Here is a 72,089-nt window from a genome sequence, read left to right on the forward strand (position 1 = left end):
GGAGGCCAATCCACGCCGCCTCCTGTATGTTTCGGATAGCCCAAAGCAATCACAAGATCATCGAAATATTCATTCAGGAAATTAAAGACGTCGGCTGTGCGATGTGGCCGGGCACCATCTTGCATAAACCACGAGGTGTTCGCAGTGTCGTCTAAGGCAGTTTGTACCGCCACAAATTCACGAAGAATGTCCAGATAGCGTGATGCAGTAATCGTTTCGGATCTGAAAAATGGGCCAATGATTCCTTTGGAAGAAATGGCGGCCCAGACCAGTACTTTTTGAGGATGCAGGGACGATGGGACCGCAACATGGGGCTTTTCGGTTCCCCATATGCGCCAGTTCTGTTTATTGACGAAGCCGTCCAGGTAAAAATAAGCTTCGTCAGTAAACCAAATGCTGCCCACATGCATATCGCCGTCATCAATCCTGTGCACTATATCGTTAGCGAATGTCTCTCGTGCAGCAATGGTAGCGGCGCTGAGGGGTTGCCGCGTTTGAATTTTGTATGGATAGAGGTGTAAACTCTGACGCATGAGACGATACGTGGACGTTGGCGTCATTTGGACCGCAGCTGCAACACGGCGAACGGAAACCCGAGGCCGCTGTTGGATCACCTGCTGCACTAGCTGCAGGTTGCCCTCTGTGGTTGCCGTACGCAGTCGCCCTACCTTTCCAGCACGTTCATCCGTCACGTTCCCAGTCCGTTGAAATTTTGCAAACAGATCCTTTATTGTATCGCTTTTCGGTCCTTTGGTTACATTAAACCTCCGTTGAAAACTTCGTCTTGTTGCAACAACACTGTGTTCTAGGCGGTGGAATTCCAACACCAGAAAAATCCTCTGTTCTAAGGAATAAACCATGTTGTCCACAGCACACTTGCACGTTGTGAACAGCACACGCTTACAGCAGAAAGACGACGTACAGAATGGCGCACCCACAGACTGCGTTGTCGTCTATATCTTTCACATCACTTGCAGCGCCATCTGTTGTTGAAAATTGTAACTACTGTAATTTCGAAAGTTTGTCCGCCTGAAAATGTACTGTTGTCCCAAGCATATTGCAACAAACGGTGTATTTCTATTGCTGCTCGTTTAGTTTTTATTGCCGTTTCAAATATACCGGTCATTTTTGAAACACCCTGTACATCAACTGCCATGGGAACGAACCGCTTCGCTCTCCCTGCTGAGTCACCTAATTTACCTGTTTCTTCAAAATTTTTCGTCTTATTCCTTAGCACAATTATTGACAGGGGGCCTCCTTCCAGCTGTTTCTTTCGGCGAGATACCCGGAAAGTAGGAAGGGGTTAGAACGTTTCCATAAGAAACATAATGGCTATTGAGAAGAAAGGACGTTCACTACTGTTAAGTCCTGATAGAAGAAGTTTAACAGTAGTGCAGGTTCTTTCTTCTCAATAGCCATTGTGTTTCTTATGGAAACATTTTTACCCGTTTACACCAACAGCTGCTTCAAAAAAGAAATCAACACGTGTCACCAAGCGACAAACAATTTACTGGCGTCAAAACAGGAAACGTTTCACTTTACAATTGCTTACAGCGCCATGTTTTCATCTGGTGACGGGTTCGAATCCTGCCTCGGGCATGGGTGTGTGTGATGTCCTTAGGTTAGTTAGGTTTAAGTTGCTCTAACTTCTAGGGCACTGATGACCTTAGAAGTTATGTCCCATAGTGCTCAGAGCCATTTTGCAATATATACAGCCTGCACTGCGGCATTTGGAACACTGTCCATTTAATTGTAACCACCTGTATGACGTTATGCATTTCTGTGGTGGCCGAAGCAACTATTCAAGGCTACAGACGCGGTGCTATGGACCTCGATGCAATGCGTACTTAACACTGATCTGAGCGGCCTTACTTTCACTGAAATATCAGTTCTGGGTTCTATCCTGAATACACTGTACGCTACGGTGACGTCAAGGCTTTGGCCAGGCATTGACCTCGAGATTGACGTGCAGTACAAACTGAACAAACTATCGCGGATAACTGGTCAGATCTGGAGAAACATTTCTCCTCATGGTAAATTCCCTATCAGCCACAGACTCCGTGCACTTTGACGTGCAGGTCCGTTTAAAGGCAGCGTGTCGTTATTTATTGTGGGCGCTGTCTCCTATTTCCCGTGTGTTATCAACGACCTCGGCAGTTGTAGCGGCGAGCAGTAGCGACGGTTTCCGCCATTGGGGAATGCCACATGGTGATAACTGACAGTGGATCGCAGTTCACATCGGGCGAGTTTTTCCTGTTGTGAGAATGAAATGGCATTAACACATATGAGCACCATCCTTTTCCACCTAGCGTCGGCCTCTGAAGCAGAACGGCCGATTAGATCGTTCAGGGCCAAATAAGTAAAATGTTTTCTCCTCTAAGCGGTGACGTCGAAATCCTACATCTACATCTACAGACTTACTCCTCAAGCCAGAGTACGTTGCTTGGCGGAGGGTACCTTGTACCGCTACCTGTTGTGTCCTTTCCTGTTCTACTCCCAGGAAGAGACACGCCTTCGTATGAGCCCTGATTTCTGGTGTTTTATTTTCGTGGCCCTTAGGTGACATGTATTTTGGGGCTGTAGGATCGTTCTGCAGTCAGCTTCAAATGCCGGTTCTCTAAATTTTCTCAGTAGTGTTCCTCGAAAGGAACGTCGTGTTCCCTCCACGTATTACCATTTGAGTTCTCGAAGAATCTCCGTAACACTTCCGTGTTGTTCGAACCTACCGGTAACAAATACAGCAGTCCCCCTCTGTAATGCTTCGATGCCTTCCTTTAATTCGACCTTGCGCGGATCCCAAACATTCGAGCGGTACTCAAGAATAGGTCGCACTGGCGTTCTATATGCGGTGTCCTTTTAAGATGAAACATACTTTCATTATACCAATAAACCGAAGTCGACCACTCGCCTTCTCTACCACAATCCTCACATGCTTATTCCTTTTCACATCTCTTTGCAGGATAGCGTCAAATATTTAAACAATGCGACTGTGTCAAGCAGAAACTACTAATACTGTATCCGAACATTACGGATTTGTTTCTCCTACTCAACTACTATAACTTTTAAAAAATCTACAGTTAACTGCAAGAATACAAATCAAGCTCTTAATCTTATACAGTATTTATTTGTTATGTGTACTCTCAGTTAAGGAGGCTGTAGTACCAAAGGAACAATAGTTATCGTCGTGTTACTTTCAGGCAAGATAACCAAAATAATTCCCATCTTTTATGAGGTCTTCCAATATCTCTTTCTCCATTCGGGTTGTAGTTCATAGGATCTTCGCGAGAATTCGGTAAAGTAAAAAAAGAAATTAAGAGAAGTAATGATGAATATCTGAATGCACTTCCGTTCGCTGATGATATCGTTATTACTTAAACGAACAAAGATGACCTCCAACGGTCAGTATACCAGGTGGACGAAATAAGCAGTGACAATAGTTATAAGTAGAAAAGTGGCTTCACAAATGTATAATTTCAGAGGCAACAATCGTAAAATGGAAATCAATAACGCCGGCCGGAGTGGCCGACCGGTTCTAGGCGCTACAGTCTGGAACCGCGCGACCGCTACGGTCACAGGTTCGAATCCTGCCTCGGGCATGGATGTGTGTGATGTCCTTAGGTTAGTTAGGTTTAAGTAGTTCTAAGTTCTAGGGGACTGATGACATCAGAAGTTAAGTCCCATAGTGCTCAGAGCCATTTGAACCATTTGAATTTGAAATCAATAACGGACTAATTACCAAAAGACTGATTCCGAGTAATTCAGTCTTTTTTGAGAAAAATATTTTAAAGAAAAATCGTTAGTAATATTTTTCATTTATAGTCTATGGTGAGAGTCACACAATTAATGCAATTTTCCTTTCATCGATGAAAATAAAAGATTTATTCTAAAAAGCGTAGAACGTTTTAAATGCCATACATATATCGGCAAAAACGATGTAGATGGCAAACAAAGAAATCTCAAATATTAATCACTTTTGTTAATAATAAACCTTTTACAGACACATTTTGCAGATACCCCGTCCTGTGATTAGATTGTTTTTAATCGTTCTTTTATATTTATAGAGCACAAAGCAATTTAAATTGATTAAATTTTCGAAAACTGTTCTATGAGCTGCTTTCAATAACGGCAGCATCTGTTAAAGAAGCTTTTTCTTACCACCTGACATGTTGTTTTCGATTGTTATGATGGTAAAACGAATTTCTTTATTATGTCAGTGGTAATCCCTTTATTGAAAATCTTGTATGTGATCCCGTCTTCAAGTTCGTCAAATATTGTTGTCATCTTGGTGACACGAGGTGCAACTTTTTTTCCACTTGTAGAAATATTTATTTTCGTTGTTTTAATATATGTATCGGCTGCTTTTCTAAAGTAAAAAGTCCACGGGCTGGAGCATAGTAAAAACAAATCGTTTGTTTCCTTTTCCATAAGTTTTGCAAGGTCCTTAGGTATTTGACACTCTGACATTCTTCCAGTCTCTTACGTTTTTCAGTCTGGGCAAAATCTCTGTAACACGCTGCAAACAATTACAAGGCCTTGTGGCACTTAACCCACTTTAGCCTCAATATTGGGCAGCCACGTATCGCTCATGCTATCTTTTTTGCCTTATATGCACTACAAGAAACCGCCGCAGCACTTATCCCGCTTTTCAGGTTGTTTGCAACGGCACTTAGCTTGGTGTTTTGGATCTAACTAAAAAAATTTTTTTGGGACTTCGACCATTATTGATTTCCACTCTACAATTTGTGTTATCATTGTTGATCATGAATCCATTCTTATCAAACATCTACAGAAGAATTAATTTGTTTTAAAATTAAGTAATAGATAATTTGTTGTATTCAGAAATGCTAATATGATACAAGCACTTTAACGACAAAACTCCTCCTTTGCAGCTATCAGAAGATACTAAAGAAGCCATCCAGGCACGCGGGTTGTGTGCCTTGGATTTTCTGTGCCGGACAGGGCGGGTGCCACGATGAGCCATTGGTGTTTTTGCAAACTGGGCTATTGTAAGAAACGATAATTTTTTTGTCTTAAAAGACATTAAAAATGTCACGAAATACCTGACATGCATTCGCAGTACACCAATGTGTCGTGGCATGGCGGTTGAAACACTCTGGTCTAGCAAAGGCTTCGCTGCAAATATTGTCTCAAAACCTACTTGATTCCATCAGGCACTGTTGTGCACACCAACTTAGACTGTTATATCGAAGGATAGCAACACAGCAATCAGTCGCACTCATATTAGTTTTTTTATTATTCTTGCTTCTTCAGTTTTCAGCTATAAATAACCGTCGCTCAGATGAACTCAGGATGGCTGCTTTTAGCTGAAATCTGTAGATGCAAGAATAATAAAAAAACTAATATGAGTGCGACTGATTGCAGTGTTCGTATCCTTGCTTATAATACTGTTTCAATAAACCACAGAATAAAGAGAAATTAGAGCAATACACCAGTAACTGTAAAACACCAGTTATTGAAACTAATGTTTATTACAAAGAAATGATACTTTACGATATGGACAAGGCAGAGACAAATAACAGAACTGAATATAAATGTATATTAGAAAGTGACATCAAAAGCAGTGTGCAGGGATGGCTGTCCCGTGATTGCCTCACATTGCTACGGTCGCAGGTTCGAATCCTGCCTCGGGCATGGGTGTGTGTGATGTCCTTAGGTTAGTTAGGTTTAAGTAGTTCTAAGTTCTAGGGGACTGATGACCTCAGAAGTTAAGTCCCATAGTGCTCAGAGTAATTTGAATTTTGCCTCACATTCCTTAAGAAGCGCTGACATACCTGTACGCGTCTTCCATCCAGGGTTCTCTCTCTCTCTCACTTACACAAAATAGTTTTCTTGTAGCGTGGATTTGGTGGCACTGACTTTTCATGTGGGCTTCATGTATCGAAGAAGGCGGTGTTGTATGCCGTCTTGATAACTGAAACGATGTTAAAACTTGTTTCTGCCCACAAAAAGTCATGGGCTGTGCGGCTGATCCCGGCGGAGGTACGAGTCCTCCCTAGGGTATGGGTGTATGTGTTTGTCCTTAGGATAATTTAGGTTAAGTAGTGTGTAAGCGTAGGGCCTGATGACCTTAACAGTTAAGTCCCATAAGATTTCACACACATTTGAACTTTTTTTTTTTTTTTTTTTGCTCACAAAACGTATCTTTCCGTTTCAGTTGTGAGAGTTTCGTGGATGGAATTACTGTCAGTCATTTGTCAAAATCAGTAGTGTATTAGACATGCTGACAGTTGCAATGCTGTGCTAGTGCTTTCCAGGAGGCCTTTGAAATGCGGATGGAATGTACTCACATGCAATGTAATCACATGTTTTGTTGGAGTGATCACACTCCTGCTTATCCGCTCATAATATGAGAGTCAACCGTTGCCTTCATAGGTCAAATTGGTTCAAATGGTTCTGAGCACTATGGGACTTACCATCTGTGGTCATCAGTCCCCTAGATCTTAGAACTACTTAAACCTAACTAACCTAAGGACATCACACACATCCATGCCCGAGGCAGGATTCGAACCTGCGACCGTAGCGGTCGCGCGGTTCCAGACTGAAACGCCTAGAACCGCTCGACCACCGGCCGGCCTTCAGAAGCCACATAAGCAGATGGACCAAGGGATTTCTAACCATAACCACGTTCACTTAGAGCATGAATGTCCTGTTCCCATGTAAAACTTGTGATATTAATTTCTATTGCAGGCTTTCACTGCTGCACAATGTTCAACATATTTCAAAGAGTGGAGAGTAGGAAGAGAACTAAGATGTGTATTATTTTACATTATGATTTCTTTTTATTAATCAGTAAGCATTAAAGAGATACAAAAAAGGTTACAAACAAGGGAGAGCTACCTAAATCATGTAAAAAGAAGGGTATTGTCGATGATAGGTGCAGGGCATAATAATTGCAAAAATTCGTAGCGTCTCTCACTCCTCCGCCCTCACAGGACCTTCTCGTAATTTTCGTCATCCACGATCCTGTACTTGTTCTTCCTGTAGTTCTGCAGGTCCTTGAGGAAGTCGAAGCCGACGGCGTCGAACATGTTGTGGTAGTAGCGCGGCGTGAGGCAGGCGCCCGACAGCTCCGCCAGCCGGTCGACGTACTCTCGCTGGAAGGTGGCCATGTTGTGCGGCAGCACCCCCTGCGAGCGCCGCCGCTCCACGTCCTCCAGCTCCTGGAGGCGCATCGTGGCCGGGTCTGGCAGCCGGCACCTGCCGTCCAGCACCGCCACCCAGAACTGCGCCTGTGGTGCACATCCGTAGTCACTGCACTGGCCAGAATGCCTGCTTGTGACTCAAAGCATTCACTGCCTAAGCAGGTAAGCACATCGGACAAAACATTATACGGCGTGTCCCAAAAAACGCAGGGTCAAAGGTCGACGGGTTGTAGAGGGTGTGCTGAGGAACAAATCGTCATCCAACGAGGCCACAGAGTGTCAAAGTTGTGGACGCCAGAGCCCGCCACTAGACCAGTCTTTGGCAGCAAACGTGATTGTGTTCAGTGTTTGTTAGTCAGTGACGGCGACTGATTCCCATGACTGCCATTGTAGAGAATGGAGCTAGCTGATGCATGGACAGGCCTTGTCTCCTACGAATGTTATACTCTGTTGCCTCGATGGATAACAGTTTTGAACATAGTTTTCCTGTATACGGAAAAGAATTCGAGATTTTAGAGGGTTTCCGGTGAAAACCGCAGATGGAAACTCATACCCCAAATCGTCATCCACCGAGTCAACTGAGCATCGCTTTCGCAAGATTCAAAAATGGTTCAAATGGCTTTTACCACTATGGTACTTAACTTCTGTGGTCATCAGTCCCCTAGAACTAAGAACTACTTAAACCTAACTAACCTAAGGACACCACACACATCCATGCCCGAGGGGGGATACGAACCAGCGACCGAAGCGGTCGCGCGGTTCCAGGCTGCAGCGCCTAGAACCGCTCGGCCACCTCGGCCGGCTCTTTCGTAGGAGACAAAGATTTATAGGCAGCAGCTAGCTCCAGCTTCTCCACTGGCGATCGTGGCAATCAGGCGCGATCACTGAACAAGAAACAGAATTGCGAGTTGGTCCTCATACAGTGAGTAAGCGTACGAAGTCGCGTTTACCACCGAAGGTGTGGCCTAGTGGCTGGCACCAGTGCCTTTAAATACGACGCTCTGTAACGTCGGTGGAGGACTTTTTCGAATTCGGATTTCTATCCTCGATTTGTTTCCCAATACACCCTCTACAACCCTTAAAATTTATAGGAGTATTTCTGGGACAACCAGTACACAGGGAGTTCGGAGAATGAATGGCGATATTGTGATCGTTGGTGCCTTAATACCTCGATTTTTCTCTGCATCAAACAATCTTCTTGCAAATACACCATATAAATTACTACCTGATGTTTTTTTGCATGGTTTCAGATCCAACACTAAGTGGGCTACACCTGCAATACAGCCAACCGTTTGGCATCCATACATCCATCCTTCAACAACTGACCTATTGCCTGCAGAAAGTAAATATTAGTAGCTTGCTCTTGCCACATCCTCTTGGAGCTACTAACCAAACTAAAGGCATACCGCTCCTAATAGCTTCAATTACTAGTCTGAAAATGAAGTAAATACTGTTATAATGTTTCCCCTCAGACACCAATAAAAATATCTGCACTTATACCGTTGCAGGCAGTAAAGGAAACAAAAGAAAAATTCGGAGTAGGAATTAAAATCCATGGAGAAGAAATAAAAACTTTGAGGTTCGCCGTTGACATTGTAATTCTGTCAGAGACAGCAAAGAACTTGGAAGAGCAGTTGAACGAAATGGATAGTGTCTTGAAAGGAGGATGTAAGATGAGCATCAACAAAAGCAAAAAAAAAAAAGGATAATGGAATGTAGTCGAATTAAATCGGGTGGTGATGAGGGAATTAGATTAGGAAATGAGACGCTTAAAGTAGTAAATGAGTTTTGCTATTTGGGGAGCAAAATAACTGATGATGGTCGAAGTAGAGAGGATATAAAATATAGACTAGCTATGGCAAGGAAAGCGCTTCTGAAGAATAGAAATTTGTTAACATCGAGTATAGATTTAAGAGTCGGGAAGAACGTTTCTGAAAGTATTTGTATGGAGTTAGCCATGCACGGAAGTGAAACGTGGACAATAATTGGTTTACACAAGAAGAGAATAGAAGCTTTGGAAATGTGGTGCTACAGAAGAACGCTGAAGATCAGATGGGTAAATCACATAGCTAATGAGGAGGTATTGAATATAATTCGGGAGAAGAGAAATTTGTGGCACAACGTGACTAGGAGAAGGGATCGCTTCTTAGGACATGTTCTGAGGCATCAAGGGATCACCAATTTAGTATTGGAGGGCAGCGTGGAGGGTAAAAGTTGTAGACGGAGGCCAAGAGATGAATGCATTAAACAGATTCAGAAGGATGTAGGTTGCAGTAGGTACTGGGAGATGAAGAAGCTTGCCCAGGATAGAGTAGCATGGAGAGCTGGATCAAACCAGTCTCAGGACTGAAGACCACAACAACAACAACCCTGTACAGTTAGATTCAAACTATTTGTCACTTGAAAGGTAGCGGGCAGGACTGCTACCGCCAGCAAAACAGCAATGGGAGATATTCTCGCATTCTTGGGTATTACTGTGTTGCAGCTTACGATCCGCTGCTCATAGCAGTGTGCTAGCCAGTCTTGCTGTGTCGTTGTAGTAAGCGATTCGGGTGATTTTTAGGTTCTAGTATCTTACAATGAATGATTCAATCATTGGATGGAGAGGCAGTCCGAGTGAGTGCAGTTATAGGACACTTTATAAAAGTGTCGGACGCGGCTTGGTTGTACGTCGTCATTCGCGTGAATTCGTATGTTCCTTCAGGAAGTTTCTTGGAACACAGAGAGGGATCCAGGAGCGACTCGCTTTCCTTTGGATAAAGAGGCGAACTGTAGCTGATCTACCAGTCAGTGAACAATTAGTAATAAGAAATAGCTAGGAGAAATTTTCGAAAGAAGACTTAGGTCAATCATCTAAATTGTCGACGCCTGAGAGGAAGAGACAACTCGAAAGAAGGGTGTAAAGCGCGTCTCTTTGCAGCAAGATGTAATTCGTCATGAAACATACGAGCTCTGTTCAAGGAAGTTAGAGCTGACACACAGAAAGTTACAAGGCAGAAAATCGTCCTTGCTAAGAGCTGCAAAAACGTTAGGATTCCGCTTCAAATCTGTTTGTGGTCGCCAGTTATTAAAACCTAGTGCTGCGACTTTCTTTGGGAATTAGTAGGTATAAATTTTGACGTTACCGTTTTGTTTCGTCAAACTTGGGTGAATACAGAACATAATTTTACATATTTACGCCGGCGCAGAGAAATGTGATTCTCGCTGTGGGACGGAATGCGTGTTCATACTTTCCTTCGTCTGGCAGCGTTAGTTTCCCTGTTTCTTGCCATGGGCCAGGGATCATATTCAAACGCCCTAGGTTACTGCCTTAATATAATGGTTTATTTCGAAATTACCTTAAGTCCATTATTTCAAAACAACGGGAGACCTCATAAAATGATTTGGCACTAAATTAATCACAAATTATAGCATCTCATATGTTCGGAAAGCTCTCTCGTTGAAGGGCCACACAAAACTGCACAGGATGATGCAAATAAAAGTGACCCGGACGAGTGGAAACTATTTGTGGCAACCTTAACGAAGGAGGAAACGAGGTACAGTTATTTCCAACAGGATGGAGCAACTGCGCATACAGCCGGCCGAACCTTGGAGCACATTTACTCAATCTTCAAGCCTGACAGGGATGTTAGCAGAGTTCAGTCTTGTCGCGGCCCTAGCTGGCAACCCATGTCACCTGATATGTCACTGTGAAATTGTGTTGTGCGGGGAGCCCTTAAGTCTAAGCTGCATCGCTACAGCTCTCATAGGCTTCAAGAACTGCTACAGAATATTTCGGATGAGATTGTAGCAATTCCAGTGGTTTGGCAATGATCCGCCTCCAGTAACTTGCTGACCAGGCAATATATGCTATAATTGGGTTACTACTGTATTTCCTTTCCTCTGCTGTGTTTCTTCGTACCTTGGAGCTCTGATCTCCGGGATTTTTACTTTCCGCACCCTGTATTCTCTGCTGTTTGTTGCACCGGCTTATAGGTAATACATCATGCGTTAGTGTAATTGTGGTAGCGTAACTGACAGTCGAGCGGGAGCAACTGGAGGTACACGCTGTCCGATGTGAGAATCTAGCGTGAGTCACCGGTGATACACGCCGGCGTGAACGTGGTAAGAAATGAGTGGACAGCTGTAATACGGCAGCTCCGATCGGCAATGCAAACAGAATAACTGTAGCGCTTTCCGGATATTCAAAATGTTTCATTTCTAGCTGTTATTCTGTTCAAATAAGAAGTACGACTAACACGAAGTGATGAACCACAATACTTTGGTGACATAGTTAGGATACCCTGATTCGAAACGTAACGAAAAATTCCACGGTTGTTACAATGCTTCATATCGTTTGATTATACATAATAAGGCGTCCCCTTAAGTAACGAGGGATAAATACATCGTCAGGTGGCTGGAGAAGCGTTACAAACTGGTTGACAGTAACAACACGTAAAAATAAATTTAAAAAAATACGGGCATGAAGCGCTAAGGTTTACTCCCACCAGTTGCCATTTCAACGCAATAGAAATGATTGATCTCATGTCAAACGACTCATGCCGCTGAAGTACAACGCCTTTTGTATGATGAAACTGAAAAAGGGACACCAAAAGACTGAAAAAAATCAGTGAAACGTCTGAAATGAGTGATAGAGGAAGTAGGGAGTACTGAAGGTATACTGGAACAGTGAGCCGAAGATTTGATGAAATCTCCCACTACGAGCAGAGACTCCGATAGTTCCACAGTCTGTGGCTCTGACACTGAACTGCGTTGTTTTCCCATTGTCTGACATGTGTATAGTGTACTTAAATGAACTTGTTACTTCCGTTAATTATTACGTTTATGGATTTATTTGTGTCACTGTCTCTTCCTTGTTGTGAGACTATGGAATATTGTTCAGCCAACTCTCAGAACTTCCTAATTGTAAGTTGTACTACATTTTAATTATATTTAATTTTGTGTGGACACCAAGTTATTATTCAGCGAATGCCATAGTTTTCAAGATATAAAGTGATGAGAAGGCAACTTCTTCGGACGCGATAATTTTTCCTATTTCAATAATCAACATACTAACGGGCCTAATTAAAGTTGATGAAATATTTTTGACGTGTTAGCGATACTACTGAGACGAATACCAACATGAATTTCAGGATTTTTACGTTGCTTTTGTAAGAGTCAGAGTTCAAAACTTCACATTTGTTACGTGTTAAAAACTGACACAACTGCATAAAAACGGCGTTTCAGACCTTTGTATATGCAGGGAAGGCAATGCAGTAGACAACATTGAAAATATTTGTTTCTGAGAGAGATATTTTAGTGATAAATAAAAAAAAATATTACTCTGTGATCAATAGCTTTTGAAACTGGACGTTGTAAGTGTGGAACTTCGGATACTATTACATTTATTTAATTAATGCTAACAAAATTATAAAATTGCTGATAACTGCAAAACAGCTGAAATAATTCATATTTTTAAAAAGAGTCAAAGAAAGGGATGTGACAATTAAAGAGGTAAAAATCCCACGAAAACAATTTCTAAATCTTACTTAAAAATAAAAAAGTAATCGCCTGAAAATAATAAAAGATGCACGTTTTGGAGAAGAGCAACTTGGGTTCAGGAAAGGAGTTTCGTGCAGGGATAATATTTTTACCATAAAGAGTAAGTATAGCAAATGTTGCTTTCATTGACTTCGAAAATACCTTTCGATCAGGCATTAGACAATGGACAATAATGCTTAAGCGAGGACACCCTATGCATCTTATGCAGGTAATGAGAGGTATACGTGAACACACCAAAATAATTATAAACACAGCATCTTTAACAACAGAAAAAACAATAAATTTCCTTTACTTTACGTCTATGGTCACAAGCTTTTCGCCAACAGATTACCGGTTTCGGTGTATAATGACCATCTTCAGGTCTGTTTTATGCAAACAATGTCCTAAAGTACTGCAGCCATAGTGGCATTTAACATTTGACGATGCCACTATGGCCGGAAAGAAATTACTGGCAAAGTGCTATTCTGTATGCAGGCGGAATACAAAATACATAAGTAGGCTTACAACACTCTATGTGTAAGGTAGTAAAAGTTATATGAGTTGGGAAGAAAATATTACTGTCTAAAAATCTGTTGTATAAACGAAAGTTATGGCCTACTACAGAAAATACGCAGTTCTATCTAAAATTGTTATTGAAAACAAGATACCGGGTAGTTATAATAAATTGTAGTGCAGCTACAACTACAAAAGTATCATCCACATAACGCCAGAAGATGTTTGGCTTAAGTTCTACGGAATCAAGTGCACTCTCCTCATTGTCTTCCATAAAAAAGTTTGCTGTCAGGGGGACAGAGGACAACTCATGGCAACACATTCAATTCGTTCAAAATTATCACTGTTGAATAAAAAGTAGGTGAAGGAAAGGGTGTGATGAGACAGTGCAGTCATATCAGCTTGGAACTTACTTTTCATGAGTGACAATAAGTCCATGAGAAGCACCATTATAAAGAGTGAGACACATAACAATGAATAGACTTCAGTCTATTAATAAAGTTACAGGAGTTCCGAATACAATGTGAACACTTTCCCAAAAAATGATCCAGTAAGGACGCAGAACGTCTAAGTCTTACGTTGGAGCTCCCATATTGTTCACAATAGGACGTAATGGAAGACCTTTTTTGATTATTTTTGGAAGGATGGAGCTGTGAGGCCTCAATATTTTCTCAATTTCTTGCAGAAGGGGAGAAGAATTCAGCAACGCTGTCGATTTTCTTTCTACTCTCCATGTGGGGTCTTTATCAATATTCCTGTGCGTTGATTCAGTCAGCAAGCTATAAATCTTCTCGTCATAGCCCCCACGTGGGAACAGCATAGAGGCGTTTCCCAAGGACCACCGTGTAAGGTTCTTCTCGTAGCTGCCACCATCCATCACAAACGTCTTTCGGACGTTGGTTCGCCGGGAACATGTTGTATCTGATGCAGACAGCCTTGCATAGGAGCTGGAACACCTACAATCAGTGTTCAAAGATAATGGACATTCTCCATGTCAGATCAGCACAGCTTTAAGGAAGAAGAAACGTGACCACACATGCGGTCAAGAGGAGAAGTAGCGAGTCAAGTCCTAGGCACTCTTCCCGCACGTCGGCTAAGCAATATTTCGTCGAAATTAGGCAGAATAGAATTCGGCTCTTCTCGTTTCGGCAGAGGACGATCTGGGACTGCGGAAGACTGAAATCTACAGAATACCTTGGCAGTGCAGCAAAGTTGACATTGGTCAGACAACGCGCGAAACTACTTGAAAGATGCGTTGAACGTGATCGCCAAACTCGCCTTTCGCAGCCCAGTGGGTCATCCATAGCCGGGCATTGTATCTCCGCAGGACACTCCATGGATTACTCTGCCACGGAAATCTTGGCCTGTATGAGATCCGTCTGGACTTCATTATTGAGGAATCGGTGGAAATACGTCTAGCACAAGATCTTATTAATCGTGATGCCGGCTTTCATCTTGTTAAAGAGTGGGACCCGGAGATATCTTTAATTTCTTCAGAACGCAAACGGTTTAGGACTCACGACATAGCCGGCCGGTGTGGCCGTGCGGTTCTAGGCGCTTCAGTCTGGAACCGCGTGACCAGTACGGTCGCAGGTTCGAATCCTGCCTCGGGCATGGATGTGTGTGATGTCCTTAAGTTAGTTAGGTTTAAGTAGTTCTAACTTCTAGGGGACTGTTGACCACAGATGTTTGTTGAGTCCCTTAGTACTCAGAGCCATTTGAACCAATTTGAACTCATGACATATCGAGCGATATCTTTTTTCTTATCTTTTATTTCATTTGCCCAGTGCGGGCTGCATCTAGTCATTGAAATATATACATTTTGACGTTTGAAATTTGGCTCCACCAATGCGCAATCCGACTGAGAGTGAGCGTTTGCCTGCTCGCCATATATGGAGCAATATTCGAAGCGGACACGTAACTCGACTGAGGTCTCTCATGTAACGGCTGTCTTTGCACATGCTTCTTCGGGCCAATTTTTTGTATAAAGGTAGCGATGTGAACTAGCAATCTCCAGTGCAAAACACTCACCTGAAGATATTTGAATGGTGGTCAGCCGAAACATCGTGGCAAGAAGTCTACATTATCCGGCTGCGAACCCGAAACTTTATGGAGAACTCGTTATGCCGGGAAAATTTCAAGACTCTCATTATTATTTTTACTATTATTGGCAGCGGCCAGACACAAATCCTTGGCAGCCTGAAGCCTTTCAATTTCTCTGAGTTTAGAAATAAGGAGTCCAGCTATAATTTGATTTACAAGCGGTAAGTATAGTGTACATATTCTAACTCGGTTGATTTTAAGTGGGGGTGTGATGAAGCAAGAGTCGTAAGAGAAGAAAGTGGTGCATTCAAAATGTTTCAAATGGCTCTGAGCACTATGGGACATCAGTCCCCTAGAACTTCCCTACTTAAACCTAACTAACCTAAGGACATCACACACGTCCATGCCCTAGGCAGGATTCGAACCTGCTACCGTAGCGGTCGCGCGGTTCCAGACTGTAGCGCCTAGAGCCGCTCAGCCACAGCGGCCGGCAAAGTGATGCATTCGAAGGATGTTCTGTAATAAGTGTCTGCCCTCAGTTTAGACAGCTTTCTTTTCTGAGATGGTATTGTAGGTATAAATCGTGCTTCACTGAGAACTTGTTCATCATTTCAGAAAAAGGTTAGTAGGAATAAGTGATACGAATTGTCTCACTGACTCATTAAATCGTGGTTTAATAAATCACCTACAGACACTAAATCTCGTTTGTCTTTCGTCATTTTAAATCTAAAAGTGTTCAAATATTTTTTTCATATCAAATTTTATTTACGCGCTAATATTAATGATGGCTAAGGGTGAGGGAACGGAGGAGTGAAGGGAATTGAAGGGGGTGGGGGGTTGGGGGTACTAACTAACACATGATTACACTCAGGGGTAAGGGTCTCGGGAACGATGGAAACCACTCATGTAGCCGAACTCATGCTACGAATACATCTAAACTACGTTGACTTTTTTACTGCAAAGAACTGTCTCCAGTATAATGTTAAACAAAAGACTTCATTGCCTCATGAACTTTTGCTTAATTAACTGTCTACGTCATGATTTAAATAAGCAATATTGTTTAATATTATTTAAATAATTTCTGGCTTTGATAAAACACTGAATACGACGAACGAAATTAACTCTGTAATGTTGTAGCTTGTTGAAACACAGATAATTACTATTTCTTTTTCATTCATATCTCAGGAGCAAAGTTAGTAAGAAACTCCGATTTTTCCTTAAGTACAGGGTTCAGTTGGGCTCGACTGTTCCATGAACCTGAATGTCACCTTTCAGTGTTTTTGGTTAAAGCTTTGTATTCAGAGCTCGGGTAAATGTGTGGTGGAAGGAATAATTTATATTACAACTCACAACGTATCCGTGCTGTGCGTCACTGCTCCAAACAGTATTAAACAAAAGTGGTATGGAAGCAAGGATAGCCAGCCTGTTACCGACGACCAGGAAGTATCGTGGCAGTAAATTTTATCCTTTAAAAAGCTGACGGGACAGATGACAAAAATGTGACGACAATGTTCATCGTGTTAGTAGCTAACTTTGCAGACGAATCATAAAAGTACTGAAACTGACACAACTGCTCAATCTGTATGTCGAAGAAGCAATGTCGGAAATAAAGGGAAAGTTCAAGAACTGAATTAACATTCAAGATGGAAGGATATCGATGATAAGATTCCCTGATGACATTTCTACACTCTGTGAAAGTGAAGAGTTGCACGATCTGCTAAATGGAATGAACAGAACACATTATGGGCTGAGAGCACATCAAAGAAAGACGATAGTAATGAGAAGTAGCAGATATGAAAACAGCGAGAAGCTTAACTTTCTAATTGATGGTCGAAGCAGATGAAGTTAAGGAATTTTCCTACCTAGGAAGCGAAATAACTAGTGACAGATGGAGCAAGGAGAACATCAAAAGCAGACTATCGCAGGCAAAAATGAGATCCCTGGCTAGGTGAAATCTACTACTATTAAACATAGGTCTCAATTTTAGGAATAAATTTCTGAGAATGTATGATAGTGGAACATGGACTGTGGAAAAACAGGAACAGAGGACAATCGAAGCATTTGTGATGTGGTGCTACGGACTAACGTTGAAAATTAGATTTACTGATAAGGTAAGGAATGAGACGGCTCAGTGCAGAATCGGAGAGGAGAGGAATACGTGGAAAACACTGACAAGGAGAAGGGACAGATTGATAGGACTTCTGTTAGGACGTGAGAGAACGAGTTCAATGGTACTAGAGGGAGCAGTAGAGGGCTAAAACTGCAGAGGAAGACAGAGGTTGGAATACATCCAATAAATAATTGACCACGTAGGTTTCAAGTGCTACCCTGAGATGAAGAGGTAGGCTCAGGAGTGGAGTTCATGCCAGGCCGCATCAAACCAGTCAGAGGACTGATGACTGAAAAAAAAAATGCTCAATGGGATCCACGTCGGGTGATCTCCACGGCCAAATCATTTGCTCGAATTGTTCAGAATGTTATTCAAACCAATCACGAACGACTGTGGTTCAGTGACATGGTGCACTGTCATCCATAAAAATTCCATCGTTGTTTGAGAACATGAATGGCTGCAAATGGTCTCCAAGTAGCCGAACTTCCAGAGGACCTAGTCCAGGGGCGGGCAGGAATCCTGCACATGTGCGGTGCACTTGCACGCGTGCAGTTGACAGGTGTTCCGCGTGCACACAGGGGCAAGCTGGCCACCCGCTTATCTCCCATCCCCACCATAGCTTCTGTCCGCTCCTTCCTCTGTAATGCGTTTTGTTTCCTAGCTTGCTCTATTGAGTGAATCAATAAGGTTAGTAGGAATGCTTGAAAGAAATCATGGTTTGAAAGAGTACCTATTACCTACGATACGTTTTATTTAATTATCACAGGTGGAGTTTACAATACGTTTAATATCTGGAACAAAATTTCTACATACAGACAAACACAAACAGTTACGTAAATTTTCATCACTGATGTTTGCTCTTAACCGAGACTTATTAATTTAGCAAATGGTTTTCCAGCTCTCGCTATATTAAGCGCAGTCTTATAACTTGCACATACCGCTGGGCTATTATTGTTGTCGTCCTGAAAACTTGAAAACAGTGCTCCATAAAATCTTAGATCAGTTAGATGAGAGACATGACGAGAGAAAGTCGCAGATCTTTCGTGACAACAGCAACTACGACAAATTCAAATGGCTCTGAGCACTATGGGACTTAACTGCTGTGGTCATCAGTCCCCTAGAACTTAGAACTACTTAAATCTAACTAACCTAAGGACATCACACACATCCATGCCCGAGGCAGGATTCGAACCTGCGACCATAGCGGTCGCGCGGTTCCAGACCGTAGTGCCTAGAACCGCTCGGCCATTCCGGCCGGCCAACTATGACAGATTCATCTGGTATCGTCAGATCGGTCTTCTTAAGCTCAGTCAATTCCCCATCCGCTCAGAATCCGACAATAAATTGTACTCGTCCTTGTGAAATTTATTATAATCGCCTTCAATACTAAACTTCCGTTGACCAGCGAGAATACTGCCACATATTAAACATTTCGAATTTTCACGTTTTTGCACAAAGAAAAAATGATTCTCCCATTACTTTTTAAAAGATAGCAAATCTCCACTTCTCCGTTTCTTGAAATACAACGTTCACTACATAGTGCTCGCTTCGCATCAACGTCCGCAGCTTAGCCTGGCACAGCCCCAGTCGACGCCTGCACGCGAGCAGCACACGTGCAGCGCTGCGCGCTCATGAGCCGCGTGCAACGTTTGCCCGCCCCTGACCTAGTCCATTCTGGGTAAACACAGCCCATACCATTACGGAGCCACCTGCAGCTTGCACAGTGCCTTTTTGACGTCTAGGGTCCATGGCTTCGTGGGGTCTGCACCGTGCTGCAACATTACCATCAGCTCTTTCCTCTGAAATCGGGATTTATCTGACCAGGCCACTGTTTTCCAGTCGTCTAGCGTCCCACCGATATGGTTAATAGCCCGGGCGAAGAGCTGCACGAGATGTCGTGCTGTTACCAAAGGCACACACGTCCGTCATTTGCTGTGCCCCTGTCCTAACGGATACGTTCGACGTGAGTCCCTCATTGATTTCTGCGGTTATTTCATGCTGTCTTGCTTGTCTATTAGCACTGACAACTCCATGCAAACGAGCAGCCTAGTGAAGGCCATCGGCAACTGCGTTGTCCGTGGTGAGGAGTAGTGACTGATATTTGGTACTCTCGGCACACTCTTCACATTGTGAAATTCCCTAACGATATCCGAAATGGAATGGCCCGTGCGTCTAGCTCCAGCTACCATTCGGCGTTCAAAGGCTATTAATTCTTGTCTTGCGACCATAATCACTCCGGAAACCTTATTCTGTGAGTCGCCTGAGTACAGATGGCCACTCCACCAGTGCATTGTACTTTCATATGTTGTGTATGCGATACTACCGCCATCTGTATATGCACTTACTGCTATCCTATGCTTAGTGAATATCCCCACTGAAGACATGCAGAGTTATGTGCCGCTGTGTGGCACGGAATGTTGCGAAATACCTCCAAATTTCTTTTGCGTGCAGTTCCCTTCGCAACGAGATTCACATGCACTCAGTGACAGCTGAAATTCCTGCCGAGTTAGAGAGTAACACTCGTCTCCAACCCTTGTTGGTTAGCAACACTTCACGATCACAGTTTTTACGCCACGTTGCATGGCTGCGGTCGGTTCATCATTCCTTGAATACAAATAAGGCGGTTCGCTTTGACACCAACGCATGGGTTTGGTAATGGGCACATCCAAACATAATAGTTCCATTCTGCCGCCCTCTCATGTCTGCACGTCCACCCATCTTACTGCACAGATTGCAAACATGTGACTAACACATATACACCACTTCACCGCCATGGTAACACCATCTACAGCGCCCCCGTGCGACCAGTTTGCGCTTTTAAGGTATGACTAACATTTTGTACAGTGAGCTTACAATACAAGTAGCGCAGTCTACTTTCGGCCTCTGTGTCGCTTTTGTAACAGCAAGGGGAACGCACGTGCTGGTCACACAACTGACCTCACATCATAATCAACAACAACGCAGTAGAGAACTACTACTAGACAGCGAATTCTAATACTAGAGCGCACGCAAACTGCTGTTTCCAAGAGTATTTCGGTCTTGAAGAAAGAACGACTATATTGACAAGTGGCACAATCTCTGTCATCCAGTTCATGCAAGACAATTCTCCCGTAAAATTAAAAGCAGTTACCACATGTGTACTACTTGTTAAGCTAGTTAATATCATGATACACTATGTGATCAAAAGTATCCGGACACCCACAAAAACACACGTTTCCTATATTAGGTGTATTGTGCTGCCACCAACCGCCAGGTACTCCACATCAGCGACTTTAGTAGTCATTAGACATCATGAGAGAGCAGAATGGGGCGCTCCGGGAAATTCACGGACTTCGAAAGTGGTCACGTGACTGTGTGTCATTGTATCATACGTCTGTACGCGAGAGTTCCACACTTCCAGATATCCCTAGGTCCACTGTTTCCGGTGTGATAGTGAAGTGGAAACATGAAGGGACACGTATAGCATAAAAGCGTACAGGCCAACCTCGTCTGTTGACTGACAGAGACCGCCGACAGTTGAAGACGGTCGTAATTTGTAATAGGCAGACATCTATCCAGACCATCACACAGGAATTCCAAACTGTATCAGGATCCACTGAAAGTACTATGACAGTTAGGCGGGAGGTAAGAAAACTTTGATTTCATGGTCGAGGGGCTGCTCATAAGCCACACATCACGCCGGTAAATGCAAAACGACCTCTCGCTTTGCGTAAGGAGCGTAAACATTGGACTATTGAACAGTGGAAAAACGTTGTGTGGAGTGACGAATCACGGTACACAATGTGGCGATCCGATGTCAGGGTGTGAGAATGGCGAATGCCCGGTGAACGTCATCTGCTAGCGTGTGTAGTGCCAACAGTAAAATTCGCATTCGGAGGCGATGGTGTTATGGTGTGGACGTGTTTCTGATGGAGCGGGCTTGCACTCCTTGTTGTTTTGTGTGTCACTATCGCAGCACAGGTCTACATTGATGTTTTAAGCACCATATTGCTTCCTACTATTGAAGGGCAATTCAGGTATGGCGATTGCATCTTTCAACACGATCGAGCAGTTGTTCATAATGCAGGGCCTGTGGCGGAGTGCTTACCCGACAACAACATTCCTGTAATGGACTGGCCTGCACAGAGTCCTGACCTGAATATTACAGAACACCTTTGGGATGGTTTGGTACGCCGACTTCATGATAGGCCTCACCGGCCGACATCGATACCTCTCCTCAGTGCAGCACTCCGTGAAGAATGGGCTGCCATTCCACAAGAAACTTTCCAGCACTTCATTGAAAGTATGCTTGCGACAGTCAAGGCTAAGGGTGGGCCAACAATGTATTGAATTCCACCATTACCGATGGAGGCCTCCACGAACTTTTAAGTCATTTTCAGCCAGGTGTCAGGATACTTTTGATCACATAGTGTATCATGGGATACACAGATAGACTATTCACTCAGAAGAGAAAATTATATCTTAGATTGATGCACAGCAGTGTAAGAGGCAAGATAAGTAACATTTTGTGGCGTTGTAACCCACCTGCGCATCGAAGAGCATGCAAGGGCAGGCGTAGTACGGCACACCGATAAAGGCCATCGTCGGGCGGTCGATGTGCACCACCTGGTGATACAGAGGGCGCACATGCTTGTCTTCCACAGTGACCCCGCACTCCGGAGTCAAGAATGGGAATCTGTACCGGTATCCTGCGAAACAAAAAGTAGAGTCTTTCAGCATTGTGACACAGGACTGTTAATATGCAGTGAACTGTAGTTCTGTGAGTCGCTATTGCCATTCGCCGAATTTTCGTGTGAGACTGTGTATATAATCATAATTATCAATATTACGGGTGGAAAATGCAGATAGAGGGTGAATTAACTTGTAGTTAGTTGTTGTTGATGTTGTGGTCTTCAGTCCTGAGACTGGTTTGATGCAGCTCTCCATGCTACTCTATCCTGTGCAAGCTTCTTCATCTCCCAGCACCTACTGCAATCTACATCCTTCTGAATCTGTTTAGTGTATTCATCTCTTGGTCTCCCTCTACGATTTTTACCCTTCACGCTGCCTTCCAATACTAAATTGGTGATCCCTCGATGCCTCAGAATATGCCCTACCAATCGCTCCCTTCTTCTAGTCAAGTTGTGCCTCAAATTTTTCTCTCCAATTCTATTCAATACCTCCTCATTAGTTATGTGATCTACCCATCTAATCTTCAGCATTCTTCTTTAGCACCACATTTCGAAAGCTTCTATTCTCTTCTTGTCCAAACTATTTATCGTCCATGTTTCACTTCCATACATGGCTACACTCCATACAAATACTTTCAGAAACGCCTTCCTGACACTTAAATCTATACTCGATGTTAACAAATTTCTCTTCTTCAGAAACTCTTCCCTTGCCATTGCCAGTCTACATTTTATATCCTCTCTACTTCGACCATCATCAGTTATTCTGCTCCCCAAATAGCAAAACTCAACTACTACTTTAAGTATCTCATTTCCTAATCTAATTCCCGCAGCAACACCCGATTTAATTCAACTACGTTCCATTATCCTCGTTTTGCTTTTGTCGATGTTCGTCTTATATCCTCCTTTCAAGGCAATGTCCATTCCGTTCAGCTGCTCATCCAGGTCCTTTGCTGTCTCTGTCAGAATTACAGTGTCATCGGCGAAACTCAAGGTTTTTATTTCTTCTCCATGGATTTTAATTCTCACTCCGAATTTTTCTTTTCTTCCCTTGCTTACTCGATATACAGATTGAATAACATCGGGGATATGCTACAATCCTGTCTCACTCCCTTCCCAACCACTGCTTTCCTTTCACGCCCACCGACTCTTATAACTGCCATCTGGTTTCTGTACAAACTGTAAATAGCCTCTCGCTCCCTGTGTTTCACCCCTGCCACCTTCAGAATTTATTAGTTGAATTATGTCATATTTATAGCGGATTCACGAAAAAACGTAGGAACTTCGCTATTGTCACATCTAGCGATGTGCTAATCTTCATACCTTTTTGAAAACTTAAGAAAAACAAAACATTATGTCAATTTTACACTTCAGATCCGTCTCATGTCAATTAAGGCATGTCAGTATGCGGTTATCCTCCGACGAACATGTATACAGACTACCTAAAGAAGACCAATCACGAAGATATGTCTTCATCGTAATGTTGGTGCGCTACCTTTATACATATTCGAAGTTGTCGTGTTTCTATACAACCTAACTATATTCAGGCCATTCCAAGCGTCAGGAATAATGAGTGAAGTAGGTTTCCTTCATTATGACTCTCTTGGAAAATGGTGTATTTTAGCAATGGCAAGTCTGACGTGGAGTTTAGCACTATTATTATTATAAAGTACACGTCTAACCTATCACTTCACCTTTTGTCTCCTTAGTGTCAATTCTATACCATTAACCAAGTAATTTTAAGTCTCTTTTTAGGAACAGCATTTTTATCTTGGCTGTAAATTTGGTGAATTTGTTAGAATTTTTCCGCGAGTGCTTCGAATCAGATTCAAATTTCCTTTGTCTGATTATAACGAATGCAGATCGCCCTGAGAAACGTACAGATGACAGAAACATACTGTCACACTCACCAGTGCAGTAACAAACATCGTCTATCTCTGCGGATGTCCCGTCTTCGAAAGTGGCAGCGTACTCAGACAGAGATACCAACGTCGGTTTCTCGATGACATTATCGGGGAACTGGCCTTTCTGAGCAGTTTCTGGATGGTAACTGATGATTACCTGGATAAAAAATATCACATTTATGAGAAAGACATTAAATGTTGATTTGCATAGAGCAGTACTTAAAAAAATAATGTTATCGGAAAAATTGTAATAGTTATACAACTGTCGGCCGCGGTGATCGCGCGGTTAAGGCGTTCAGTCCGGAACCGCGTGACTGCTACGGTCGCAGGTTCGAATTCTGCCTCGGGCATGGATGCGTGTGATGTCCTTAGGTTAGTTAGGTTTAAGTAGTTCTAAGTTCTAGGGGACTGATGACCACAGAAGTTAAGTCTCATAGTGCTCAGAGCCATTTAGCTATACAACTTACGCGTGACAGAAAGTGCATTTCCGTTTCATAACAGGAAGCCAGTTTTACGCGACACAGTGTCCAGAGTACCAAGATTTAGCCCGCTATCAGAGAGAGAAAACGGCTGAAACAAAGTGTGTTGTCTGAATAGGCGGGCCTAGAGTTTCAGCAAATCACCGTTAGATAATCGTCTCCGTGTCTTCTCAGTTTCCAATCAGTCGAAAGTAAGATGGTGTTCGCTCAGTAGAGGGCATTTTGTTTGTTGCAGTTTGCAAAGAATGAGTCAATATTTCGGCTCATCGAGCTTTTCTTCGGCGTTTTGGAATTCATCCACCCGCACCCAAAAATATTCGTCGTTGGTATCCCCAAATTGAAAAGACAGGGTGCTTGTGCAAAGGTGAGAGTGCAGGTCGAACTCGCACTTCTGATGACGTCATGGAAAGAATTCGGCGAACGTTTGGGTGGAGTCCACGAAAGTCTACTCGCCGTTGAAGTAGAGAACTGGCAATGCTCCATACAACTGTCTGGTAAGTGTTACGGTGTCGTTGGGTCTATAAACCATACGGAGTACAATTAGCGTAACTCTTCGGGTTGGTGGTAAAAAGAAACGGGTTGACTTCAGTAAAGCTCAGCTAAAAAAGATGGAAGACGACGCATTTTTACCACGGTTAATTTTCAGTGATGAAGTAACATTTCATGTGAGCGGTGAAGCAAATCGACATAAAGTGCAGATATGGGGACTCCAGAATCCTCGTGACACTTGCGCACAGAAGAGACTCACCTAAAGTAAGAGTTTCTTTTGTCATTTCTCGTGAAAAAATGTATGGTCCCTTCTTTTCTGAGGAAAACACAGTAACTGGAATGAACTATCTTCAAACGCTGCAGAATTGGCTTTTTCCACAACTACAGGACGATTTCCACCATACTGCCACAATATACGTCGGTTTCTCAGTGAGTCTGCCTCAACGCTGGATAGGACGCACGGACCCCTGAGACACTACCCTGCACTCTTGGCACCCAAGATTGTCAACCATACCCCTAGCGATTTTTTTTGTGGGGATATGTGAAGGAAAGTGTGTTCATCTCTCCTCTATCTCATGACATAGAAGAAGGGGGAAATAGAATAAGAGCTGCCCTAATTTCTGTAAAAGCAGTTACATTTTATAAAGTTTATGACGAATTTAGCTATCGTCTAGGTGTTGTTCGTGCTGCTGCTGGTGGACACGTAGAGAATTTGTAAAAATATTTGCAATTCACCCTACGTCAATAGTACGTTTTTATCAATAAACATGGACTACTTTTGGCCCGAGTGCATCGTAGTTAAAAAGCTCTTCGCTGATGCATAACTTTAGTCCGGTCACTGTAATGTAATTGCCGAATGTGTAATAAAGATGTAATTTGTTAAAAAATGCAAATGGCAAATCTCGGTTGGACGGCAACAGTCTTGTCCTACTGAATAAGCGGATGTGTTGCTTAAGAAACGAATGCATAACTGCAGGGAAAGAGTCCACGATGAACAAATAGCGTCTGTTTTCTAAATTTTAGAGGATTTTTGAAGAGTTGAAATATAAAGGTTTAGATTTCGTTTCAGATATGCCAGATTATGAGAATTCCAGAGTACATTGATTAAAGCAAGGAACGGAGCTACTGGGACGATCCAGAACCCTGGCACTAGTTTGAAGATTGAGTTGAGCGAAGATATTTAGAAATTAACAGAAGGTAACAGTTTTTGCAAAAATGACCATGAATGTGTTCCTGACAAAAGAATTCTGGAGCATAGTTGCGAAGAAGTGGAGAAAATCCTATGTGAAAAATGACCTCTTGTTGTGGAGCGGATATTTGACGATCGAAACAATTCAAACGACTCTACACCATACACGTTGACAACGGAACCACATGAGAGCAGACGGACGTATTTCCTGTTTTATTTACTTTGCTACGTGACAAGTAAATATACAATGAAAGATTTTTTTCTGGATTGAAAGACGAGATGCCTAGGTAGCCATCGAAACCTCTGGTTTCTAGTTAGAATTTACTAAAATTAAAACTATGAAAACAGTGGTCCTCGAAACATACCGTTCCGTTTGCAGTTTTCACTTCGGCTGTCTGTGAAAGTAAATACGAAACCTGGGATTAACTGTGGAATACAGGGATAGAGAAGAAGTCCTATTGTTTTGCTGCAGGTGTGCTGCCGTGATAGATGTTCGTACAAACAGTGTTGCTGAAGCGTGGATGATAATAGTGGAAGTAATGTCCAGTAAAGAAAAGGTCATGAAATTTGCAACTATATAGTCAACCAATGGATGGAAAATCCTAGCATGCGAACTGAAATGTGAAATGTTCCTAACCCGCAGCACGGGACCAGTGTCGAAGGTTGGAAAAAATGGAGGAAACAGTAAATGGTGTATTTGAAATTAAAAGATTCCATGGGCCTGCCTCTTTAAAGAAGAGGAAAAAGATACGACAGGTTAAGTCACTATAAGAATCATAGCGATTTGGGGGATTTAAGATGTTTAAAATATCTGACTTTCTTACAAAAAAACTTATTGAGAAATTAAAATTCATAAAATATGAAAAGAAGTTTAATCATACGCTGCAGTAGAAAGATGAAAACGTAAAAAAAAAAGCCATTAAACTTGGTTATGTTATTATGTGCATAGCCAACCCTAAACCTGGATGAAACGCGAAGGGATATTTTTATTACAAAACGGTCGTCAGAGCCTCCACCGCAGCTGCGGCTCCCTTTGACACTTGGAAAACCCTCGGCCAAAACATTCGTGGTCGGAAACATCACGTTGATATCACGATCCGAAAGCCCATGACACGATTCTTCTTCCGTCAGGCATCAGGAAGTTCAAACTCTTTAGAAACTTGTGCACTGATTGACGCTGCTCTTCTCGTCCTTTCTTTGGCCATAGTAATGGCCTTCGAACTCTTGGCTGCCACATGAATATCATTGCGGAATATTTGTACTTCCCATTCTACTTGATGCATCCAATTTTCCCTTGTATAACCGGCTTTCTTCTTATAAACCTCTTACTAAAGTCTGAAACCTTTCTTTTTTCTTATTTCCGTTCTTCAATGTCGTATGGAAATTTGGGAAAACCTACTGGATTTCTTTGTAGTCCTAAACCAGTAAACACCCAGTCTATTAAAGAATCTAACTTTCACGTACAAAACAGCTTCAGATGACTAATTTCCTTACAAATGAGTTAATGTGTTAAATATTCGACGTTTAGTATGTAAGGAAGAAGAAGTTTAGAAAAGGTTTGAAATTACGTTTTACTTAGTTCGAGGTCGCTATGTATTCTCATTATGAAAAACAACGGATGATTAGAGTGACGATAATGTGTGCACTATTTTAAGCAAGAGCTAGTTTTTCCAGCATCTCAATGATTTCAATGCCATATCTCACGAATTATGTGTCGTACAGTGATATAATTTTGCAGGTACTTAGTGATACGTGTGAATTCAGCATGAAAAATATTTTGCGAATAGAGTTAGCAGTAAACAAGCAATAAATTAAAGTTTCATCTCTGATGCTAAAGTTTTACTGCAAGAGCAGTGAAAAATCTTGTAAGTAATCATTTTTCTAACAATTTTTTTTGGGTTTGTCAGAGAAATCAAGTTTCATAGAGGCTACAAATTACATTTAAAATTTGTTGGCAGTCGGTAAGTGCTCTCACTGTCTAATGCAGGAAGAATATTGTCGGGGTAAGAAACTGCAAAAAGGTGGGAATTTAAGGAGATGGGACCTGGATAAACTGACTATACCAGAGGTTGTACAGAGTTTCAGGGAGAGCATACGGGAACAATTGACAGGAATGGGGGAAAGAAATACAGTAGAAGAAGAATGGGTAGCTCTGAGGTATGAAGTAGTGAAGGCAGCAGAGGATCAAGCAGGTCAAAAGATGAGGGCAAGTAGAAATCCTTGGGTAACAGAAGAAATATTGAATTTAATTGATAAAAGGAGAAAATATAAAAATGCAGTGAACGAAGCAGGCAAAAAGGAATACAAACGTCTCAAAAATGAGATCGACAGGAAGTGCAAGGGATGGCTAGAGGACAAATGTAAGGATGTAGAGGCTTATCTCACTAGGGGTAAGATAGATACTGCCTACAGGAAAATTAAAGGGATCTTTGGAGAAAAGAGAACCACTTGTATGAATATCAAGAGCTCAGATGGAAAACCAGTTCTAAGCAAAGAAGGGAAAGCAGAAAGGTGGAAGGAGTATATAGAGGGTCTATACAAGGGCAATTTACTTGAGGACAATATTATGGAAATGGAAGAGGATGTAGATGAAGATGTAATGGGAGAAACGATACTGCGTGAAGAGTTTGACAGAGCACTGAAAGACCTGAGTCGAAACAAGGCCCCGGGAGTAGACAACATTCCATTAGAACTACTGACGGCATTCGGAGAGCCAGTCCCGACAAAACTCTACCATCTGGTGAGCAAGATGTATGAGACAGGCGAAATACCCTCAGACTTCAAGAAGAATATAATAATTCCAATCCCAAAGAAAGCAGGTGCTGACAGATGTGAAAATTACCGAACTATCAGTTTAATAAGTCACGGATGCAAAATACTAACGCGAATTCTTTACAGACGAATGGAAAAACTGGTAGAAGCCGACCTCGGGGAAGATCAGTTTGGATTCCGTAGAAATATTGGAACACGTGAGGCAATACTGACCCTACGGCTTATCTTAGAAAATAGATTAAGGAAAGGCAAACCTACGTTTCTAGCATTTGTAGACTTAGAGAAAGCTTTTGACAATGTCGACTGGAATACTCTCTTTCAAATTCTGAAGGTGGCATGGGTAAAATACAGGGAGCGAAAGGCTATTTACAATTTGTACAGAAACCAGATGGCAGTTATAAGAGTCGAGGGGCATGAAAGGGAAGCAGTGGTTGGGAAGGGAGTGAGACAGGGTTGCAGCCTCTCCCCGATGTTATTCAATCTGTATATTGAGCAAGCAGTAAAGGAAACAAAAGAAAAATTCGGAGTAGGTATTAAAATCCAGGGAGAAGAAATAAAAACTTTGAGTTTCGGCGATGAATTGTAATTCTGTCAGAGACAGCAAAGGACTTGGAAGAGCAGTTGAATGGAATGGACGGTGTCATGAAAGGAGGGTATAAGATGAACATCAACAAAATCAAAACGAGGATCATGGAATGTAGTCGAATTAAGTCGGGTGATGCTCAGGGAATTGGATTAGGAAATGAGACACTTAAAGTAGTAAAGGAGTTTTGCTATTTGGAGAGCAAACTAACTGGTGATGGTCGAAGTAGAGAGGATATAAAATGTAGACTGGCAATGGCAAGAAAAGCGTTTCTGAAGAATAGAAATTTGTTAACATCGAATATAGATTTAAGTGTCAGGCAGTCGTTTCTGAAAGTATTTGTATGGAGCGTAGCCATGTATGGAAGTGAAACATAGACGATAAGTAGTTTATACAAGAAGAGAATAGAAGCTTTCGAAATGTGGTGCTACAGAAGAATGCTGAAGATTAGGTGGGTAGATCATATAACTAATGAGGTGGTATTGAATAGGATTGGGGAGAAGAGAAGTTTGTGGCACACCTTGACTAGAAGAAGGGATCAGTTGGTAGGACATGTCCTGAGGCATCAAGGGATCATAAATTTTGTACTGGAGGGCTGCGTGGAGGGTAAAAATCTTAGAGGGAGCCCAAGAGATGAATACACTAAACAGATTCAGAAGGATGTAGGTTGCAGTAGGTACTGGGAGATGAAGAAGCTTGCACAGGATAGAGTAGCATGGAGAGAGAGCTGCATCAAACCAGTCTCAGGACTGAAGACCACAACAACAACAACAACAACAACAATCTGCGCATAGTGATCTACGCTAAAAATATATACACAATAATACAGTATTTGTCTTGTGGCGTGTTGATCCTTTATCATAACATTATACAGCGTTTTGATTTTTTACATTCAATCGACAAGTATGCTATCTTTCGAAAATGTATATGATTTTGTCCTTTGAGGCCGATAGATAGGGAACCTGAAACTCGGATCATGAACCATGAACCGTTCAATTTGTTGGTAAGAAAAATTACGTGCTGTTGATATAATTTAACCTTTTTTATTTATTTTCAATGGCCGTTTCTTCTATAAAGGATACAGTGTGTCCGAATCATGAAAAATTAACCATGAACCGGTTTCGTTTGTTACTATACAAAGATTATTCGCTGGTGATATGATTTAATCTGTTTTGTTTATTTTTAATGGCCGTTTCTTTTATTAAGGATACAGTGTGTCCTAAAAAATAAGTTATTCCTTTCTATTATTTTTTATGAAGGGGTATTTTACATTTAGTATGTTATAGTGGTGTGAATGTTTCGCCTTTCGTCTTATTACTCGAGATATTAAGATAAAGTATGTTAAGTACAGGATCTGGACAGTTTGTGAATTAATCTTTGTAATGATTGCTCATTATCAGCTAATACTACCTAAACCTGAGTTACTGTTAGAATTGGGAGTATTACAAAGTCATCTATTCATGAAGTAACAAAACTTTAAAGAGAGTTCAAAGAAGAGTATTTGCTAGTTTATTGGGGTTGATCTACGAAGCAAGGGTGAGAGAGAAATATTTGTTGCATTACTGGAGATTGCCTCCAGAAGTGGATCTGTAATGCGGAGATTTTTCAAAGGTATACAATGCATGTGGTGAAGCCACAACGGCAGTCCATACCAGTTCTCAACACAAAGAAAGAGAGTTTCTCGTAAAATTCCAAATTCGTTGATAGGAATTGGAGACTTGACTGCCAGTTAATTAAAGGTCATTAAAATAAATCGATCATTTTATGTTGTAACTTTTCTCTGACTAGCCAACGGACACCACCCTTGGCTTGCCTGGATGGACAACCATCGACTGATGGGTGTGAATTAGTTCTCACACTCACCAGATGGTTAACTTAGAAATTATGCAAGATGGGGAAAATCCGAAAAGATTTGGAGCCATTATATTGGACTTTAAGTTGGAGCCGTGCCAACACTGAGGGGAACTCATTTCTCCCTGTTCCAAAAACTGGGGCCAAGACAGGTCACTCAACTTGTGGTCCAAGAAGCTGTGCCGCTCCGTCTGTGTGTGGCAGCCTCCATCCCCGGTCATGTTGGCAATGGGAAACATTTTGAATCCGTTTGAGATCACTATTCTAACCCCATTCGGCTGCATCTCCTGGATGTCTTCACGTCGTGGATACTAGTAGTGTGCAAATTATCACAGTTTTGATACACAAGATTGTCGTCCATTATCTTGGGATCATCTTTGTGTGAAGGTAGTCCTGTTTGATTGGCATGTTTTGTTGACAGTATGTGTGAAGCAACTATGTTGCTTGCTAACGTGCAGTCACACCATTTGCACCGCGAGCTTCTGGCATTGCACGTCCGGCCCCGGTAGCTGAGTGGTCGGCGTGCAGGTCGCCTACGTGGTGTCAACTCGAAAGACCTGCACCAGGCGAACGGTCTACCCGACGGGAGGCCCTAGCCACACGACATTCCATTTTTTCAATGTGATAAGCTTCGTCAATCTGCCACTGTCTTTGTGATTTTATTTCGTAACTCATAACTGACCTCTTAACTTTTCTTAATTTATTTCTGTTCAACAGTTCTTGTTCTCTCTAGGAACTGGAGACATTCTTGTTTAGTTTCCATTGTATTTAGGTGTATTTCCTATTTCCTTATCTGTCCTACAGCAACGTGACATCTTGATATGTGATTCAGAATGTGAGTGGACTCCATAAAACATCGTAACAGCATTACCACACAGTTAGTCTTAGTTTGTAATATATTGGATGTTAAATTACTGTCTGTTAGTCATCTGCAGCTTTCCACTGTCACTTTTCTTTAATTGCATCATTAGTTTCGGCGAAGAAACAGTAGATGAAGAAGGCAGATGTTTCCATGGTCTGGGGGCAGGAATATCAGATGAATGGAACTGTCTGGCGGATGGGAAACAGGAATAGAGATTACAATCTCAGCGTCAGTCAACTTTCTCTAGAGACGTGACGACAGACAAGGTACCATTCCTACTTCAGTCGCCACAAATCCTGAATATCCTACGATCCTTGAGAGGTGAGTTCTTTACGTGTAGCTTCCCGTGGAAACTGTACAATGGATTTCTTCAGCAACGCCATGAACAACTGTTGTATTTCCTTCACAAACTCGTGTGCAACAGCTTACATAAAAGGCATTTTGTTGTAAAATAACCACAACTAGCTGCTAAAAATTTATTGCATTTCTCCGCATTTAGTCTTGACCTAATTGTTAACATCTGATAGAATGTTTTTTTTGTTTTTTTTTTTTTTTTAAAGTATGATGAATACGACGATTCTATAACTTTGAAAAATAATCTGTGATTACCTTCAGTATTATGAATATGTGGGTTTTGTATGTAGTTTGCCATCGCTCCAAACATGAGGATGTCACACTATACGTAAGAGCCACGCATTCACTCAGCGTTAAGTAATTAATAATTACTTTTCAAAATTACAGACATCATAACATTACACTTGAGTGTCAGTGTTGAAAAGATCCAGAAAACTATCACAGGTAAGGAACTGCCAGTCGTCATGACCTGAGTGAATCTGGTAGAACACCATAGCCACTGAAGTGGGAAGACTCATTTGGTACAAGAGAGCGTCAGTTAGGTGATAAGAAAGCGACCCACATCGTTAGCGAACGGCGCGGTCAAGTGCGGCGAGATAACGAGTGGTTTCTCTGCACACTAAGAGCAGTGTAAATGAATTATTTTTCAGTTTTTAACCTTTGTGTTTATACTACGGAATGAAACATAATATTATCACCGGCAGTGAACCAGAAGATGACCAAGCATGTTATCTGCAATATGAATCCAATGCAATATTGCTCTAACTACAACATGGTTGCAGCACCATTCTTAAATAAAACGTGACGTGTGAGCCTGACTTTGACTGGTCGACTGCAATTGTACGCAAACACGATAACCACGGCATGGGTGTCGTTCAATAGCGTTTATGACACAATAAGAAACATCAAAAAACACGCTGTATAACTGTGTACTTGAGTTGTGGAAGGATATATAACTTTTGAAATCCTTAAGGTATATGACAAGTTCTAAACCTTGCTACCCTTTGAAAACACACTGACTTTTTGTGGAGGTTTTGTCATTTGTTGAAATGGGATTGCCATTTCTCCTTACTACGTATCGTTTTAATGTAGTCAAAGGCGCGACAGATGGTTTCGATGCTTTTTCATGGGTCATCGTTTTATTAATTACCTATTCAACAGCGTGTTCCATGTTTTTCCTGAACCAATCATATCTCTCCGTTTTGTCAAATGAAGAAAACAGCCGACCGGGGAGGAATGGACCTTACCAGCAGACCATTTCCTCCCATACCCATTTGTATTAAGAAAATATTCAGTAACCACTGTTTAATTTTTTTTACTACTGAACTGTAAAACGAAGATAGCTAAGAACACGGTGACTTAGGTAGAATAAATGTTGATTGTGAAGAAAGAAATATGACATTCTTACCTCAGCAGGAAACGGTCCGGAAAGTTACAATAGAGCAGCAAATTTACTTACTTTTATAGGCAGTCTACGCAACTTGCTCGCGACAACAGTTGCTACCTTACTAAACCATAAAGACATTGGTTTGCTAAATTGGTGTCAGTCTGAGCGCACCCTAGCACCTCCAGACGAAGTCAGACGACCGAGACTTCTCTGACTCTATAGTCCATTCCGCCCCCAACCCCCCTCCCCACTCCTTCTCCCCTACATCTGACAGTTGACAAATCTACAAAGTTTCTGGTATTACACTTCTTGAATTACATTCACTGTGGCTATAAGCAAAGCTAGAGTAGTACACGAGTGGTGTGCCGTACCTGCTCAGCCACGGCCGATATGTTGAGGGCGAGGTCGAAGCCGGAGGGCCCGCCGCCCACCACCAGCACCCGGCGGCCCTTGAAGGGCTCCGGCCTCCGGTACTCGTGGGAGTGCGTCTGCCGGCCGCGGAACAGGTCGCGCCCCTCCACCGCTGGGTACTTGGGGCACCAGAATTGTCTGCGAACAGAGGCCAGATGTCTCACTCCAGAGTTATCTCTTAGGTAAGGAAGAGAATGACATAGAATTCGCCCGGCAATTCCAGTCAATGATCACAAACAAACTTGAGCCAGACTATCGATTTCGGTGCATTATCACCATATTTCAAGAAAAAACAACAAAACAGAGCTACTGAAATATGCAGGACGAACATCAACAAAACCGACAAACTACAGTGACGGATTCCTGACTGGAGAAGGAGAAAGGTACTCTGAATATGTGTCCGGAAATGCACCGTTGCCACAGTAGGTGGCGCTGACTGACGGATGACACTTCCTCTGACCACGTGCCATGTGTTGCTCGTGTGTTGCAGGTTATGTGATTGATGCAGCGTCGTGTAAGCAGCAGCATGGCCCGGTATTCAAGTCGACAACAAGCCGAGATGATATTTGTGTGCGGGCAAGCTGACGAAATCGGTCGAGAGGCAGCGCAGCTGAACCAAAACAAGTATCGTCACAGACACCGACCACATCACATAACATTTCAAGCACTTATTGGGCATTTGAGTGATCATGAGTCCTTTCAGATAGTTGACGCGTAGGGAAGCGGCAAACTGTGCTTACACCATATTTGGAGGACCAGATTCTACAGATATTGAGAAGAACCCTAGTACAAGTTCCAGGCACGTGGTCCGCAAACACGGTTTAAGCCGAAGTATGATTATGTGTACCCTGAATGATACACAGTTCTATCCCTTTCACCTGCAGTATCATGGAGGCGACTTTGAACATGTGACATGCATGCAATTCTACTCTGTACTGTGTTCAGGGACGATTTATTGTCATTTGCACACACTGCCCATTTCCAGACACGTGTTCATTGGACCTCTTTTCTTCCATTTCCAGTCAGGCATTTGTCCCTGTAATTTTTCGCTTTTATTAATGTTCACGCTGTATACCTCTTGTAAACAATCAACTATAAAATAATAAATTACCACTAATTTAATATAGATAGAATACTAGTGGTTAAAATATTTTTGAGGTGCACGTGAATAAAACTACAGAAGCCTTACTTTATTTTCATATCCAGAAAATCGTGTCGTACGGGTATAATAATGCAGTGCAGGCCGGGTCAAAATGAGAACGATGTTCCTGTTCTCAGCGAACAAGAGTGCAGTTGCGAAATGCAAAACAGGTTTGTGACGTAAACTCGTCAGATGTCGCTCCTTCACACATATTTCACGAGTATGTACTGTTACATGCAATTAAGTGAAAATCTACTCATTAACTAAAATGTATTATAACTTGTTGCAGTAATTATATAAAATATAACAAAAATAGATAAATAAATTTTTTAAAAATTTTCTTAAAAGAGAATGTGTAAGTCACTGACTTAATGTGATGGCAAAAAGCTATGGCGGTAACTTATATAACTGTAATAATAACAAGAATATGGCGCTAACAAAATAATCCGAGTAACTCGTTGTTATTCTTCAATTCTTATTGATTCCTCTTGGCTTTTTATGTATTGTATATTAACCGTCTTTCCGTACAGCTTACACAATTTTTGTGAGGATTTCTTGGACCAATTTGCATTGTCCAATGTAGGTCTACAAATCGTAAAAGCGTATCTTGATTTTTCCTTATTCTCGCTTCCATTATGAAGTGCAACGTCCGAACCCTTCCTAAAGCAAATACAGAGAATCGTCATGGTACTTAGAAGATTGAACAAATCTTCGAAAGACATTGCGAACACTACGTTTGTTCATCGCCTTCGGGATTATTCTTGCGCATATTGTGTGCTTACCAGGCAGGGTTGACGGAGGACACTGAAAAACTGCAAAGAACGGTAGGTTGTTTTGTACTGTCGCAAACTGGGGAGAGAGTGTCACGGGTACCATGAGTCCGCGTTCCTATCACTAAAACATTAGGTGTTTTTCGTCGGGGCGAAACCTTTTTACGGATGTTCAATCACTGACTTTCACCTCCGAATGGCCAGCTACGTTGTTCACTCCCATCTACACAAGGGGGCATCACCATCAGAATATAGTATATGAAATCAGGGCTGACACGGGAAAGTTTCGTTAATCCCACTTGCTTTTCGCGAGTGGATAGGTCGAGAAATAGTCTGATAGTGGTTGTATGAACCCTCTCACTAAGCGTGACTTGCATAGGAATCATGTATATGTAAATGACTGTTGTTTGGAGCTTCATTTGACCTCACAGAATTTATAGTTGCAAAAGGAATAAATATAATTGCTTTTAGATCTGATTATGTGCATCCACGGCATGTTTCCCGGTTCTGTACACATTATGAAGTCGCTCGTCGCAGGCGGTAGATATTTCGTGCTTATAGAGCGAAACTGGGGCAGGTAGGTCTCTAGTGTAATATACGTTATCTTTCTATGAGGTTGTATCACACTTTATTACATTTCTCTTTCATGCCCTTTATGCTGAAACGATTTCTGTGGTAAGCCAACTGTGCTTTTCATCTCACAATTTTCTGCGGCCTTAGTTATTTTTAAGCTAAAGAGGAATGTCATGCCTTAACTACAGTGTTTATTCTCTTTGCTCTTGTATCGTTGTTTGGTCTTACAAAAGGCTAAAACAGCTCATGTATTTTGGGATTTATTGGCGGTTAATACAATGGCTCACTGGAAAATGCAATCGCACAAGCACAACTGAAAAGCTGTATATAGCAACTGAAAAGTAGCGAACTGCGCAGAGCGTCTCACCCGGTACACACAGCAACGGAGTCGAATTCGTAGGTGTGCAACTCGCGTGTCCGCAGGTCGGTGACTTCCACTGCCCAGCGTGAGCCGCGTGGGCTCACCTTCTCCACGTGCTGCTGGAACTGCGAAGAAAGAAATGACTTCTCACCACAAAATATTTCTCCTCTAAGCAATTCAGCTGTCTTTGGCATTTATGTACCACCACCCAGTCATTGTCTTTCGACGTGATTTGATACACTTCAGAAAAAGAACAATCGTGAGGCGTTGTGTGTTCTGATAGTGAAGAAGTACTTAAGCCACTGTTCCTGAATGCTCATGGGAAGGTCAGGTTTAGAATAATCGGTTCCTTGAAAGTAAAATAAGTTACTATCTCTTTCCCTTTGCTCGGTAATTCACACCAGAAACAACCACCTACCTTCTATCTGTCTACGAGTATATACGAGTACATAAAGAAGAGAGTCCGTTTGTTCATTTGTTTGCTTGTAATTCATACAAATCTATAGTTTTATTACGACCTTGATGAAATCTGTCCTTCAGGACAAGAGGAAGATCATTGTCTACATAAGACTTCGTAATCCGATTTCAAACATATACACGCTGGTCCATTGACCGTGACCGGGCCAAAAATCTCACGAAATAAGCGTCAAACGAAAAAAACTACAAAGAACGAAACTCGTTAGCTTGAAGAGGGAGACCAGATGGCGCTATGCTTGGCACGCTAGATGGCGTTGCCATAGGTCAAACGCGTATCAAGTGCGTTTTTTAAATAGGAACCCCCATTCTTTATTACATATTCATGTAGTACGTAAAGAAATATCAATGGTTTAGAGGGACCACTTTTTTTGATTTGTGATAGACGGCGCTGTAATAGTCACAATCATATGGCTCACAATTTTAGACGAACAGTTGGTAACAGGTAGGTTTTTTAAATTAAAATACAGGACGTAGGTACGTTTGAACATGCTATTTCGGTTGTTCCAATGTGATACATGTACCTCTGTGAACTTACCATTTCTGACAACGCAAGCTGTTACAGCGTGAGTACCTGTAAATACCACATTAATGCAATAAATGCACAAAATGATGTCCGTCAACCTCAATGCATTTGGCAATACGAGTAACGACATTCCTCTCAACAGCGAATAGTTCGCCTTCCGTAATGTTCGCACATGCATTGACAATGCGCCGACGCATGTTGTCAGGCATTGTCGGTAGATCACGGTACCAAATATCCTTCAACTTTCCCCACAGATAGAAATCTGGGAACGTCAGATGAGGTGAACGTGCGGGCCATGGTATGGTGCTTCGACGACCTATCCACCTGTCATGAAATATTCTATTCAATACCGCTTCAACCACACGCGAGCTATGTGCCGGACATCCATCATGTTGGAAGTACATCGCCATTCTGTCATGCAGTGAAACACATTGTAGTAACATCGGTAGAACATTACGTAGGAAATCAGTATATATTGCGCCATTTAGATTGCCATCGATAAAATGGGGGCGAATTATCCTTCCACCCATAATGCCGAACATACATCAACTCGCCAAGGTCGCTGATGTTCTACTTGTCGCAGCCACAGTGGATTTTTCGTTGCCCAATTATGCTGGTATACGTTACCGCTGTTGGTGAATGACGCTTCGTCACTAAATGGAACGAGAACAAAAAATCCGTCATCGTCCCGTAATTTCTCTTGTGCCCAGTGTCAGAACTGCACACGACGTTCAAAGTCGTCGCCATGCAATTTCTGGTGTATAGAAATATGGTACGAGTGCAATCGATGTTGATGTAGCATTCTCAACACCGGCGTTTTTGAGATTCCCGATTCTCGCGCAATTTGTGTGCTACTGATGTGCGGATTAGCCGCGACAGCAGCTAAAACACCTACTTGGGCATCATCATTTGTTGCAGGTCGTGGTTGACGTTCCACATGTGGCTGAACGCTTCCTGTTTCCTTAAATAACGTAACTATCTGACGAACAGGCGGGACACTTGGATGATGTCGTCCAGGATACCGAGCAGCATACATAGCACACGCCCGTTGGGCATTTTGATCACAATAGCCATACATCAACACGATATCGAGTTTTTCCGCAATTGGTAAACGGTCCATTTTAACACGGGTAATGTATCACAAAGCAAATACCATCCGCACTGGTGGAATTTTACGTGATACCACGTACTTATACGTTTGTGACTATTACAGCGCCATCTATCACAAAGAGAAAAAAGTGGTCTAAAACATTCATATATCTTTACGTACTACACGATCATTTAATAAAAAATGGGGGTTCCTGTTTTTGACCAATGGCAGCACCATCTAGGGGGCCAACAATAGCGCAATCTGGTTTCCCCCTTCAAGCCAAACAAATTTCGTTCTTTGTAGTTTTTTTCGTTTGACGCTTATTTTGTGATATATTTAGGCCAGTCACTATCAATGGAGCACCCTGTATATATTATATATAATATACACACAAGGGAAAAAAGCGCAATACTGGGATAGAGTTGTGCGACAGGCGTATTTCTCCATCTGCAAGATGTTATCTATTCAAATTTCACGCCGGTCGCATAAGAGTGGTGCTAATAGCGCAACTAAGAGGATGCAAATCAGGTTTGCTTTAAATACGCGCTGTAACGGGCATGAGAGCCGGTTAGCTTTGAGACTGGACGTAGTGAGCTAATGCTAGTCAAGAATCCGTTTAAGACAACAAAGATGCCATTATCGACACCTCACTAACTTTGAACTAGGTCGTGTACCAGGGCTACGAGAATCTGGATGTCCCTTCTGCGATACTGCAGAAATACTCAAAAATGGTTCAAATGGCTCTGAGCACTATGGGACTCAACATCTTAGGTCATAAGTCCCCTAGAACTTAGAACTACTTAAACCTAACTAACCTAAGGACATCACACACACCCATGCCCGAGGCAGGATTCGAACCTGCGACCGTAGCAGTCCCGCGGTTCCGGACTGCAGCGCCAGAACCGCTAGACCACCGCGGCCGGCGCAGAAATACTGGCAGGAATGTAGCCACCGTACGTGGCAGCGGTGTTCATGAGAATGTGCGGTCTCAAGAAGACCGGGCTGCGGATGGCATGTGGCATTATCGAAAGGGAAGACCATACGGTGCGACGTATGGCACTGGTGCATCGTACTGCATCTGTAGCTGTAGCAATTGGCACCACAGCGACACACAAACCTATTACAAATCAGTCACTTCAACGGCAGATCCGAGCCAGACGTCCTGTAGCGTGCATTCCACCGATCTCAAACCACCGCCATTTGCGACTTCAGTGGTGCAAAGGCGAGAGCTCATTGGAGGGCAGGGTGAATGTCTGTCGTGTTTTCTGATGAAAGCTGGTTCCGCTAAGACGCCAGAGAGGCTTTTTGTTGGGTATAAGTAGCCCGGCTGAGGGCCTGCAACCAACATGTCTGCGTGCTAGACGCACTGGACCTGTGCTTCGGGTTATGACCTGGGGTGCGATTCCGTATCACGGCAGGAGCGCTCTCGTGGTTGTACCACGCACTCTGAGTGGGTGATTCGACCGGTTGTGCTGCCATTCATAGACAGTATTCCATCAGCTGTTTTGCAACAGGTTAACGCTCAGATGCTCTACAGAGTGCCAACATATCGTCTTGACCTTCTGGATGACAAGATCTGTCTCCAAAAGAGTGTATTTGGGTGATTATTGGACGACAGCACTAGCGCCATCCAGACACAGCATTACCCGTATCCCTGTTGACCGACGAAATGCAAGAGGCATAGAACTTCGTCCCACAAACTGACATCCGGCAACTGTACAACACAATGCATGCACGCTTGCGTGTTTGCGTTCAGCATTCTCTCGTATACACCGGCTGTTAATGTAGTAGCATTTCACATTTGCGAAGGCTTACTTTGCGCTTACATTAATCTGTGATCTTGCAATTTTAGTGCCGGCCGCTGGTGGCCGAGCGGTTCTGGCGCTACAGTCTGGAACCGCGCGACCGCTACGGTCGCAGGTTCGAATCCTGCCTCGGACTTGGATGTGTGTGTTGTCCTTAGGTTAGTTAGGTTTAAGTAGTTCTAAGTTCTAGGGGACTTATGATCTCAGCAGTTGAGTCCCATAGTGCTCAGAGCCATTTGAACCATTTTTTTTTTGCAATTTTAGTCGGTTAAATAAGTTACCTAGACAAATGCATTTCCGAAATTTCATTTCTCGACATTAATTATTTTTACATGGATATGGTGTCCGTTTTTTCGGACACGTCCGCAAGAACAGACATCACTGATGACCTGCAGCCGTATAGAACGAAATTAGAATTATATATTGATACCTTCAGCTGCTGACGGGCGTGTTGGGTAGGGACACTACGAATGTAGTGTGTGGACATGTAAGGTGAGAATGTGGGACTCGTAGGAGGCGTGCGCGAGATAGTCCCTGCAGACGCACTATCCTCTGTGCCTTCGGTGACTCACATGGAGAGTCACCTTTCGCCACGTTAGCGGTACGGACGTCTTGTTTACGTCCTTGACACGCAGCTCGCTCGCGGAGTTGTTTACGTAACTCTGCCGTCTTAGCGCGCTTGATTCCCTTCCACAGAGAATGGCTTATGCCCACAGAAAATCTACACTGAAAATTAGCTTTGCACCTGAATATGCCCGACCAAAAGCACTGGAAATCGAACGGTTTATCAGAGATGAAGTCAAGATTGATTGCAACGGTCTTGTTGGCATCCACCTGTCTATAGTGAACAGTGTACTATACGTGTGATTGGTTAACGAAGACATATTTGACAAAATTGTAATTGCAACTCGAAGCGGTCTTAAGTTCCGTCACTCTGACAGACACATCGGTGACGTAACTGTGGAACATACCGGACTCGGATTGCGGACGATACGTGTATTTGAACTCCCTTTCGAGGTGCCTTCAGAGGTGGTGGTATCTGCATTCCGCTCATATGGAAAGGTGATTAGTCATAATGCTGAAAAGTGGGTTCAGTTCACTACATACCCGGGTCTCAATGGAGTACGACAGATCCTCATAGAGCTAACCAAACATGTGTCATCCTACTTATTTATTGGTGGCTGCTGTGCAATTATTATTTATGATGGCCAGCCGAAGACATGTTCGGGATGTGGCAAAGAAGGACACCTCGTTCCAGGTGGCTGCAACGCAGAATCACGCAGTTACCGCCTGGGGACCTGCCGGCCATGACTGCTCCGACGACGATACCGCTGACGTTTGTCGAAGTTGTCCATAAAGACCTCCGACCGCTATCACCGCTGGCTCCTACTACTGCCACTTCGTCGTCTCCAGTAATGCCTCCGACTGTAGCGCAAGGACCGACGCCTTGGCCTCCTCCTCGCGACATGTGCAGTGGTGAGCATCCCGAGGACAGGGGACGGCCCTTGACTCCATGGTTGTGCCTACCGATGCTTTTGTGCCCGAATATCAGGATTCCCAGGCGTCTTCGGACAGTGAAGATCACGGGCGCAAGCTACGGTCGTGGAAGAGACGTCGGAAATGGCGGATCGCCCCCTTTGACACCTGCAGGACGCTGTCTCAAGACGATGAGGATCACACCTATCAAGATATTGCCCCGATGGACGATTCCGTGTTGGAAACACCAGTCTGTACCCCGTCGGAGGTACAACCATCTTTGCATGCACCAGACGCTGTACCTATGGACGTTGAACAGCAGCTGAGTCAGCACCACTCTTCCAGCGCCGACGTGACGCCGCCTACCGACTCCACAGGTACTCCACCGGACACACACCATCCACGTACCTTTGCGTGGTCTGACGATGTAGACGACGAACCACCCACCGTTGAGACAGCAGCGAAGGCTGCTGCTCCAACTCACGACTGGTAATCGACAGGGTTGCTGGATGGGAATGTGCAGCCTACTGGGACAACATTCCTGTTCGCTGCTGCTCTTCGTGCCTCCAAGAGTGTCCCATTAGTGCCAGTTCCACGAAAAGCTTACAGGATTGGCTCCATCAATGTCAACACCATTGGCAACCCTGCCAAACTACAATTGCTCCTTGAATTGCCTAATGTCTATGGCTATGTTTCCTACCTCACGCCGTGTGCTGACGAAGGTAGTGGGACAGCTATTCCTTTAAAGGAAGGCATTGAGGTAGACGATGCGATTTACCTACCCTCTTCCTGTGACTTTCCACGGTGTCCGAGTCATAAATGTTTACGCTCCCTCGGGCACGGCCAAGCGACGGGAACGGTCGCAGATTCTACTCAGAACAGGTCGCTCCTTTGTTTGTAGGCCGCTACGACCATATTATTCTTGGCGGTGACCTCAATTGTGTGTTATTCCAGAAGGACCAACATCCTCATTTCACCACATGTCTGGAACTCAAGCTGCTCGTGCATGAACTGAACCTCACCGATAGTTGGGACCGCGTGCATGGTGATCGGCCTGGATATACGTACGTCACCAGCCATTCAGCAAGTCGTCTTACATTTGCACTGTTTCGCTCCAGAGGCAGAAGGTGTGGCGCGGTCGAGACCTGTGGAAGCTGAATGTGGCCCATCTCAAGGATCCGGAATGGAGGCAGGTCGTAGAAACGACACGGAACAACTGTGTGAGACGCGTTCCAGCGTATCCTTCAACTCTCGGGTGGTGGCTCGACTGCACCAAGCCTGCTTTACGTCGTTCGATGATGAATTACGGTCGCAACAAAATGCTGTGGCAACGACATACCATGGAGTGTTATTTCGCAATTCTCTGGGAGCTCTCAAACTATGCTCCCTCTGTTCAACGACAGGTTGAAATTCAACATATTAAGGCGAAGATAATTTCTCTTATGCGTCACCGCCTTGAAGGCACAATAGATGGCATACCAGCAGAGATGCTGAAGGAGGGAGGGGCTACTCTACAAGCGAGACTATACCACTTAATCTGCTTAATTTGGAGGAAGGAAAGGATCCCAGAACAATGAAAGGAATTTGTCATCTGCCGTATACTAAAGAAAGGGGGCCCAATGAGATGTAGCAACTGCAGAGGAATCACACTACTGTGTAAAGCTTATAAGATGTTGAGCATATTGTTACTGAAGCGACTAACACCACATGTCGAAAAAGTACTGGGATTCAAACAAGCAGGTTTCAGAAAGGGAAAGTCAACTGTAGACCATTTACATACAATACGGCAAGTGTCAGCAAAGTTCTGGGAATCACGCAAAAATGTTGACTGCCTTTTTGTGGACTTCCAAATTGCATATGATAGAGTGAATAGACAAGGAATATGGCTAGGACTCGAAAGGGCTCAAGTTCCCAGAACACTAATAAAACTGACACAGACATGCACCCAGGAGACAACATGCACGGTGAAAGTAAATTGAAACATATCAATGTTCAAGATGAGAACTGGAGTGCGACAAGGAAACTGCCTCTGCCGTTTAATCTGGTACTGGAGAGAGCCCTGAGAAAGGTAGCAAGCCTAGAGACAGGAATACAGCTGGGAAGGAGGATCAACACCCTGGCCTATCGGATGATGTAGTTTTAATAGCAGACAAAGAGCAAGACCTCGTTCAAACAATAAGAACGTTAATGGAAGAGGCAATGAGATTTGGCCTGAAGTTGAATATGGATAAGACAAAATACCTCGTAGATAGCGGAGAAAATGATGACGGACGCCTGAAGGTGAAGGAGAAAGTCTTTGAAAGTATAACAAACTTTACATATCTTAGGGCTATACTCACTGAAAGAAACGAGATAGACCGGGAAATTACCGCACGAATACAAGCAGAAAACAGGTCAAGGTTTGCTCCGGGAAAGGTGTTGAAGTTCAAATGGTTCAAATGGCTCTGAGCACTATGGGACTTAACATCTATGGTTATCAGTCCCCTAGAACTTAGAACTACTTAAACCTAACTAACCTAAGGACATCACACAACACCCAGCCATCACGAGGCAGAGAAAATCCCTGACCCCGCCGGGAATCGAACCCGGGAACCCGGGCGTGGGAAGCGAGAACGCTACCGCACGACCACGAGATGCGGGCGGTGTTGAAGTCCCGGCTTCTATCGAGACCCTGAAAGACCAAGATCTACAAGACAATAATACAACCTGTAGTCTTATATGGAGCAGAGACCTGGACCATCACCCAAAAGATGGAAAGAAAACTTCTGACATCTGAGAATGCCATCCTCACACAGATTTTTGGGCCAGTGAAGTATGGAGATGAATGGAGGAAAAGAAAGAACTGTGAATTGCAGGAGCTATACAGGTCGATGCGTATCGTGGCGGTGATCAAAGAAAGAAGACTGAAGTGGTATGTGGTATGGACATGTAATGCGTCGAAAAGGTCAGATGATCAGGCAGGTAGTGGAGGGAGATATTGGAGGCAAAAGACCACGGGAAAGACCACGACTCCGATAGATTGATCAGGTCAGAGAGGATGTCTGAAAAAGAATACACGGACCGAGGACGCTGCAGCAGGCTGGTTGGTGAGGCCAAAGTCCGACTGCTGTTTGTGTGGCCAAAGCAGTAGTAGTATTAGTAGCAGTAAGTATTCACTTTGTTAAGCGTAGTATTGTTCAGACCAATGTTAAGTGTGAAGATGACGCGAAGTATTACTCAGTCTAAAATCTTTGTCTTGGCTTAACATTTCATAAGAATACTTACTCTACTTATTATTACGCATTACCGCTACAGTTCGAACATGAATTTAGAAACAGAAATCTAGCTTAGCTGCTGCCTGCATGCTGTCTGCCGCTGTACTCTCGAGAAATCTGCAACAGTGTTGTCAAGACGCGAGGTAAGTGGAAAGTTTGATTACTTACTTCTGTTAAGTATTTAATACAAAGTCAAGCTGCATCCAGATCAGTTCAATTCATATTAAGTTCTGTAAAGTTGGGCTCAACTTCAGATAGAGAAAAATATAAAGAGCATCTTACAACTCCATACCTAAATACATAATCCATCCCAACACAACTCAAACCAACTCCCTCTCCCAGACAATGAGATCCGCTGTGATATACACTACTGGCCATTAAAATTGCTACACCAAGAAGAAAAGCAGATGATAAACGGGTATTCATTGGACAAATATATTATAGTAGAACTGACATGCGATTACATTTTCACGCAATTTGGGTGCATAGATCCTGAGAAATCAGTAACCAAAACAACCACCTCTGGCCGTAATAACGGCCTTGATAAGCCTGGGCATTGAGTCAAACAGAGCTAGGATAACGTCTACAGGTACAGCTGCCCATGCAGCTTCAACATAATGCCACAGTTCATCAAGAGTAGCGACTGGCGTATTGTGACGAGCCAGTTGCTCGGCCACCATTGACCAGACGTTTTCAATTGGTGAGAGATCTGGAGAATGTGCTGGCCAGGGCAGCAGTCGAACATTTTCTGTATCCAGAAAGGCCCGTACAGGACCTGCAACATGTGGTCGTACATTATCCTGCTGAAATGTAGGGTTTCGCAGGGATCGAATGAAGGGTAGAGCCACGGATCGTAACACGTCTGCAATGTAACGTCCACTGTTCAAAGTGCCGTCAATGCGAACAAGAGGTGACCGAGACGTGTAACCAGTGACACCCCATACCATCACGCCGAGTAATACGCCAGTATGGCGATGACGAATACACGCGTCAATGTGCGTTCACCGCGATGTCGCCTAACACGGATGCGACCGTCATGATGCTGTAAACAGAACCTGGATTCATTCGAAAAAATGACGTTTTGTCACTCGTGCACCGAGGTGCGTTGCTGAGTACACCATCGCAGGCGCTCCTGTCAATGCTGCAGCGTCAAGGGTAACAGCAGCCATGGTCTCTGAGATGATGGTCCATGCTGCTGCAAACGTCGTCCAACTGTTCGTGCAGATGGTTGTTGTCTTGCAAATGTCGCCATCTGTTGACTCAGGGATCGAGATGTGGCTGCACGATGTGTTACAGCCATGCGGATAAGATGCCTGTCGTCTCGACTGCTAGTGATACGAGGCCGTTGGGATCCAGCACGGCGTTCCGTATCACCCTCCTGAACCCACCGATTCCATATTCTGCTAACAGTCATTAGATGTCGACCAACGCGAGCAGCAATGTCGCGATACGATAAACCGCAATCGCGATAGGCTACAATTCGACTTTTATCCAAGTCGGAAACGTGATGGTACACATTTGTCCTCCTTACACGAGGCATCACAACAACGTTTCACCAGGCAACGCTGGTCAATTGCTGTTTGTGTAATAGAAATCGGTTGGAAACTTTCCTCATGTCAGCACGTTGTAGGTGTCACCACCGGCGCCAACCTTGTGTGAATGCTGTGAACAGCTAATCACTTGCATATCACAGCATCTTCTTCCTGTCGGTTAAATTTCGCGTCTGTAACACGTCATCTTCGTGGTGAAGAAATTTTAATGTCCAGTAGCGTATATCCCCCACACCGACTTTAACTCTTGCCCACCTGTCCCACTCCTCGTCGGGGCTTCTCTCTCCTTTGCCTCTCCATGTGTCCACACGACACATTACTCCCCACTCTCTGTCTTTCCCACCGACAGTATTTTCCACCATCCAGTTCAGGTCCTACATGTCATCTTCAGCCGGCCGCGGTGGTCTCGCGGTTCTAGGCGCGCAGTCCGGAACCGTGCGACTGCTACGGTCGCAGGTTCGAATCCTGCCTCGGGCATGGATGTGTGTGATATCCTTCGGTTAGTTAGGTTTAAGTAGTTCTAAGTTCTAGGGGACTGATGACCACAGCAGTTGAGTCCCATAGTGCTCAGAGCCATTTGAACCAATTGTCATCTTCATAGTTTGGTTTTTCATACCTAACAGACCGCTGTTTTTCTACCCACACTACTGACCCCTAGGGAACTTACTTTTTACTCCGACAATACCTCTCACCATTGTCCAGGTCCATCAATTTTTAAGTGAAACTGCAGTGGTTCTGTGTTTTTATCAGCATTTCACCTTCCTCCAATGTGTCTTTAAAATGTGTATATTTCCGTTTTTTACATGTGTATTTGAATTTTAATTTAAAAACCAAAGAAACACAAGTTCTCATTGAATTTTTTTTTTAATTCGCTTGGTTGAACAGTGGAGAACTGGACTGCTGACAGCCAATATGGAGCGAGTGGGATGAAATAAATGAGATAAAAACTAAATGAGCCATTTCTTCCATTTTCTAGGGCCTCTTCTGGCTTCCGAGTGGGTGCTGCTCGTCTCGTCGTCTCAGGACGCTATCGAAGCCTATCGTTGGGACCAACTCCGCTACTCTCAACTTTCTGCATTAAGGACAGACTTTTCTGTGCCTCTATTGCACCTAATCCTGGCGACAGTCTCAGAACTTGGATTATTTCCCTGCAAGCATATTTTCCTACCGAGCTGCTACTGGTGTTGCTACATACTAGAAACAGTGAGGCGATTTTTAGATAGCAGCATTGTGAACCTCCGTACCAGTATCTAGTGAGACACAGTATTTGGTGCCTTTTGTTCGCACCGTCGAATCAGGGATAATTTGCTGTTGCTAAACTTGTTTTCCCTGTGCCCCCGTGAGAGACACTTCATTATTCTGTCAGTTGAAATACTGGAACATTCGTGGAATGTTACTGCCTTCGACATCCCAGATGTTTTTTGCCAGCACACTAAGAAAGTGCACTTAAGAATGAAGGAATAATTTTTTTTTTTTGCAGCAATATGTCTGCTACACTGCATTACAGTCAACAAACTAACACAGTCTTGGAACCCACGGTGCCTTTGTTGGTAAATAAACAAAATCATTTTCTCGCACTTGGTAAACGCAAACTTATTGGTGTCCTGTGGTACATTGAGAATTTGTCTGTAATGGAGTGGCGTATTTTGAAGTGACAGTCTTTAAATATGTTGAATTTATGCATCAAATAATTCTGATAGATTGCATCGAGCTTCCAGGAAGATTTAGCTCGACGTGTGTTATACCATCACAGTTGTAGGAAGTGGTGTCGAATGCCATGCCACGAATACTGAATGAGAGAGGAATATGGAAAAAATCAGGCAAATCATGAAACACCATATATCAGACAGATGGTTTTAGGTTTAGTCATCAAATAATACCCCTGTCTAACGCATTCTGGGCGAAAATCAAGACAGCATGGCTTTGATTGCTAATATTTCATTTCCTGAAATGTATTTTAGTACATGGTGTCTATTAACAAATGTTTCTCTTCTACTAGCCAGTAGGGCAAACGTGACGACTCTCTTCCGAGATGGACTGCAAATAACTGTGGGACGCAGTAATATCAACGTGCTCTACGAGGCTATGAAAACCGCAAGGATTGGCCGTATGGTGTGTAGCCCCAACGTTTTCTGAGGTGAATCCAGTCCCACGTAGTAGTCATATACTGATATCAAATGTACGTTAGAGGTAACGCGTACGTCACCCTGACTGATACTACTCAAATGTACTTATCGCCGTTTACTAGCATCCAGGAGTAGCTTTAGACTTGTACCAAATGAAACATCCGTTTACACAATCTATTAGCTCGGAAAATTCACGTCACTGTAATTTAAGCAAATATATTACGTACTTCTTGCTTATATAAATAAATGTGATCAGCAACGAACGATCTAAATAGCAGACACATATTTAAAAGACTCTTAATAGGGAAAACCACTGCCAACTAAAGAATGTTTAGCTGAGAAAACCGTTTTGTAGCCCTACACACACTAGCGCTGTTAGGTGCTGGAAAATTAGATAAAACAAAGCAAAGAAGAAAACATTGGGTGTACATTACCTCTGCTGTCTATTTTAATTTACTCAAAATCTACGACTTACCTTGATGAGTTTTCTGATTCCAAATTTGTCGGCGAAACTGTTGATATATTTTAGTATTTCTTCTGAACGCACGTATGAGTCATCCACATCATGGAAGGGGAAGTCTGGAAACGTCATCAGCTGCTTCGGAAGGTTGGTGCTGTGAAACAGCAACAGCTTTTGAAAATACGTGAGATCTGGCTACTTACTAGCACTATAATTACAGAACAGCGGTTTCAAATTAAGCAAAAGTGTGCCATTTTCAGGAAAAAAACAATTTGTGAATATGGCTAAATTATATATATGTAGACATTTCACATATATATGTTTGAGGAATGAGTTTGCGAGAATGCAAAATACGTAACGTAAGCGGCTGTGTCTTTGGAAGGCATATACTTAGAAGCTTAAACTTTTTACACCGCTAAGAGCCGCAGACTTTATTAATTCAGCTTGATACCTTTACCCGTTTCTTGAGAAAAAGAGGTGTTAAGAGAGAGACAGACAGACAGACGGGATAACAAATGACAAAAAGTATTTTTATGTGATATAATTACAAATTAACTATTTTCCGGTTTAGGGAGAAGTTTTCTGCTTGCCAAATTTCATGAATCTACAGCAACCGAAAGTACCATATAGGTTCCAATGAGTGATTTTGCGAGTTTCATAATATGTGACATAGATGGCCGCAGCTAGTGGCTGCACTGACTTCGAAGCTTAAACTTTTTTACTGTCAAGGGACAGTAGCTTACAGTATTTGACATAAATTTCAGCTTGATACCTCAACCCTTTCCTTGAGAAAAAGGGGTCTTAACAGACGGACAGACAAACGAAAAACAAAGTGCTCCCATAAATACCATAGTGCAGGAAAGATATACACAGAGTTTCGCTCTTAGATCAATGGTATGTTTATTCCTTTTTAACAGCTGCGGCATTTTCGTAGTGGCTGTTTCTGATGAAGGCCACCATTAAATACATTTTATTGTGAATGAAGGGAGTAAAAGATTCCAGTATCCCGTCAACGATGTTTCACAAGAATAAGCTACGCCCTCTTTGAGTGTTTTTACGGTGGAGTGGAAACGACAAGGAAGCACAAAGACTGCCCCTCGTTCTAGCAGGCTCAATGTATTAACTGCAGTGGGCTCTGAAATCTAAAACGTAATGAACGAACGGAAGTTAGACGGTCTTGTCAGATGTAAAGAACTTCCGCTGCAGTCCCCGTGAAGACGTCAGTGACACAACGGCCCGTCAAGGTGAGACAGAGCTTGATCTTCAGGATCTTACTGTGACAAGCTTGTAGCAACGTGATAATGGTAAAGAAATGTGGAGTGGATTCATTCAGCTGGCCTGCTCACCGTCCAGACATAATCCATATCCTTCATCTTTTAGATGAATTAGAGACTGGTTACGTGTCACAATAAGTTAACCAAAACGGTGTCAATAATTTTTCAATATGAGGGAAGCTGGAGACAAATTGCGCCTGAAATATAGCAGGTCTTAACGGAAAACACTTTACCGAAGCTAAAACTTCCACTTGCAGAAGAACACAATTGTTTTCCTAAGCTGATGTGTTTGGAACGAACAGTAATGTAGACCGAGAACTTTGTACCGTATAGCGTGCTAGAGAGCCTTGCGCTCTGAGCGCCCTGAAATAGAACCGATATATCGACCTCTGCCGCGGTTGTCAGCAGTCCTGATTACTGGATAACCTAGATTTTGTCTAGTTTTCGGCGATACTGCAGTGCATCTCGAGCAAATAGTTGGGTTTATACACTTTGACATAATAGATCCCCATGCAAACTAATTACAAGAATTTTCCGCTTTCGAAAACAGACCAAAGGTTTCTGAGGGTTTTCCCCAGTTGTGTGGCAAGTTACGAGACTAGTAATTGCCATCCACGGATTCACATGTGAAAACGCCCCTCCCTCCTCCCCCCCCCTGCCCCCCCCCCCCCCTGGCTCTACACCGATTTGAAACGACCAAAGCACTACGATGTGGTAACTCTCAGACAAACTACCTTGCATGTTGTGAATAAAAAGTATAAAATAATAGTAATTATCTATGTTGGGACAATCAAACAGCAAAAACGTAAACATAAATTCTTAAATAAACAGCAGAATGCGTAGGACTCCAAACACCAACGAAAAAAATCTAGTAACAACCTGGCATACAAAGCTCTAAGAATTAACTAGGAGAAAATCGACTGAGTTCCTCAGTTGCAATATTTAGGCGAAACGATTCCAGAATTGAAATAGTTTCGAAATTCTGTGTCAGAGAATGGAAACACCTTTCAAGCTTACAAAAGATGTCTATAACAAAAAAGACACTGCAGCGCAATAACAAATGAGAGTTTCATTAAGGGGTTGAAATACTCACTGAAACAGAAAGAGAGACATTAAAGATTTTAAAGCAGAAACTAAAAGTAATTATGAAATCGTTATGTGTAAATTACAGTGAAGAAGGAACGTGCAGACTATAAGCAAATAAAGAAATACTACTCGGAAATATGCTGGGACATAAAAATGAGCAGGTTAAAATTTGGGGTCGCGAAAAAAGACTGGATACGAATAGATTAACCAGACAAGTTGTGGAACTCTACGAAATTACAGTAAAGCTAAAATCGGAATTCCAGAACGGATCGGTGCAGCAAAAGGAGATGTGAAGGAAGCAAGAGTAGCGCAACTTGATGAACCAGAAAGAAAAATTTTTTGGCAGAAATTTCACAACTTGACTGTTGGCCCGGCAGATAAACCCAAAAATTACGGAACAACTTGGTCTAACGAGCGGAAAAGAGCCCGATCTCAGAGAATGAAAGTGATGTCGGGCACAAAGAAAAGCGAAAACAGAATGCAGAATAATAATAATAATAATAATGGTTGAGACACTAATGAGCACAGCTGGTGCTCAATATCATCTGACAATCTCAAGCCTTGAGGTGCTGTAGAAAATCGTAGCAATTCGATAAGCATTACAATAATTCTACTGTGGCAGGCATCATACAGTTTGAGAATTCTCCAGAGCACATTCAGAAGGTTCGGTAAATATGTAGAGAATTATGGGTGATAATACGATTATCTATAACATTTCTGCGCTTGGAAACGAATTAATGTGGTGATAGGCATATACCAAATATAGTTCTTAATTTAATCTGAAATCAAAGAGGCAGCGAGCTTTCAGAAGACACAAGAAAACAGTTAAGAATGTATAACGTTTTACATGCTTTAGCTCTGCGTAGCCTAGTGACTATCTTGTATCTGCTGCAGTGTGTGAGACCATTTGTGAACTCGGCCTACTCTTTCAGTGTCTCCAGACCTCGTGAACATGATTGACGTAGCTGAGAACAGTTAACTACATTGCAAAGCGAGCAGACAGAACGGTAGCTGCTGAATAAACATCTCATGGTGACTCACGCTACGTTAACAATTGTCGTTACTGAGTGGTGGGAGAGCTCTTCTTGTGAATAATGAATACATATTTCTACTAGGCGGAGGACTAGAATATACGAAAGACTCCAATGAAACTCAATGGACTAGAAACGCGATCCCAGTAGCTGTACTGAGAGTTTAGGAAAACAGTAAGGAAAATACCGCTACGGTTATAATGCCTCAGCATGTTTCATTATTATGTCGTCTCAGTCGTCAAACTGAAGGTAAATCCCCCCCCCCCTACCTCCCTCAAAAAAACTACAAATTTTAAACATTGACGAAGACGATCTTGAAAATACTCGCTTGATACTGAGAAGCTGCAAAGAAGAAAGTAGACCCGTTTAAATCAAGTTTGCAGAAAGATATTAAAAATGAATAACGACAGATGAAATATATTATTAGGAGCGACGAAAGAAAGGTACTGAAAGAAGAAAGTAAAAAAAAAGTATCCTCGCTATTGGACAGGTGTTATTTAATAAAATTGTTAAGCATGCAGGACTGGTTAATTGGACAACAGGAGAGAATGAAGGTAAAATGTACAGGATGATTCCATGATGATGTTACAATCTTTTAAGGATGATGGAGAAGGGTGAATGTGTCAATCTGAGGTAAGCGATGCTGGTCCGGAAACGACAGAGTCGAAAGTTACACTACTGGCCATTAAAATTGCTACACCACGAAGATGACGTGCTACAGACGCGAAATTTAACCGACAGGAAGAAGATGCTGTTATATGCAAATGATTAGCTTTTCAGAGCATTCACACAAGGTTGGCGCTGGTGGCAACACCTACAACGTGCAGACATGAGGAAAGTATACAACCGATTTCTCATACACAAACAGCACTTGACCGGCGTTGCCTGGTGAAACGTTGTTGTGATGCCTCGTGTAAGGAGGAGAAATGCGTACCATCACGTTTCCGACTTTGATAAAGGTCGGATTGTAGCCTATCGCGATTGCGGTTTATCGTAACATGACATTGCTGATAGCGTTGGTCGAGACCCATTAACTGTTAGCAGAATATGGAATCGGTGAGTTCAGGAGGGTGATACGGAACGCCGTGCTAGATACAAACGTCCTCGTATGACTAGCAGTCGAGATGACAGGCATCTTATCCGCATGGCCGTAACCGATCGTGCAGTCACGTCTCGATCCCTGAGTCAACAGATGGGGACGTTTGCAAGACAACAACCATCTGCACGAACAGTTGGACGACGTATGCAGCAGCATGGACTATCAGCTCGGAGACCATGGCTGCGGTTACCCTTGCTGCTTCATCACAGACAGGAGCGTCTGTGTACTCAACGACGAGCCTGGGTGCACGAATGGCAAAACGTCATTTTTTCGGATGAATCCAGGTTGTGTTTACAGAATCTTGATGGTCGCATCCGTGTTTGGAGACATCGCGGTGAACGCACAGTGGAAGCGTGTATTCGTCATCCCCATACTGGCGTATCACCTGGAGTGATGGTACGGGGTGCCATTGGTTACACGTCTCGGTGACCTCTTGTTCGCATTGACGGCACTTTGAACAGTTGACGCTACATTTCAGATGTGTTACGACCCGTGGCTCTACCCTTCATTCGATCCCTGCGAAACCCTACATTTCAGCAGGATAATGCACGACCGCAAGTTGCAGGTCCTGTACGGGCCTTTCTGGATACAGAAAATGTTCGACTGCTACCCTGCCCAGCACATTCTCCAGATATCTCACCAATTGAAAACGTCTGGTCAATGGTGGCCGAGCAACTGGCTCGTCACAATACGCCAGTCACTACCCTTGATGGACTGTGGTATCGTGTTGAAGCTACATAGACAGAAGTACCTGTACACGCCATCCAAGCTCTGTTTGACTCAATGCCCAGGCACATCAAGGTCGTTATTACGGCCAGAGGTGGTTGTTCTGGGTACTGATATCTCAGGATCTATGCACCAAAATTGCATAAAAATGTAATCACATGTCAGTTTTATTATAATATATCTGTGCAATGAATACCCGTTTATCATCTGCATTTCATCTTGGTGCAGCAATTTTAATGGCCAGTAGTGTATAACCCAAAATTGTTCCGATGTCTCTGACGGTGAAACTCTTTTGCTGCAAACGCTTTGTTTTCCGTATTTTGAGTGATCGTACTCTTGACTAAAACAAGAGAAAAATTACAGTAAACACGAGCCTAAAGTACGTACATTATGAGATACGAAAACCTGTTCTTCTTTGCTACTGTGAAACACATCTACTAAACAAGTGAACATAGCTCTCAACGTATGCCCTTCAGAACCCATGTTTATTAGACACTTTTTACTTGTTTCAGTCCATAATTCATCCTCGAAAAATTTGGAAAGCAAAGAGCTTGGAGTAGAAGAGGCCCATTGCCATAACGATTTTCGCGTATAACTTTCGACTCCGTCGTTTTCGTGTCAGTGACCCCTTACCTGACTGTAACGTCATCGCGGATTCATCCTTTACATGCATCACAGATAGCTGGGCCTCCAGCAACGATTACAAGAAACCTCAGACTAGCGTACACACAGAAGTAAAGAAACATATCGATGGTGAGAAAAGAAATACAGAAGTACATCTAACTGGTCGTAAGATTCCCCTGGATTGTTGCAGATTGAATCTACGGTAATCTAAATTACAGATACAATGCAAAAGGAAACCACATTTCTTTAAACTGCATTTCACGATTCTCTGCGTATTGATTAGTGATACGACTGCAGATACACAAACTATCATTCTTGTTGTGTTTTTTGTACTCACACCAAGTTCTCATACATGCTGGTGTACACTGGTCTGCCGTCATCATCCAGCCACGTGCTGGGAGTGTATGCCCAAGTACCGCCCAGCTTATCTGATCGTTCGAACACCGTGACCTGCAAAGTGAAGTAGGAAATATCCTTTGTACATCATTCCTCATTATTCGTTGTGCAATGAACACATAATTTAGGTAGCAAAACAAAAACACACACACAGACACCTACGGCTGAAAACTCTGCACTCCCTTCCGACAAAATGGGACAATATTTTTATAGCATAACAATACATTATAGGCTTTTATGTTTGGAGAAACATGGAGCACATTACAGCGTCCTCTCATCGGTATCTGCTTGCCTGTAGAAGTCCAAATCTAGTAAGTCACTCCCACGTGGAGTGTGCTGACATACAGTACGTAGTTGTAGGCTGCATAATAATATTCTCAATATATACATTTGCGTTCTTTTGAGGTCCCGCTTTATTCACAGGACTATGGTAATAGTATACTGAAAGAAACATAGAATTTTTGCCTTGTATGCATGTAGGTGCTACACGTCTACTAAATGAGACTGCTTACACCACGCTTGTCCGACCTATTCTGGAGTATTGCTGTGCGGTGTGGGATCAGCGTCAGGTGTGACTGACGGACGGCATCGAAAAAGTTCAAAGAAATGCGGATCGTTTTGCACTATTGCGAAATAGGGGAGACATCATACGTGAACTGGAGTGGCAATCATTAAAACAAAGCCGTTTTTCGTTGCGACGGGATCTTCTCATCAAATTTCAATCACCAATTTTTCCTTCCGATTGCGAAAGCATTCTGTTGGCACCCATCTACATAGGGAGAAATGATAGTCACGAAAAAACTAGAGAAATCAGGCCTCGTACAGAAAAATTTAAGTGCTCGTTTTTCCCCGCGCGTCGTTCGAGAGCGGAGCGGTTCAATGAACCCTCTGCCAGGCACTTTATTCCGAATAGCAGAGTAATCACGTAGATGTGGATGTAGGTACGATTATATGAGCAGTCGGGAAGGAAGCTGCACAAATATTCATTCGGATTTCGTTAAGATTTTAAAAAGGAGAGAAGTGTGGTGATTTGCTGTAAACGTTCAGAAGAGTGAGACTGTGCAGTTCTCAAAACACAGAAACAGAGTTCATTTGACTACAGTATCGATGAGTCACAACTGTAATCAGTCAGCTCATATAAATACTGCGTGTAGCAGTTTATGGGACTATTAAGCGAAATAATTACACAGTGGTCGGATATTGGGAAAATATTTTCGGTCTACAACGTAGATTTCTTACAAACTCTTGTGCGACCAATTCTAGAAAATTCCATAGGTGCGTGGGACCAAAATCAAACAGATGTAACAAGTGTTCTTATGTGTATAGCAAGAATAACATCGTCGTAGGTTTACTTGACAGTGTCACGAAAGCGACCGTCAAGAACAAGGCGAAAACCCTTAACTGCGACACCCTTGAAGATAGACTCACACTATTACTCGAAATCCAACTAACAACGTTTAAAGAACCGCAGTTAAGTGAGAAATGTAGTAATATGCGACAGCCCCCTGTGGATCGTTCCCGTACTAAGAGCACAGACAGCATTAGCTTAATTACAACGCGCAGAGGAACATTAGTCATTCTTCCTGTGCTCCACCCGTGAATGGAACGTAGGAATATGTAATATGGGGTGTTCTAGGAAATATCCTATGCTATGGACTTTACAGTTGTTTGCAGATTTGGATGTTAATGTAGATAACTTTAGGATTAGATATAAAAAAAAAGAAACAAAACAAAAAATACCTATATTCGATATGGGACATTGTTTACAAAAACCGTTTAAGGAAGATACTAAAACATTATGGACAGATTGCACGACACTCTTGGTTTCTCAACTCGACGTTCACGAGAAACAAATTGTCACTATTAACAGACTAATAGCAGGTCACAAGAATACTAATAAAACGAGACGTATGTTGACATTAATGCTGTCTACAGGTTGTGATTCCTGATTTATTGATGAGGGCATAGTGTACGTACTAACAGAAAGTAATATGTAGTATCCTTCAAGAACAACTAGCCTGCACAATAATTTAAAACTTAAGGATTATTTTTCTGTTAGAGTAGTTACTACCGGCATGTAAGGATCCGTATTTGCCACTTTATCCGTCTTTTTAAAACGGAACTATGAATATTGAGGAGCTGTTATTATTGATGATTAAATCTTATGAGTCGTGAGGCGGTGCTATGTTCCTCTACAAATTTGTTCACCGCTCAACGTTTCGGACACACCGCTGGGGTCTTCTTCAGTATTCCAGTGGTGTTCACGGATGGCTGCGCATGTAGCCTTATGACTAAGAAGATTTTACCATAGGTGACAAATTTCACGAAAGCCTTTAGACTGATATGGCGTCTATTATGCTTGTTTACATTCGTACACATAATGAAGCATAAGAAAAAATCTGCAAATTTTAAAGTTTACTTTAAAAATCTTTGAATTTTATTATAATGGTGCAGGTCGGGTTGTAGTAACAGGGTGAGTCGATCGAATACTAAGGACACGTAGTTTAGTAACGTAAGAGCAGAAAAGAGACGCTGCGAAGTTACAAACGGTAAACACCCAAAGAATGAAGCCTCATTTCTTGCTTAAACCTACTTAGAAAGTTTCATGAATCGGTTTTCTGAGCGGAGTCTACTAATATTCTCCAACGTCTTAGACACCAATCTCACAAGGAAGGTAAACATAAAATTAAACTAATAATAGTTTGCACACATGCTCGTAGAATCATTCGTCCCTCATTCCATCTGTGGAGGTAACAGAAAAAAAACCTAAAAGGTGGAACAATGAAAATATTCTTTGTCTCTCACTGTTTAACGATTTGTAGAGCATACAAATGGAGATTGGAAAGAAAACAGTACGCTGTTAAGTGCAAAGGAGCCTGCACACTCCACATACCTGGTAACCAGCATCATTCAGACGTCTGGCGGTCGCTAGGCCCGAGATTCCTGCTCCGAGAACCGCGACGTGACTCATCTTTCACCAATGTCGCTCTTAGACTGGCACTGTCCTGCCCCTCTCGTCTATTTGAATCCTCCGGGATTCTGCACAGTAACGACAAGTGGCGAGGAACTTTTTAGACACGTCACCCCAGTATCGTGCACTGGCCTCAAAAATTTCGGGCAAGTCGATCACTAAACACTGACCGTGCAGATTTCGTCGTCGCGCTCTTAAATGTCGTGTCATGCAGCAGTACTACAGCCGCCGTCTGCCTATCTGCGAAGCAGAATGCTCTGTGGTAGCAGAAACGATGAAGGCTATGGAATAAGATTGTATAACAGACGTTACGTAAGTCCTCTCGTTTGATGCGGTGACCTCGGCGGGACTGAGGAGCTGCACGTTTGTTTTGCTCTCACTATCCTTGCTGTGATAATCTTTTGTTTGCTGCCTGACATACTTTAGATTCGAAAGCGGAAGATTTGGGGATGGGTTCTTTGTGTGCCGGAATACCTCTGGACAAAACTCCGTCGCTGAATGGGCAACGTAGCTGTTTTCCAAGCGGACGCCAATGATATTCATCCATTTACATCTACGCACATACATACGCTAACTACTGTACACGCATGGTGAAGTCCCAAACAGACCTGAACTTTTCGAATCAGTTAACATAGACTTGAGGTGCGATATGATGTCGCGTAGGAGAAGTGCGACGATTATGTAAACATGAATCTTTAACCACTGCTGAGCGGTACAGTAAATAATAATGCACTTTTCTGTTCAGAAGTGATACTTTGACGCGTTTCGGTCTCTGCCCATCTTCAGAAATATCAAAATTAAGATAAAGTCTTCAGACAGAGTATGGAGTTATGTGTATAACCATCAGTATCGGGAGTTCCGAAACTGATGGCTGATGCCACACGTGTGTTTTCCTGTTGGAGATGGTATGCTGCTGCCTTTCTGCAACCCTTGAACTGACCTAACCAGGCAGTTCTAGGAGGAGCTGCATTTTAACATTGACTCCGAATCACGATATAATGTGAACGTCTTAGAACGACCAGGGATCGAGCTTCTGGAAGCCGTAATTGTGATTGTAATTGTAGGGCCGAAGGGGGGGGGGGGGCAGATGTTTGAGTGCTCAAAATCTGGATTACTGGTGATAATGAAGACTGTGAGCAGTACACGTAGTGAGATGAATGACTGTTAGACAGACCAAGAGAGTGGGCAGGAAGTATAATGAGGTGAATGGCTGTTAGAGAATCAAGCAAGCGTTTAGCTTGATTCCAAGAGATAAGAAAGGATCGAGAATTCTGCATTATGGAAGATGGACAGATGGAATGTGCAAACATTCGGAAGCACCTCGAATGTGTGCAGCCGAAGAGCCTAAAGCATAAGTGGTTTGTTACGTCGCAACTAATATTTACCAGCTTTTGCGTACGAGTGTTACGTTCGTATACATTAAAGTCCAGACAGACGCGGTTACGCGCAAGTCGCGAATATGTTATCTGAAATTTCAACATAAAAGACAATTCTGATTTCTGTGTGCGAGAGAGAGGCTACGCGCTCTGTGGTACGCAGCGCTTCTCTTTGGATTTTGCTATTAAGCGATTAATGTATTATGAAATAATATTGTGTTGCTAGTTCTCCGATGGAGTACACATACAATGAATTCTTCTCTGAAGCTAATTTAATGCACTGCTGAAAGTCAGATACGAGGGTTGGAACTTTAATAGTGGCAACTATTTATTTACAGCTCGTACAAAATAGATAGGTGTTTCAAAGTTTTACTGGCCTTCAAAGTAGTCACCAGCATTGTGTATAACTCGTTGCCAGCGATGTGGAAGTCGTAGGATACTCTTAGCGGTGGTGTTAACAGTTCGACCGGCGCCGTCTATTGCCAGACGAATTTGTAGCAGTTCTGAAGTGAATGCCGTGAAGTGTTTCCTTCAGTCCAAATCAAGTTGAACTCACGAGGGCTTAAGTCAGGGGAGTGCAGTTGGTGGTACAGCACTTAGCAGCCCAATCAGTGAAAGAAATCAGTAACAGCTTACACTGTACGTTCTTGAGCATTGTCCTGCAATATGATTGTGATGTCCTGCAGAAAATGTCATCACCTCTGTCTCTAAGCTGGTCGTAGGTTGTATTCCAAAAATGAACAGCATAGAGACAGAAGTGATGACACTTTCTGCAGGACCTGACCATGCAGGACAATGCTCAAGCACGTACAGTGCAACCTGTTACTGATTTGTTTGACTGATGGGGCTTCTAAGTGCTATACCAACTACTACACTACCCTGACTTAAGCCCTCTTAAGTTCAACTCGATTTTTAAACTGAAGGAAATACTTCATGGCATTCGCTTCAGAACTGCTACAACTTCGTCAGGCAATAGACCCTGCCGCTAGAACTGTGAACACAACTGGCACTGCTAAGAGTATCCTACGACTTCCACGTAGCTGGCAACGGGTTATACACAATGTTGGTGACTACTTGGAAGTTCAGTAAAATTTTGAACCACTTATCTATTTTGTACGGTCTTTAAATAAAAAGTTGCCATTATTAAAGTTCCAATCCTCGTGTTTTGATAGAAAGTTTAATGATTTGCGAAAATCGTAGAAGTGAGAGAGATGCGAAATTTGTTGCTATACAAGAAGAATATAGAAAAATATACTATTTATTAATGTGTGTAGGTAACTACTATATTATTTTAGTAATACAGCACATATGAATTCCGACGTATTGCTCATCAGAACAGATCTTCGGAAGCATGCACTTCGGTAGCAAAAGAAGAGCCTGCGTACGGTCTCAACTTTTCTAGGAGAATGTTTATTCACCACAAAAGTCTTTTTCACCTGTTTGATGTTTATCAAGGACGGACAATGCTTACCAGAATCTAGTATGCAAAACTATCACTGCATGGACAATTTCCAAACCGTGCATTAAGATCAGTCTAATCTATTCCTGAGTTGTAGACTACGACGAAATTAGAAGCGTGACGTTGGACAGAACATTTCGCCGAGCTGCAGAAATGATGGGAGTTTCTTCCAATACCAGAAAGGAGTACCACTTAATAAAGGCACTAATACATATATTGATAGGACAAAAGTCTTGGGATACCTCCTAATATTCTGTCGGACCTCCTTTTCCTCGGGATAGTGCGGCAACTCGAGGTGGAATGGTCTTAAGAAGTCATTGGAAGTTCTCAGCAGAAATACCGAATCAATGCCGCCTCTATGCCCGTCCATAATTGAGAAAGAGTTGCTGGGGCAGGCTTTTGTGCACGAATGTTCAAAAATGGTTCAAATGGCTCTGAGCGCTAAGGGACTCAACTGCTGAGGTTATTAGTCCCCTAGAACTTAGAACTAGTTAAACCTAACTAACCTAAGGACATCACAAACATCCATGCCCGAGGCAGGATTCGAACCTGCGACCGTAGCGGTCTTGCGGTTCCAGACTGCAGCGCCTTTAACCGCACGGCCACTTCGGCCGGCCGCACGAATGTTCGATGACATTCATGTTGAGGGATTTGTGTGCCCAAATCATTCGCTCAAATTGTCCAGAATGTTCTTCAAACCAATCGCGAAAATCTGTGGCCTAGTGACATGGCGCGTCGTTGTAAGGGAACAGTAAATCCATGAGTGGCTACAGATTGACTCCAAGTCACCGAAAATAACCATTTCCAGTCAGTGATCTGTTTAGTTGGACAAGAGGACCCTGTCCATTCTATCTAAACACACTGCACATCACAATGGAGCCACCACCAGCTTGCTCAGTGCCTTGTCAACAACTTGGGTCCATGGCTTCGTGTGGTCCGCGCCATACTCGAACCATAACATCAGATCTTATCAATTGAGATACGGGCTCATTTTACCAGGCCACTGTTTTGCAGTTGTCTGTAATCCAGCCGATATGGTCACGAGATAAGGAGAGGCGCTGCAGGCGACGCCGTGCTGTTATCTAACAAGGGAACCTCCCCATCGCACCCCCATCAGATTTAGTTATAAATTGACACAGTGGATAGGCCTTGAAAAACTGAACGCAGATCAATCGAGAAAACAGGAAGAAGTTGTGTGGAACTATGAAAAAATAAGCAAATTATACAAACTGAGTAGTCCATTTGCAAGATAGGCAACATCAAGGACAATGTGAGCTGGTGACCGCCGTGGTCCCGTGGTTAGAGTGAGCAATTGCGAAACGAGAGGTCCTTGGTTCGAGTCCTCCCTCGAGTGATAATTTTACTTTCTTTATTTTCGCAAAGTTGCGATCTGTCCGTTCATTCATTGACGTCTCTATTCACTGTAATGAGTTTAGTGTCTGTGTTTTGCGACCGCACCGCAAAATCGTGCGATTAGTAGACGAAAGGACGTGCCTCTCCAATAGGAACCGAAAACATTTGATCGCAAGGTCATAGGTCAACCGATTCCTCCACAGGAAAACACGTCTGATATATTCTTTACGACACTGGTGACGGCATGTGCGTCACATGACAGGAATATGTTGTCGACCCACCAAACTTGCTCACTTGGCGAATGGGTAAAAAGATTCTTCTACTTTGCCCGATTTAGGTTTTCTTGTGGATGTGGTAATCACTCCCAAAAAAGTGATGAAAACATAAGAGTTTGTCACATAAACTGCAACAAATGAATGCAACAGTTTCACAGTCGCACAGTTTTCCCTGTGCTCTGTCAAAACATATGTTTTTTACGTTTTCAAATGTTTCCGTGCGTAGACCGTCAAATCCTGTGTATGTCCAAGCAAATCTCAACATGTCCTGGAATTTTGGAGAGCGAAGTTGATTGTGTGTGAGTGACTGAACTTTGATAATTATCTGAAAATAAAAAAATTAAACTTTTCACTCGAAAGAAGATTTGAATCAAGGACCTCTCGCTCCGCAGTTGCTCACGCTAACCACGGGACCACGGCGCTCGTAAGCTGATACTCTCCTAGATGTTGCCTACCTTGCGCATGGACTACTCAGTTTGTATATTTTGCTTATTTTTTTCATGGTTCCACACAACTTCTTCCTGTTTTCTCGATTGATCTGTGTTCAGTTTTTCAAGGCCTATCCCTGTGCCAACTTATAAGTAAATCTGAGGGGGGTGCGATGGGGAGGTTCCCTTGTAAGATACTCGCGTCGGTCACCTGCTGCCACAGCCCATTAACGCCAGATTTCGCCGCACTGTCAGAAGGGACAGATTCGTCATAGTTCCACATTGGGTTATGCTGTTAATTCACGCGGTGTTGCTTGTCTGTTAGCACTGGCAACTCTACGCAAACGCCGTTGGTCTTGGTCTTTAAGTGAAGGCCGTCGCACACTGCGTAGTCCGTGGTGAGCGGTATTGTCTGAAATTTGATATTCTCAGCACACTCTTGAGGCTATGGATCTTGGAATACCGAATTCCCTACCGATTTCCGAAATGGGATGTCCCCTGCATCTAGCTCCAACTGCCATTCCATCTTCAAAGCCGATTAATTCCAGTCATGCGGTCATAATCAGGTCGGAAACCTTTTCAAATGACTCATCTGAGTGCCAATGGCAGCTCCGCCAATGAACTGCCCTTTTATACCGTGCATGGGTGATACTACAGCCATCCGTATACGTGCACACCACTATTCCACGACTTCTGACCCCTCATGATGTAACAAACATTACATAAATGCAGTTTTATTTCTTGTTTGTTAGTTAGGTCATTATCTCTGATATTAAAAGATTAACTGAATCCAAATTGAATTCAAGTTCATAAATATTTTCGTTCTCAAATAATTCACGTTGTAGGGAAGGCGTCTGTCTACCAGTGGACATTAAACTCCGATGATGACGTGATGATCAAGGCTCGATGAATCTCATACTGAAACGACAACAGTCCTTTCTTTTGACTGCATCCATAGCCGAATGATTAGCTTCGCTGTCTTCGGTGGCGGAGGTCTGATTCCCGGTAACTCCACAGATTTTTTCTGAGGCAGGGAGGTCTGGGACGAGTTAGCTCTGCCTCGTAAGGCTAAATGATGAGTTACTTGCATAAAGAGACAATATCACCAGGTTTCATCTACGTACAGTAACGGTCGTAAATCGTTGCTCGTACTGCCTGTACGCAGCAGTCGTCCAATTGAAACAGCCCTAAAATCTGATCCATGAATGGAGTTTCTACTATAGTTTTAAAATCAATTTATCGAATCCCGTGCCTTAGTTTCATAAATGAGTTACAAGTTACTACCTCGTTCACCCTACACGCTAGATTTTTTACCGAGCAAAGCGGACAGCAGATGACTCGTTTCAGGGTGTTGCTGCCATAATAGGGTTTGTATCTTTCTCTGAACTCAATTAAGGGGGGTAGGGCGTCAAACGGGCCAACTTGGAGCAGGAGAGGCACCACAGGACATTTTAATTTCCACTGTCTATACTTTTACAAGTAAATTCATAAAACTTTGTAAGCAGGACCAGGAAGGATTCAGGATTGACACTCGTAGCAGCGGAAATTCTAAAATATAACAAAAAATTTTTTTACATGTGAAATTTCATCATTTTTTCACTTACTGTTGGCTGCATTTGTTGCTATAAGAACACTTTTCTTCATAAGCAAGAGAGACTGTTCGATGAATTTTGCACAGCATACAAACCATACTTACAAGTGTCTGGAACTCTATAATCTAATTTTGTAGTTAATTATCTCAATTTTTTCCACAGTTTTTAATAGATTTGAAAAATTCTAGAGTTTCAGACACGTGTAAGTATGGTTTGTATGCTGTGCAAAATTCATCAAAGAATCTCTCTCACTTGTGAAGAATAATGTACCTATAGCAACAAATGCAGCCAACAGTAAGTGAAAAAGTGATGAAATTTCGTACCTAAAAAAAATTAATTTCTTATGTTTTTGCACTTTCACTGCCATGAGTGTGAATCCTGAATCATTCCTGGTCATGCTGACAAAGTTTTATGAATTTATTTGTAAAAGTATAGACAGTAGAAAATAAAATGTCCTGATGTCCTGTGGTGCCTCTCCTGCTCCAAGTCGGCCCGTTTGACGTCCTACCCCCCTTAAAACGAATATTGGGGCGATTCCCCAGGTAAAAAGATATACGACCGATATCCTGCTTCATTCCTGTACAATCCAAACTTGTGCTCCGTTTCTAATGATGTCGTCGTTGATATGATGTTCACGCATTTATTTTCATTCCGTTCCAACCTCATTTTACAATCACGTCACTCCGCTAAGCTTCAAGAGAAGATTTGGGCATACAACTCGGGAGGAATTACTTCGCATAACAGATTTTAGCAGAGGCATTCTCTTATTATGTCAACTCTTCAAAGAGTAGTATTAATTCATTTTTTTTTTAGGTCAGTCATTTATCAGGTTTCGTGGGACCATACGACCAAAGTTACTTGATCATGGAACGAGTCAGTAGATAGAATGATGATCAGAATATTTACAATCAAATAATTATAAAATAAATAACCAATGTCTGATACAAGTTCTCGACTATTACTCGTGCCCAATAGAAGGATTGCGCCACAAGGAAACCTTTTCGGTTAGATCTGAATACTTGAGGTTTATCACTCAATGCTTTGGGTTCTACTGCAAGCCCATTATAATTGAAACCCTCTGAATATTGCTCTTCTTCCTGTATAATGCTCAAGGAGCTGTTACCCAAGTGTATATCGTTTTTCCATCTGTTTATCACTGAATCAGTATTGTAATTTCTTTTGACTTGATCAGCAATGACAACTGAAGAGCAGCCTACACGAGGTTCGCGAAATGACACCGCCAGTCATCCTGAGAGCCCATTTATGGCCCAAGAACATTCTTCCTGCGTCCTGGCCAAAGCGTAACAGTATATGACATAATAGAAAGAAAATAAGAAAATTAACAAGATTTCGTGTACCTGTATCAGAGACTGTGGGAAATGATCCTTATAGTGAATACAGCAACATTCATTTGAATTTTCCATGGCAGGAAAACATCCGTGTGATTAGAGCTTAGAAAAATTTGCCTCTGATTGCGAAAATTATCTTCAGTTTCCTTTATTTTTTTATTTTTATTTGTTTCGCCAGATCTGATTAACGCCCATCAGGCCCTCTCTTTCATCCGATCAGAGTTTCACGCATACATTGCCTTTTTTATATCAGAGTTAACTAAGAACTAACATTTTAATATGACAAATGGTTTCAAAATTGAGTGCCTATCGGGACAATATTAGTAAATGATACTGCGTAAGAAGTAATATAGTTAATACTGAGAATATTTGTTCTACTGCTGCTGCTGCCACTAATAGTGACAGTAATAATAACAATAACAACGTCAGTAACGATAGTGGCAGATACTGAAATAATTTATAGATGTATAAAATAGATGTTTTCTAATATAGCGAATTCCGAGAAAAGGAAATTTAAGGAGACTGCGCCACCTAAATATTCTGGGAAATGAAAATCTGGTTTGAAAGAAGGATATAAAAACCCAACAAGTCCGTACGGAGGCAACGATAATCATTGTTATTGCTTTAGTAGATATGTCTTTAATTGTCTTCTGAAATTGGAGATGTTATTCAGCTCTTTAATATGAAGCAGGAAGTTATTCCAGAGTCGGAATCCTGCTACTGAGAAGGACTTCGAGAAAATAGCTGAACGATGGATTGGGACAGGAAGGATTTTCCTCTGATATGGGAGTGCTATCTTGTTCAGACAAGAGCGTTAAGGTCGAGGGGTCACTGTTCGTTAAAAAGAAAATAGAGAAGACAGAGGGTATTAAAATCTCTGCTCTTGTGTGCAAGTAGCCAGATGAGTTTTGCATTCTATGGTGAAATAGGATCAAAGAGTCAAACATCACAGATATAACGAACACAGACTTTTATAAACAGTGCCAGAAACCATGAGCTTTCCTGAGAATGGCCTTGCTTAATAAAAGATACAACTGGAGCCCATGAAGTAGGACAAAGCTGATGTCACACACTGACATACAGTGAAAAGCATGTAAGCCCTAACACCAGATCCTGGGGGATGCCTGATACTACCTACCTCGGTTGTGATTTTATGGTGCCGGATATGACACGTTCCTGTTGAGACCAGGTATGACCGATTTGGGTGCGTAGAGAAGCTCTGATGAGCCGAAACCTTATGATCAACTGCTTAATAGCTTGTTTGTCCCTCTTTAGAACGAAATATATAACTGATTCTGCGTATTAGGGATCGGACAGTATGTTGGTAGCTTTGTGGAGGTATGTATCTACGCAAAAGTCATATAATTCACGTAAATAAGGGGCCCCTGATTTGCGTCGCTTGTGGGACGACCAGCGACCTAGTGTAGCGAAAATGTTATTCACACGAAGAGCCGACGCTTTTCCATTGATCGACAGCAGAATCCCAATAGTCCCGTGCCCAATGCAATCGTAAAATGCGAACACGTAAGGGTGGCCTGCTGTGGATCTCCATGTTCAACAGCGTACAATGAACGGTGTGCTCCGAAACAAGTGCGTGCGCTATCATTGTGCCGTTTTGGCAGGGATGCCACAAATCGCCATCTATCCTACTTTACTGACCGGACAAGCCACCAAGCCCCACGTTCTGTGAAGAGTCGTGCACATCGAACTACTTAGTGCGTAGTGGTAGTTTCACTGCCCTTCTAACTCTTTCGTCCGCAGCTCGTGGTCGTGCGGTAGCGTTCTCGCTTCCCGCGCTCGGGTTCCCGGGTTCGATTCCCGGCGGGGTCAGGGATTTTCTCTGCCTCGTGATGACTGGGTGTTGTGTGATGTCCTTAGGTTAGTTAGGTTTAAGTAGTTCTAAGTTCTAGGGGACTGATGACCATCGCTGTTGAGTCCCATAGTGCTCAGAGCCATTTGAACCATTTTTTCTAACTCTTTCTGTAGATGCTCATGGCAGTAGTAAGTGAACATTCGGCCAGCTTCGCCATTTTCGAGATACTCAGCATACTAATAATCTACCCTTTGTCACACTCGCTTATCTCCTTGGATTTCCCTATGTGAATCCCATATCTTCGTTAGGGTGATACCCGTCCATATCTGCTCCGCTTCTATATTTTTGTTACCGTCTCACGTGCCCGCAAAGCCACCAGGCGGCTCCAACGACGTTGTGGGAAGTGCTTATAATGTTTTGGCTCATGAGTGTTTGTTGCAAGCTACTTCCTTGCCACAGACAGCGGTAAAGGCTCTCGACAAAGAAATCTGTGAAAAATACCTTGCTTCTCTATATTATACAAGTCGATCACAAGTGCGACCAGAACATTGTAAAGTGGCAAAGATGAGACCCTTTTTTGGTATTTTTTTGAGTCATCAGTATTCTGACTGGTTTGATGCGGCTCGCCACGAATTTCTCTCCTGTGCCAACCTCTTCGTCTTTAGAGTAACACTTGCACTCTACGTCCTCAATTAATTGTTGGACATATTTCAAACTCTGTCTTATGTCCTGACATCGTGTCCCATCTTCTTGTCAATGCTTACTGTATATTCCTTTCTTCACCGATTCTGGGGAAAACGTTCTGGCTTCTTACCCTAGCATTCCACCTAACTTTCAATATTCTTCTGTGGCACCACACCTCAACCGCTTCAATTCTCATTCTTTCCGATTTTCCCACAGTCCATTATACACTGCCATACAATACTGTACTCCAAACCTCGTACAATCTTCCCCAAATTAAGGTCTTTGTGTGATGTAAATAGGGTTCTTTTCACCATCAATGCCTTCCTTGAGAGTGCTAGTCTGCTTTTCATGTCCTTCTTGCTTATTATATCACGTGTTAAAGGTAGCAGAATTCCTTAACTTCGTCTACTTTGTGATCACCAATTTTTATTTTACGTTTCTTACTACTCTCATTTCTGTTCCTTCTCATTTCCTGTGTCTTTTTTTTCGGGTTTACTCTCAGTACATATTCTATGCTCATTAGGGTATTCATTTCGTTCAACAGATCACGTACTTCTTTTTAATCTATACTATGGATAGCAATCTCACTGGCGAATCTTATCATTGGAATCCATTCACCCTGAATTTTAATGCCACTGTTGAACCTTTCTTTTATTTCGGGCACTGCTTCTTCGACATTTTCATTGAACAGAGGGGCAAAAGACTGAATCCCTGTCTTACATACATTTCAATCCTATCAAATCATTCTTTGTCATCCAGTTTTGTTGGTCCCTCTTGGTTCTTGTACATATTATGTATTACACGCCATTCGCTGTTGCCTACTCTTGTTTTTCACAGAATTTCAAACATCTTGCACCATTTTACATTCCGAAGGCTTTTTCCACGTCGACATGATCTATGAACGCGCTTTCAGTTTTCTACATTCTTGCTTCCATTATCAACCACAGCGTCAGGACAGTCTCTCTGGTACCTTTACCTTGGCTAAAGCCTGACTTACAGTCATCAAATAGATCCTCAGTTTTATTTTCCATTATTCTGTATATTATTCTTGTCAACAACTTGGATGTAGCAGCTGCTAAGATGATTGTACTACAATTCTGACGCTTTTCTTCTCTTACTATCTTAGGAACTGGTGTGGATGGTATTTTTCCGAAAGTCTGATGGTATGTCACCAGTTTCCTCGATCCCACACACCAATCTGAATGGTATGGTTGCTGCTTCCCCCAATGTTTTTAAATTTCATAGAAGATTATTTTGACGTTTCTGTATGTTGAGTGAGTTCATCCAACGATAATTTCATTTTAGATTTCTTCACATTTTTCCTGCTTCCGTTTCACTTTGCCTTACCTGCACTTGTTCTTTGTTTCAATCCTGAGTGACCTATACGGTGATGGTGTGCCTGTCTCGCCGTGATCATTTTTGTACATCCGTTTTCGTCAGTCAATTGAAATATTTATTCTTTTACCCAAGGCTTCATCACAGTTACCTTCCTAGTAGCTGTGTTTTTCATTCCAGTTCTGTCTTTACAAAGTGTGTGTGATGTCCACTCTTCTTCAACTGAACTGTATACAATGGCATTGCTTATCGCAGTATCCACATTCTTAGCGAACTTTAAACGCGACTCGTCATTCGTCAGTACTTTAGTATCCCACTTCCTTTTACACAGATTATCTTAAATTTGAGTCTGCTCTTCATCATTACTATATAAATTGTGATCAGATTTTATATCATGCCCTGGTTACGCCTTGGTGTTCAGTATCTAATTTCGGAAACTCTGTCTGACCGTGGTGTAAAACAGCTGGAATCTTCTCGAATCCCCAGCCCTTTACCAAATATATCACCACCTTTTGTGGTTTTTGAACAGCATATTTGATATTATTAAATGAAATTTATTGCAGAACACAGTTAGCCTTTCTCCTCTCTTATTTCTAATATCATGCTCGTATCCTTCCACAACGCTTTCATCTTTTCCTTTCCCCTACAACCGTGTCCAGTCCTCTACGATTACTGGAGTTTCATCTCCCTTTACGTACTAAATTACCTGTTCAGTATTGTCATATACTTCCGCTATGAATTCATCTTTCGCTCGCGATCTCGGCAAGTAAATTTGATCTGCTTTTGTTGGCCTTCCTTCTGCTCCTTCCCCTGCAACCGCATTCAAATCCTCCATGACAGATTTTCACCTCCCTTTACGTACCACTTTTTAAGTATCCTCATCGTCTGTCTCTCCATCTTCAATCTGAGACGTACACATCAATACCTGAATTGGTTTGCTGTCGAATCTGATGAGAAGAGCCCTGACACTGAACTGTTCCCAGTAACTCACTCTCTGTCCTACCTTCCCCTTCGTAAGGAAATCTGCTCCAGATATATAATTTTTTCATCTGATCATAAATCCTTACCTTCATTCCATTTCTCATCACTGACCCCCTATGTATCTAGACTGATTGTGAGCATTTGCTTTTCCCTTTTCAGATTTTCTAGCTTCCTTCCCACTTTATAACCCCAGACATTACACGCCACGATTCGAAGAACGTAGGCTTCCGTTGGTTATTCAGTCCTTTTCTCATGGTCACCTCCCCCATGGCAGTCCCCTCCGTGAGATTCAAACGGGGCAAAACTTTTGCCAATGGAGAGATCGTTAGCCCGC

The 72,089-nt window shown here is 42.7% G+C and overlaps 1 protein-coding gene across 2 annotated transcripts; it reads right to left on the reverse strand.

The window, feature by feature from the left end:
- Window positions 1-6,787: 6,787 nt before the first annotated feature.
- LOC126259723 (senecionine N-oxygenase-like) lies at window positions 6,788-59,345 on the reverse strand. 2 transcript variants are annotated; one of them, XM_049956702.1, is made up of 8 exons: window positions 59,033-59,345; window positions 56,081-56,193; window positions 49,919-50,057; window positions 37,149-37,267; window positions 34,258-34,435; window positions 23,927-24,077; window positions 21,874-22,037; window positions 6,788-7,250 (listed from the first exon to the last, which is right to left on the reverse strand). In XM_049956702.1, the coding sequence occupies exons 1-8, from the start codon at window positions 59,108-59,110 to the stop codon at window positions 6,948-6,950; spliced, it is 1,245 nt and encodes a 414-aa protein (XP_049812659.1). In that variant the 5' UTR covers window positions 59,111-59,345; the 3' UTR covers window positions 6,788-6,947. The 2 variants fall into 2 exon arrangements, with proteins under 2 accessions (XP_049812659.1, XP_049812660.1); XM_049956703.1 differs by lacking the exon at window positions 56,081-56,193.
- Window positions 59,346-72,089: the final 12,744 nt, after the last annotated feature.

This window comes from Schistocerca nitens, chromosome 5 (assembly GCF_023898315.1).
Source record: "Schistocerca nitens isolate TAMUIC-IGC-003100 chromosome 5, iqSchNite1.1, whole genome shotgun sequence".
In the NCBI taxonomy this organism is placed as follows: Eukaryota; Metazoa; Arthropoda; class Insecta; order Orthoptera; family Acrididae; genus Schistocerca; species Schistocerca nitens.

Excerpts from the sequence above, each read along its gene's own strand:
- LOC126259723 (XM_049956702.1), bottom strand. The coding sequence starts at position 59,110 with ATGAGTCACGTCGCGGTTCTCGGAGCAGGAATCTCGGGCCTAGCGACC. Across the intron at positions 34,436-37,148 it reads TCCGTTGCTGTGTGTACCGG|ACAATTCTGGTGCCCCAAGT; the intron begins GTGAGACGCTCT and ends CTCTGTTCGCAG. Across the intron at positions 22,038-23,926 it reads CGATGTTTGTTACTGCACTG|GATACCGGTACAGATTCCCA; the intron begins GTGAGTGTGACA and ends TTTGTTTCGCAG.